Raw genomic sequence first — 72,089 nt, forward strand, 5'->3', positions numbered from 1 at the left:
TCGTTCAGAAACATAATAAAATAGGCGCTTTGGAGGTTGGCCTGGCTTTTGATGGAACCAATAGAAATAAGTTGTTCCATCACTATGTAGGAGGCTCTCACTAGACGAGCAGGAGATGGAGGTTGGCTTTCCCTTGACGATGGACAGGGAGAGTGGACTTTGGGTCAGCACAATGTCACTGCTGGATCCTGGAAAATTGATTTTTAAAAGTGTCAGATTTCATTCAAACATCAGGTTAATTTTATTGATTCCATTCTATAACGTATTTTTGGTAAAATATTGTTTTCTGAGAAAGTAATTACTTGAATGATTTATACTCCTACACCAGAAGGATGTCAGCACAGTGAAGAGACCTTTGGGATGGGGAAACAGGCCTCTACACCTTCCCTGGGCCATCCCCACTTTCCTGATGTTTCTCTCTCACACAGGCTGACACACAGACAGAACACACAAGGAGACCAGTGGGTCCAACAAACCCCCCTCCTGAATCCATTCTTTCTCTATCCCTGCTCCCCTTACCTGGGATGCAGAACATCAGCAGACCCAGAAACTGAGCAGGGAACCTCATTTTGAGAGTTGATCTGAGAAGTCCTAATAGCTGACAGCCAGAGGAGCTGACTCTTATGTGAGACTTTCCAATACAGACCCTCCCCCGGGACATTATGCAAATACACAGGTGGGTGCATTGGTGTGAAAAGACCTCAAGGAAGGAGTCACTTCTCTTGAACAAAGTGACACATGTGTCTTCTAGTCTATGAAAAATAGTGGAAACATTCACTTAGCATGGACGTTAGTGGTTAAGATGGAACACTTCTCAGTCTAACTGTGAGTGACACAGATGTGTGTCAATGTTTCTTTTGTTCTGTTTTATGGTTTGTGTGCTTGTTTGGGACCACACCCAGCAGTGCTCAGGGGTTACTCCTGGCTCTTCACTCAGGAACTACTCCTAGCAGTACTTTCGGGACCATATGGGATGCTGCATGCAAGGCAATCACCTTACACACTGCACTATCACACTGGCCCCCTCACTGTGTCTCTCACAATTAGTATATTTCTGATTTATCAGGTGCTCTAGCCATGAAAATATGTGGCTAGGTCAACCTCAGGCAAACAATTGACAGAAAAATCTGTGTTCCATATCTCCCAGTTGAGAATTTCCTGATTCTGATGTACAGCGTCTCAACTTCTTTTTTTTTTTGCTTTTTTCTTTTTTTTGGACACCTGGAGATACTCAGGGCTGACTCCTGCCTCTGCTCACAGGAATCTTTCCTGGTGGTGCTTGGAAGACCATATGGGATGCCAGGACTTGAATCCAGGTTGGCTATGTGCAAGGCAAATGTCCTACACACTGTGATATGGCTCCAGCCCCAAGTCTTAACATTTAGAATGGACATGGGAGAGTTCAATTTCTCTGTTTCTGCTGTAATCAGGAAAATAGTTTCACATTGTTATAGTCAAGAATTTGGAATTGAGAGCCGGAGCGATAGCACAGCGGGTAGGGTGTTCACCTTGCATGTGGCTGACCTGGGTTCGATCCCCGGCATCCCATATGGTCCCCCAAGCACCGCCAGGAGTAATTCCTGAGTGCAAAGCCAGGAGTAACCCCTGAGCATCGCTGGGTGTGACCCAAAAAGCAAAAAAAAAAAAAAAAAAGAATTTGGAATTGCCTTTCCCTGGGGCCTAATGAATTGACTTTATAGTGAAACATATGTTCAAGGAGTTTGACACAGAAAAAAAATCCACTTTTTCTGAGGTTGCATTTATACCCACATACAGCATCCCAAAGTGTCAATTAAGATCATACAAGTTGAAATATATTGTACTATATTTAAGAAAGAGGAGGATTATACATGCATCAATAAGGCTTAAACAGTTACAGGCATATATCACACTGGACCTCTCTGGAGGTCAGTGCAGGGGTTGCTTTTAGCCATAGCAGACCCTGGGTCATGACTCCCAGAATCTGTTAGGGATTCAACCCAGAGTCTCTTAGGGGGTTCCATAAGCAGCACAGATTACTGAACTTAATATTTTAGGGTCTAAATCTTACAGACTTTCGACCCTTCCTTCGTTCCACAGTGTGTGGATGATGTTTTCATTAACTATATAAGATGGCAGCAGATTCTAACAAATATTGTCCCAACAAGTGACTCTCCTATTTTGTTAGGAAACCCCCAAATTTCATTTCTGTCTCCTTGGCTTGTGCCTCTGCTTAGGCTTATTTGCCTGTGGGGCTGGTCTGGGGAGGGGCCCTGCTAGGCTGCCTGGTTCCCTGCAGTCCTGCAGCCCTGACTGTGATTCCCTACCCCCAAGTAGTGAAGAAAATCCAAAAAATATACCCCAGCTGTGTGTCTTGGGCTTGTGCCTTTGGTTTGACCCTGTGGAAGGAAGGACTCTGTGTCTGGAAGTTGTTTTTGTTTTTGGTTTGTGGGTTTAAGGGGTTGCACCGAGGACATCAAATGACTTATTTTTTCCTCTCTTTTCCTTCATTCCTTCACTTCCCTTTGCTTCCCTTTTTTCCCCTTCTGTTCCTTTCCCTTTGCCTCCTTTCCCTTCCCTTCCCTTCTTTTCCCTTTCCTTTTCCTTCCCTTCCCTTTTCTTTTCCTACCCTTCTCTTCCCTTTCTTTCCCCTCATTTCCGCTCCACTCTCCTTTCATTCTCTTCCTTCCCATCCTCTCATCTCCACTTCCTCTTTCCTTCCTTCCTTCCTTCCTCCCTTCCTTCCTTCCTTCCTTCCTTCCTTCCTTCCTTCCTTCCTTCCTTCCTTCCTTCCTTCCTTCCTTCCTTCCTTCCTCTCTCTCTCTTTCTTTCTTTCTTTCTTCCTTCCTTCCTTCCTTCCTTCCTTCCTTCCTTCCTTCCTTCCTTCCTTCCTTCCTTCCTCTCTCTCTCTCTTTCTTTCTCTCTTTCTTTCTTTCTTTCTTTCTTTCTTTCTTTCTTTCTTTCTTTCTTTCTTTCTTTCTTTCTTTCTTTCTTTCTTTCTTTCTTTCTTTCTTTCTTTCTTTCTTTCTTCCTTCCTTCCTTCCTTCCTTCCTTCCTTCCTTCTTTCTTTCTTTCTTTCTTTCTTTCTTTCTTTCTTTCTTTCTTTCTTTCTTTCTTTCTTTCTTTCTTTCTTTCTTTCTTTCTTTCCTTCTTTCTTTCTTTCTTTTTCTTTTTGGTCCAAACCCCACATTCTCCTGACTCTGTGCTCAGTGATTAATCCTTACAGGCCAGGATACTGTTGAACCCAGCCACATGCAAGACACCTGCCTACCCTCTGTATATCTTTCCAAACTGCAAATTCCTAAGTATTATAAAGAACTTTACTTTGTACATAAATAGATGCTAATATTAATCCTTGTTTGAAATTTCCCAGGAGACCTTTTTCCTTAACATATTACCCTAACTGATATAAGAAGCCAGTTCCTCATCTTTAATAAACTCTATTTTTTATTGAGGATTACATCAGCAGAATGAACATGGCTGTGTTCCTGGAATGAGGATGGGGGAAAGAATTGGGGTGTCAGAGTATGCCCACTCTAACCACTTCTCTTCAATAGAGTACTGGAAGTACTAGCAAAAGCCATCAGGCAAGAAAAAGATATTTAGGGCATTCAGATAGGAAAGGAAGAAATCAAATTCTCACTATTCACAGACGATATGATATTATATCTAGAGATGCCTAAAATCTCTACTAAGAAACTCTTAGAAACAATTGATTTGTACAGTAAAGTCGCAGGCTATAAAATCAGCACCCAAACATCCATGGCCTTTCTATATGCAAACAATTAGAAAGAGGAAAGGGACAGGAAAAAAGCAATCCCATTCACAATTGTGCCCCAGAAAATCAAGTACCTCGGAATCAACTTGTCTAAAGAAGTAAAGGACCTCTACAAAGAAAACTATAAAACGCTACTCCATGAAATAAAAGAGGACATGAGGAAATGGAAACATATCCCCTGCTCATGGATAGGGAGAATGAACATTGTCAAAATGGCAATACTCCCCAAAGCATTATACAGATTCAACGCGATCCCTATAAGAATACCCATGAAATTCTTCAAAAAAATGAATCAAGCAATCCTGAAATTCATATGGAACAATAAAAACCCACGTATAGCTAAAACAATTCTTGGGAAAAAAGATGATGTGAGGCATCACCCTCCCCAACCTTAAACTTTACTACAAAGTGATAACAATTAAAACAGCATGGTACTGGAACAAAGGCAGAGCTGCAGACCAATGGAACAGAATGGAATATACCTAAACACAACCCCAAATGTATGATCATCTAATCTTTGATAAAGGGGGAAGAAATGTGAAGTGGAGCAAGGAAAGCCTCTTCAACAAATGGTGCTGGCATAACTGGACAACCACATACAGAAGAATGGGCTTAGACCTCGACCTGACACCAAGCACAAAACTCCAATCAAAATGGATTAAAGACCTCGACATCAGACCACAATCCATAAGGTACATCGAAGACAAGATCAGCAATACCCTCCACGATATTGAAGATAAAGGTATCTTCAAAGATGACACGGAACTAAACAATCAAGTAGAAACAGAAATAAACAAATGGGACTATATTAAACTAAGAAGCTTCTGCACTGCAAAAGACACAGTGACCTGAATACAAAGGCAATCTACAGAATACAAAAGGATATTCACCCAATACCCACCTGATAAAGGGTTGATATCAAGGGTATCAACCACTGGTTGAACTCTACAAGAAGAAAACATCCAACCCCATCAGAAAATGGGCCGAAGAAATGAACAGAAAATTTCCAAGGAAGAGATACGAATGGCCAAAAGGCACATGAAAAAAATGCTCTGCATCACTAATCATCAGGGAGATGCAGATCAAAACAACCATGAGATACCACCTCATACCACAGAGAATGGCACACATCCAAAAGAATAAAAGCAACCGCTCTTGGAGAGGATGTGGGGAGAAAGGGACCCTCCTACACTGCTGGCGGGAATGCTGACTGGTTCAGCCCCTTTAGAAAACAATATGGACACTTATCAAAAAATTAGAAATTGAGCTTCCATTTGATTCAGCAATACCACTTCTGGGAATATATCCCAGAGAAACAAAAAAGTATAGTCGAAATGACATCTGCACTTATATGTTCATCGCAACACTGTTTACAATAGCCAGAATCTGGAAAAAACCCGAGTGCCCGAGAACAGATGACTGGTTAAAGAAACTTTCGTACATCTATACAATGGAATACTATGCAGCTGTTAGAAAACATGAAGTCATGAACTTTGCATATAAGTGGATAAACATGGAAAGTATCATGCTAAGTGAAATGAGCCATAAAGCGAAGGACAGACATAGAAAGATTGCACTTGTTTGTGAAATATAAAATAACAGAGTAGGAAATTAACATCCAAGAATAGTAGTATATAATACCAAGAGGTTGACTCCACAGCTTGGAAGCTGTCCTCACATTCTGTGGGAAAGGCAACCCAGATAGAGAAGGGAACACCAAATAAAATGTGATTGGAGATCCCACTCGGGAAGGGAGATGCATGCTGAAAGTAGACTAGAGACTGAACATGATGGCCACTCAATACCCTTATTGCAAACCACAACATCCAAAAGGAGAGAGAGAATAAATTGGAATCCCTGCCACAGAGGTGGGGTGGGTTGCGGGGTATGTGATTGGGGGGTGGGAGTTATACAGGGTTCATTGGTGGTGGAGAATAGACACTGGTGGAGGAATGGGCTCTCGAACATTGTATGAGGGAAACACAAGCACGAAAATGGGTAAATCTGTAACTGTACCCTCTTGGTGACTCACTAATTAAAAAATTAATTAATTAAATTATTTTAAAAAAGAATTGGGGTGTCAGGAGACTCTTTGTGACATCTCTCACAACCTTCCCGTGGAATCACCACGTGCCTTCATCTGATACTCTCAGCAATGGAGGCATCAGGAGGAGCAGCTGGGCCAGCCTGGCCTCACACAACTGATCTCTGGGGTTCATGTTCTGGCCATTATCACTGTGGGAGGATTATCCCAATATTGTAGACAGTAATAAGTGGCAGCGTCTTCAGGCTTCAGGCTGCTGATAGTGAGAGTGAAATCTGTCCCAGATTGACTGCCATTGAACCGGGGACGGACATCTTGTCCTAATTGTATTGCCTGGTAGATGAAGAGTCTGGGAGCTTTCCCTAGTTTCTGCTGATACCAGACTAACCGATTGCTAACGTTCTGAGTGGCCTTGCAGGTGATGGTGACTTTGTCTTCAGAGATGCAGACACAGATGGAGAGTGGCTCATTGGGATATCACACCTGGCACCTTAAGTTGAAAATATAAACAAACATTGTTGCCATTCATCTTACTTTAAATCATTCTCCCTGATGCCCAGGTAGCACTAGATCCAGTAAACCCGCATTTCCCTCCTTACTGGGGAGCGAGAGCAGCAGGAGGCTGAGGAGCTGCACAGGGGCCCTCATGTCCACTCTGGGTGTGACAGACACTGACCCTGCAGGGAGACACAGACTATTATTGAGTGTCCAGGCATGAGCTCTGAGGACTTGCAAATGAGAGGGGGCTGGGCAGGCTGGGCAGGCAGAGGGGGGAGGGTGTGTGTGGGGACCAGCCCAGCTGCAGGGAAGTCAGGGGTGTGGGTCCCTGTGGAGAAGCAGAATTTTGCCCACAAGAACATGCTCCTCTTCCCGGGCCCCAGGAGGGCCCCAGTGTGAGCACAGAAGGGTGGGTACCTGGTCTCCTGAGAGTCAGAAAACAGCTTCTTGCTCTCTCTGCCCCAGACAGGCTTTGTCAGAACACACCGCTGTCCTGAATTCCTCAGGAATTGTACAAATTTTTTAAATTTCTAATCTGTGGATATAACTGAGGCAAGGGAAGTTGTCTCTTAGCTTAAGAATCGCATTATATTTTACAAAACTTTGTAAAGAATCAAAATTATATGTTTTTCTATTTGATGGGGGAGGGGATTGTCAGTCAGTGCTCAGAGAACCTGACAATCATTGAACATCACGTAGCCATTGGGATGAACATTTCAATTCCTGGGGCCAAGGATGCTAGGCTATTGTGTTTCTGTAGTGTTGGAACTGCCAGGCCTTTATCTGCAGGTGCTCTGGGTCAAGTGGGTCCTGTGCTCACATGTGGACCCCAGCTCATGTGTCCTGATGGGTCAGTCTCCCTCACCAATGACTGTACTATTTTGTGTGAGAAATTGTTATTATTAGTAGACAGGAATTCAATGAGTGAAAAGGACAATGTGTGCAGAAAGGGGTGGCTGAGAGAGCTCAACTTGACTGACTGCTCATTGAATATCCTTTGTCTCATCACAGGTGAGTTTCTTGCTTATAAAGCTCGTGTTGCTCCGAAGACATAGCAGCTCTCAGACACCAGATGAAAGACTTAGTGTCTTGAGAAGACTGAGGTGATAACACTACCGAACAGTCAATGACAGCCCCCTCACAGCACCTGGGGTTCACAGACACTAAACAAACACCTCTATGGGATGCAGGGTGACACCTGGGGGAGTCAGTCAGTGTGGGGTTAAGATAGAACACAAACACGAAGAACTTTTTCTCTGGCTGGGGCAGAGATCCATGATGAGGGAGTCAGTATCCGGCTTCCTCAGGGTGCCATCCCACCACCCCTTTAGCATCACTGTTCTTTCATTCTGGAAACTGTCCCTGGAACTACAAACCATGCTCTCCTGCAGTGTCCTATGGCCCCCATCACTGAATTCAGCACCCGACAGACCAAACCAGACCCCCATGAACCACATGCCGAAGTACTGAGTGTCCTGGGGAGGGTCTGGATTGTTTCCCAGGAAGCAGCAGTTCCCAGGGGAGCCCTGCAGTGACCATGGAGTCTAGAGGACACGGTTTCCTCTCCAGTGATCAGCCTGTGACTGGGCCTTCCTGAGTTCTTCTGTCAGACAGGAGCAGCTCCCGGGGCTCCCCTTCTGCAGGGCCCAGGACAGGACCCTCCAGGACAATTTGTTGCCACACACCTGACTGTGCAGAAGAGATCTCCACTTTCTGCCGCCATTGATCTTCATACAGCAGGATCCTGCTCCCTAACAGCCTCTTCTGCCATCCTGAGGGAGCATCCAACCAATACCTACTTACTGCTCCCTCACCACATTTATTGAAAACTAGGGTCAGTAACAGACTGGATGTAAGAGATACTTGAGCCCCACTCTGCAGGCAGCACAGCAAACTGGATGAACTGATTTCCAGGTATAAATGTAGGGGTTGTCCTGTCTGCATGTACACCAAGATGTCAGTGAGGACGCTGTGTGGCCTTTGTAGCCTTCCAGACTGTTTCCCATCTCACCACAGTGTGACGCAAAAGTTCACACACACTCCAGGCTCCAAAAGGGAGGGAGAGCAATGCAGCGAGGCTGTGTGTTGAGGAGAGGGGAAGGGAATGGCAGAAGACAGAGGGATATTTCAGAGCTGTTCCCCTGTCATGTTGCTCTCAGAGACCCCTAGACCACAGAAGCCCCAGAATAGGAGCAGCTGGGGGAGGAATATTGCTCCAAGTGGGATATCTGTCACCAGGAGCACTATCCTGGTGAAGGTGAGAGTCTTTTGTCTGCACTCACTGTCCCATTCCTGGCAGAGCACCAGGTCAGGCTGTATGGAAACTATAGCCTGGGAGAAAATTATGAGTTTTCTCTGATTATTTGATTTGCGTGTGTGGGTGTGGTGCAGTAGCTGCTCACCAATGCTACGAGTGTGTTTGTCCCTCTAGGCAATTCTTGGCCAACTGCGCTAACCACTTCAGTTGTTGTCTGAAGAGTTGATGATTTGCAGCTTTTTGTGGCTTGTGGTGCTGAAGACCACCAGGGCACACCCCATGCCTGTGCCTACCATGGTCAGCAGGTGGTACTCAGAGATTTCCAAGAATGCCCCATAGATACTCGAATAACTGTGCTGCCATGAACCACCTGCATGGATTGAGTCATAAACTGCAAGTACTGTCTCTCCTCACTGGCTTTGGCTGATCTCAGGATGAGATGTTCATCACAGCCCGTGTGGCGCTGAAGGTGCCAGGGTCACCCTCCTAGAAAGAGTCAGGGAGGTTGGAAGGGGATCACACAGTTTCCCCACCAACTTTTTATTGGACAAACAAACAGAATAATCCCTACATTATTACTTAGAAATTAGTTCATTCAATCTGATGTGTTCCCCTTTTACTTTATATAAAAACTCTGGTGTGCAAAAGTTGTTTATGAGGATTTCTTAGAGATATTCTGTATTCCAACACCATTCCCACCCCAATTGCACCATCCCACCTCCATTATTTTCAATTTTCCTAAAGCACCCCTTCAGCCCCATAGAATTCCCTCACTAATTAATTTTATGTAGCTTGTCTTAAAACAATTTCCTGAAAGAATGATAAAAAAAGATTTTTAGATGAAAGTTAGTGAAGATTTTTGTATCTCCCCAGGCAGCCATTAAGACCTTGTATAAGAGATCACTATGAATTGTGACAGATTAGAATTCTGTGTTTACATTTTGTTAATTGAGATTGGATGTCTTCTATATTACACCACACCCAATCTGGTGTGTGACTCCTGGTTTATCAGTGCGGTGGAGTTGAGCTGTTGCTCCAGGAATCAAAACTTTGTAATGGGAAGATACAGTTGCAGTTAAATTTTAACTGGGTGGCAGATTGGGTCAAGTGTGTGACTTCCAGGGCCTCCAGAAGTACAGGGTGGTGAAGGGAGGTAGCCCCCGTCAACTCTTTGCAAGCTAGAGTTCAGTCTCAAAAACTGCAAATCTAAGATTTTCAACAGATTAAATTTTTGACTGAGGCTCGTCTTGAGCAGTGCCTCCTGCAAAGAGCATGAGAATCATTGTGGAATGTGAAGTTTTTCGGCTGCTGAGGTTCACCCATTCTCCTCTAGCCTGCCCCTTATGACTCAACCTCACGTTAGGTCTAGAAGAATCTCTGCAACTTGTTGATCTCTTTCAAGATTTATTCATTTGCTCTGAATCACAGCCGGTGAACCCTATGCACTTTCTGATCAGCAAACCAAACATTAAACAGTTTTATCTCCAAGGCCATGTTGGTCTTTTAGTCAACAAGTCAAGGATGAATACTATGGCTCTTTTTCTCAGCAAACAGAGAAGCAAGTGGTGAAAATGAAGAAAATAGCAAAGCCCCTTTCCCTACTCTCCCCTTCTTTCCCCACTAATATGATGTGTCCCGCTCAGAGGGTGCCAGGTTTGAAGCATCAGCTCAGGTCCCTCACAGAAGCAAACAAGCTGGGGGTTCACACCACACACTCAGGACGTTCTCACTCTGGGAGTCAGGAGAGGGAAGGTAAAGGTCCTACAGAATCACTTTCGGTGAGACCCTCCTGTCAGCAGGAGCCCTGCTCTCCTCTCATCCAACAGGTCATTCCTGACAGAGGGAGCTGTGTGGACAGAGGGAGTTCCCTGGAGTCTCTATACTTTCACCTAATCCCCCTATGTGACTACATATTACTTAAGTGACTCTTAAGATATATCTCCAATAATGAGCAAATAAATATGGGATCAGAAGAGTCCATAGAAGACAGGCAGAACAGAATTTCTGTGACTTTGTTTTTTGCTTTTTGGGTCACACATGGCGATGCACAGGGGTTACTCCTGGCTTTGCACTCAGGAATTACTCCTGGCAGTGCTCAGTGGACCACATGGGATGCTGGGAATCAAACCGGGTCTACCGCATACAGGGCAAACACCCTATTCGCTGTGCTATCTCTCCAGCCCCATGTGACTTTTATTTATTTATTTATTTATTTATTTATTTATTTATTTATTTATTTATTTATTGAATCACCATGACATACACAAATACAAAATTGTTCCTTCATGATCAGGTTTCAATCACAGAATGGTTCAACAGCCAACCCTTCACTAGTGTACATTTTCCACAACAATGACAAAATCAATTCTATCCCAATGTCAGAGAAGGTGAAAATGTTGCTGTCACTCAGACTCTAGCAGATTTCATACTTTCCCACCACACCCATAGAACCCCCTGCCCCTCCTGACAAGTTATCCTCTCAGTTTTTCTAAGATAATGTGTCCTTCTTTTGTCACTTATGGGGTCTGTCTGCATCTGCTGGTCAGCTGTCATACAGCGATTTAATAGGTTCCAGGTGCTGGTACTAGTGGTCCCTCTGACCCTGGGGCATCCAGAGACTTTTCCCAGGTGTTTGGAAAAATGACAAACAGGTAACCAGGAATTCAAAAGGACTCTGAGCCACACATAGGTACATACCCGGTGCTATAAACCCAGGGAGATGTCATGGGATTGGTTTTGGAAAAAGCAGAAGGGTCCAAGAGAGGAGTAGGAGATGTAAGAATAAAAGAACACATGGTGTGGGGTGTCAGGAAGCAGAGGGTTCCTCACTCCTCTATAGAGTGGCTGATGCAGCCTCATTCCTCCTTCAGGATAACCCAGACCTGCTCTGAGAACCACAGTGGATGCACCACTGAGAAGCCCTCCTGACCTTGAGCTCTAGACCAAGAATGATGAAGTTTATTCCTACAACTCAATGAGAAAGCCAGGGTATAATTCAACAGTTTTTGACCCAAAATGTGCTCTTGGTGTGTTATAATTCAAACCCAGAGCTTCAGACATGGGAAACATGTATTTCATATCCGAGTTACATGCCTGGTCTTAGAGTGATTTTTGCCTTGTGCTTTTCCAATGTGTGACTCTATCTACAAATTATCTGTAGGAGAGACTTGTAATGCAACTAGCACAACTTGGTAGTAGCTTTACTTCTGAGGTCATTATTGTATTAAACTATGCAGTTGTGTCTTAAATGCAACCATGCCTCATATCATACACTATACAACTCTGTTGTGAATATTTACCAGTAACAAAGTGTATGTAGAAAGTAATGAATAACATCAGGATTATCAGGCTGCCAATTGTTAATCACAGAGTAGGTCCCCTTCTCATGTCACCAAACTGGAGTGTCAATGACAAACATGGATAAATCATTTGATGGGTAGTTGTAACCTACCCTCATATGTGCTGCTTCCCTGGGGGAACAGAGACCCTCTCCACTGGTGTATTGGAAAAAGAAGCTGCATGCTTTTTTGGAGTGTCGGTAATGTTGTAAATCATTAAAGAGATAGAGAAAAAGTACAGGGAAACAATTGTAAAGTTTGTCCACCCTCTAATATTTGCATTGAGTTGTGCTGCCTGTTTTGAGATTGCTGAGAGAGCTTCCTTTGCTTGTGGATCATTGACTTTGTTCCAACATGATTACTGAACATTTACTGGATGTTTCTCTCAGACTAAGAATGTGTTTAGGCTGTTAATTTATACCTGATTACATAGGAAACTGATAGTTACTCTAATGTCTGATTTTATCTGTAATGATCAATGTGCCAAGGACCCTGGTACACCTACCACCCTGCCCAGGATCATGAAGGGCGTGTCTGCAGTACAGCAGGGGCTCTCACGGTCCAGAGCCCACAGCTGCAGTCACCTCCCCTGAGACCCCCAATGCCTTCCTCTCACTTAGACTCTGAAACTCATTGCTGTTGTCGGCTCACAAGAAAAAAGCAAGTGTGGGCATCTGGCCCAGGCCATGCGGGGAAGTTGTTTTAGGGCTCTATCACTGTAGATATAAGCTTCAAAAACTGCATGCAGTGGTAAACTCCAATGTCCTCAGGCAGACGACTTATACTGGACTCTGCCCCCACTGAAAAGAACCTTATCATCTGTGTAAAATCAGCCTCTGAGAGCTATTTTCACACACTTGCCCTCACACACACGGGACCCGCTGCTCCTATTGACCATTGGACACTAACTCAGTTATTGTCCCAGCACTTCTAAGATCCAGGCTCCCTGCCTTGTCAGTTCTGGTTCTGTTTCCATCTAGTGGCTGTTTTCTGATACAGCAGCTGAAATGATTTCAGAAGCATGTACCAGTGATTCTGTTAGAGACTTTTATAAGTGTTCGAAATAGATATTACAAAACATATCATCAGTTCAGTTAGTAAGAACTAAAATGACTCCTCTTCAAATAAACTGATTGACTATCTAGGAAGCAACAACTAATAGGGAAAAGGAATTCAGGCGGGATGTGTGTCACCAGGAGTTAAGCACTAGTTTCTTTCATCCTCACATGACATGGATGTAATTTCAGGCAGATTTTCCGGAAGGAGGAGGAATAAAAAGTGAGCATAGGCAAAATGTCAGGGAGCAAAGGGCTCCTGGCTCCTGATGTAGACTTCTCAACCCAGCTTCATGCCTCTTCTGAGAACCATCCAGTCCAGATCAGAGACCCATAGATTCTATACCAGTGAGGAGGCCTTTGGGCCACCAGCCTATGGACACACTGGATGTGTGTCCATAGGCTGATGTCTATCCATAGCTGCTTTAGAAACCAAATGTAAGAAACCAAACCAAGCATTAGTGCCCAAAAGCAATATTTTAATTTTTAGATGTCCTAATGACCTGGGGCCTCAGACACGTGAAACATGGTCCATATCATATGCATTCCTGGGATTAGATTATATTTAGCATAATAAAAATGTGCTCTGTGAATAGGTGTGCCCACATATGGACATTGGATACCTGAAATATATCCTGTGAAAATAGCTGCTTTTTAAATGTAATTAAAAATATTAATTTAGTCCAATTTAATTCTTTTCACTCAGTTTGGCCACATTAATAGTGAGGTTTTATGCAGTAAAATCCAGCCACATCTCAGGGAAAGGGCAAAATAGTTACTCCTGTTCCCTGCAGCCAAGTGTGTGTGATACAGTGTGGATGCTATATGTGGCAGATCTCTGGAAACTTCCCTGGTTTCTGCTGCTGCTGGACACATATGAAGACTATGTTGAGCCCTGAGGGAAGCTGGATATTGGGCCCACAGGCTGCACCAGAACCCAGACACAGAGACTGAGCTCCAGGGTGTCCCTGTGTTGATTGTGTTCCCAAGGACTTGCTGGTGCCATTGATGTGCTAGAGCAGGCAGGGCTGTGACACTGCACGGGCTGAGCCAAGGTCTCATCTCAGTGCCTGGGTCACAGGCACCTGCCCCTGAGCCCCCACATTCCCGTTCTCAGCTGGAGCCAGAGCCCAGGGCCTGGGGGACTCAGAGCCCGTGTTCAGGGAACAGCAACTCCATGGCCCAGGGGCTTCCTGCCCACAGGCGGGACCAGTTTGGTAAAGGCTCTGAGTGGCTGGTCTGTGCTGAGGGAAAGTGGAAGACTGTAAAAAATATAAACGCACGTGCAGAAGGGTGATGTGATGATGTGTGTTCGTGTGCTCTCGTGGCAGCACTCTCTCTCTCTCTCTCTCTCTCTCTCTCTCTCTCTCTCTCTCTGCTCACATTCGGTGATCTCAAGCCACTGTGTATGGACCAAATAGGGATGTCTCCTCCTTTGTGCTCTACTTCTGTGTGTACCACTGTGCTCTTTTCTGTCTCTCTGTCTCTGACTCTGTCTCTGTCGTCTCTCCTCTGGTCTCTTTCAATCTCCCTCTCCAGAGCCCTTCTGCTTCTCTGTCTCCAGAGCCCTTCTGCTTCTCTCTCTCTCTGGAGCCCTTCTGTTTCTCTCTATGGAGTCCTTCTTACTCTCACTTCTGACTCTGACCCACATTTCTGACTCTGAACCCCTTCGTTCTTACAGTCTTAGCTTCTATAGCAATCACATACATGGTGACACAAAGGTGGGTTGAACATTAACAAATCAACAAAGAGGGTAAGACCATTCCTCCAGTAGATTAACTCGAGGACAAAGTCTCATCTAACGAGATTTCTCCAGGTTACTAGGAGATCCACTTAAGGGCGGGATCCCATCCAGGGTATGTTGCTTTCTTCGTCCCTCAGCTAGTAATCCACCTAATTAGTTGTAGTAAATCTACTTGTAGTTTTTCTAGCAATGTCAATCTGTATGAGCACCATAAGAGATATATCAAACTTAAAGTTTTGATCTTCCTGAGGATATCTCACTATATATTCTAGACAACAGTCTTCAGGTCAGGTTAGTCTTCGTAACCCCAGCAGGGTCATAGTCTCGTCGTTATTTTTGGATCATGACAGCATTTGCCTATGACCATAGTCTCAACTTATAGCTGAGTATTGTGGCGTTTTGACCTGGCCCATTTTGATGCCAGAGTAGCTCAGAGATTGCCCTGGGTCCATTCAGTCCCTCTTCGGGACCCTACATTTGGGGTGCTAGGAACTAAGGGAAACTGAGTCAAGAAAGCAGATGCCCAGGAGTAAACATTATTGGAGTCAATCAACTCCCAAGTTACAAAGCATAATATTAACTGTCTTCCTGTGTCCATACAGAAAGGACATTGCTCTCAAGAAAACTAAGTTCCCTGTGGCAAGGCTGAAAGGACAAAACCAATGTTATCCTACAGAAAACAAAAGATGGAATGCAAATCTTGAAGCCTGTCTTTTGAAAAGAGGTCAACATTTTTTCCAACTAACATCACCCCATTTTAGGGATTCAAATCCAAGGAAAATCAATATTGGTAGATAAATGGTGGACATTTGGCCAACAAGACTGGGAAAATATTATCAGTAATGTGGAGTTTCCTAAGTTAGCAATGATTTCTGTAGATTTATATTCCCTCTGAGAGTGTCAAGTCCTAGCCGTGCAGGGTAGCTCAGGAGCTGTGATCCAGGGTATTTCTCACGAGACCTCGGTAATAAGACTTTGGAATAAGTGCAGGATGTGGGCATTTTCCTTTTCTATATTTCCTCTTATGTGCCTCAATTCCTCTTTGCTCTTACCTTGAAATGAAGGTTATACCCCTTTACACATTCAAAGGGATCCAGGATAGTATATACCACAGTTCATGTCATTGAAACTGTTTTATTTCCCATTAAGATTTCAGGATCAAATTTTCTCAGTCAAGGGAATAGATCTCAGTCCCAGCTGCTATCTCCCAAACGCACACTCCACAGTGTTGTCAGGGTTTGTCCCCTGGTAAGACACAGTCTCTCCCTCTGTCCCATATCAGACAGGGCATCATGGCAGGGGAAGATGCTCTCTGTCAGATGCCCTCAGTGTGAGGCTATGACACTGCTCATGTGTCCTCACAACTCGGATGGCAATATGTGTGATTATTAAAAATAACTTTTAAAACATATTTCTAGGACTTCTACAGTAAGCACACAGATACATATAAACTCTAAATGACACTGTCACCTACTTACTTCAGGAAATTTATCTCTATACAATCAATAAACAGATCTTTTGTCATGTTGTGTTTCTGGGATGAGAGGGAGAATAATGGAGCCTAAAAATGTTTCTTCAGCAAGTGCCAGAACTGTCCACCATGCACAGTCTGGCTGCATCTGACACACCCTCAGTGGGGTAGGCACTAGGAGGAGCAGCTGGGGCAGCCCAGCCTCACACAGCTGATCTCCAGAGGTTTATGTACTGGCCTGTATCACTGTGGGAGGGTAACTACTACCCTGTTGACAATAATAAGTGGCAGCATCTTCAGCCTTGAAGCTGCTGATGGTGAGAGTGAAATCTGTCCCATATCCACTGCCACTGAACCGGGGAGGGACGCCTGATTCTAAATTGGTTGCACCATAGATCAGGAGCCTGGGAGCTTTCCCTGGTTTCTGCTGATACCAGTGTAAATAATTGCTAACGCTCTGACTGGCCTTGCAGGTGATGGTGACTTTCTCTCCCAGAGATGCAGACACGGATGGAGACTGGGTCATCTGGATATCACACCGGATACCTGGGGTTGAAATTATAAACACACATTATCATCATCATTAATTGTACTTTAATATATTTTGCCTGAAGCATAGGTAGCACTAAACCCAGTAAACCCTCATTTCCCTCCTTACCCGGGAGCCAGAGCAGCAGGAAGCTGAGGAGCTGCACAGGGGCCCTCATGTCCACTCGGGTGTGACAGAGACTGACCCTGCAGGGGGACACAGACTATTATTGAGTGTCCAGGCATGAGCTCTGAGGACTTGCAAATGAGAGGGGGCTGGGCAGGCTGGGCAGGCAGAGGGGGGAGGGTGTGTGTGGGTACCAGCCCAGCTGCAGGGAAGTCAGGGGTGCGGGTCCTTGTGGAGAAGCAGAACTTTGCCCACAGAGAACATGCTCCTCCCCAGGCCCCAGGAGGAACCCAGTGTGAACACAGAGGGGCAGGTCCCTGGTCCCCTGTGTTAAGACACATCTTCTTACTATCTCTTATCCAGAGAGAGGCTTGGTCCGAACACACTGTCATAGACCTCCTCAGGAATTGTACAAATCCTTTTGATTTCTCATCTGTGTATATAATTGAGTCAAGGGGAGTTTTCTCTTTGCTTTGGAATTGCATTATGTTTTACTGCATTTTGTAAAGGATTAAAATTTTATGTTTTTTATTTGATGTAGGGGTAGGGGGGGTCTTTATGTCAGTGCTCAGTGAGCCTGATGGTCACTCTGAACTTCACGTAGCCATTGGGATGAGCAGTTCCATGCCAGGGACAGGATGCAAAGCCATTGTGATGCTACAGTGCTGGAGCTGTCAGTTCTTTATCAGCAGGTGCTCTGGGCCATGTGCTCACATGTGAACCCCGGCTCATGCCTCCTGATGGCTCAGACTCCCTCACCAGTTGCTGTACTATTTTTTGTGTGAGAAATTGTTATTATTTGAAGACAATAATGCAATGAGTGAAAAGGACAATATGTTCAGAAGGGGATGGCTGAGAGAGTATAACATGTCCGACTCCTCAAAGAATATCCCCTGTCTCATCATCACTGCATCCCTTGATAGCAAACCTCGTTTTGCTCTAAAGACACAACCACTCTCAAATACCAGATTCTGAAAGACTTAGCGTCATGAGAAGATTGAAGTGATAATACTACAGAACAGCCTATGACAGCCACCTTACAAGACATGGATTCACAGACACTAAACAAACACCTCTATGGGATGCACGGTGCCACCTGGGTTGAGGCGGTCAATGTGGGGTTAAGATAGAACACACATACAGGACAACTGTCACTCTGGCTGGGGCAGAAATCAGTGCTGCATGAGTCAGCATCCAGGTTCCTAAAGGTGCCATCCCACCATCCCATCAACATCACTGTTCTTTTATTCTACAGGCTGTCCCTGGAACTGCAAACCATGTTCTCCTGCAGTGTGCTATGGTCCTCCAACACTGAGTTCAGCACCCAACAGACCAAACCAGACCCCCGTGAGCCCCTAGCCCAGCAGGACATACACATGATGAAGTACTGAGTGTCCTGGGGAGGGTCTGGAATGTTTCCCAGGAGCTGCAGGTCCCAGGGGAGCCCTTCAGTGACCATGGAGTCTAGAGGAGACGGTTTCCTCTCCAGTGATCAGCCTGTGACTGGGGTCTCCCCGAGTTCTTCTGTCAGACAGGAGCAGCTCCTGGGGCTCCCCTTCTGTAGGGCCCAGGACAGGAGCCTCCAGGGCCATTTGCTGCCTCACACCTGACTGAGCAGGAGAGATCTCCCCTCCCTGCCGCCATTGTTCTTCATGTAGCAGGATCCTGCTCCCAATGGGCCTCATCTGCCCTCCTGAGGGAGCTTTGAACCAATTCCTACTTACTGCTCCCTGAACCACCTTTACCAAAAACTGGGGTCAGTAAAAGACTGTATGTAAGAGAAACCTGGGCTCCAACTCTGCAGGCATCACAGCAGGCTGAATGAACTGCCTTCCAGGTATTAATGTAAGTGTTGTCCTGTTTGTACACTAAGATGCCAGTGAGGATGCTCTGTGACCCTTTGCAGCGTCCCTGACTGTTCCCCATTTCACCATAGTGTGACACAGGATAAAATGAGGTTTTAGTTCAAAACAAATTCAAAGAATAAACACACATTTCAGGCTCCCTCAGGGAGTCAGAGAAGCGAAGCGGGGATGTGGGGAAGAGGAGACAGTAAGATTTCAGAGCTGTTCCCCTGTCATATTGTTATCAGGGACTCTAAGACCGCAGAGGCCCCAGAATAGGAGCAGCTGGGGGGACGGGTATTGCTCCAAGTGGTGTATTTGTCACCAGAAGCAATGTCCTGGTGAAGGTGAGAGAGTCTTGTGTGTGCACTGACTGTCCCATCCCTGGAAGTGCACCAGGACAGGCTATAAGTAAACTATAGCCAGGATAAAACTACAATTTTTTCTGATCATTTGATTTCGGTGTCTGTGTGTGGTGCAGTAGCTGCTCACCAATGCTATGAGTGCATTTTGTTCCTGTGGACAATTTGGCCAGCTAAGCCAGTTCAGTGTAGGAGTTGATGATTTGCAGCTTTTGGGTGGTTATTGTGCTGGGGACCACCATGGCACACCCCCATGTCTGTGCCTACCAAGGTCAGCCAGGTGGTACTCAGAGATTTCTGGGAATGACACATAGGTACTCGGAGAAACTGTGGTGCCATGAATCAACTGGGTGGACTGAGACATAAACAGCAAGCCCTGTACTTTCTCTCCTCACTGGGCTGATCTCAGGGTGAGATGCTTCTCACACTTTGTGTGGCGCTGAAGGTGACAAGGATCCCCTCCTAGAAAGAGTCAGGGAGGCTGGAAGGAGTTCACACAGTGTCCCCACTGGCATCTTATTGGACAAACAAACAGAATCATCCCTACATTAATACTTAGAAATTAGTTCATTCAGTCTGATGTGTTCCCCTTATACTTTCCATAAAAACTGTGGTTTGCAAAGTTGTTTATGATGACTTCTTAGAGATATTCTGTATTCCAACACCATTACCACTCCAATTGCACCATCCCTCCACCATTATTTTCAATTTTCCTAAAGCAGCCCTTCAGTCCCATAGAATTCCCTCAGTAATTTATTTTATATAGCTTGTTTATAAATAATTTGCTTAAAAAAGAATGATCAAAAAAGTTTTCTTAGATGAAAGTTAGTGACTATTATTGTATCTCTCCATGCAGCCATTAAGCCCTTGTATGAGATCACTATGAATTGTGAAAGGTTAGCCTTCTGTGTTTACATTTTGTTAATTTAGGTTGGTTGTCTTCTATATTACATCACACCCAATCTGGTGTGTGATCTTGGTTTATCAGTGTTGTGGAATTGAAATGTCGCTCCAGGAAGTCAAAACTTTGTAATGGGATGATACAGTTGCAGATAAATATTTAGCTGGATGGCAGATTTGGGTCATGTGTGCAACTGCCAGGACCTCTAGAAGAATAGGGAGGTGGAGGGAGGTAGCCCTCCCCAACTCTGTGAAAGCCTAGAGTTCGGTCTCAAAACCCACATATCTGAGTTTTTCAAGAGATTAAGTTTTTGAATGAGGCTTGTCTTGAGCATTGGGCTCCCGAAAGGAGCATGAGAGCCATTGTAGAATGTGGAGCTTTTTGGCTGCTGGGGTTCACCCATTCTCCTCTGGCCGGCCCCTTATGACTCAGACTCACGTTGGGTCCAGAAGAATCTCTGCAACTTGTTGCTCTCTTTCAAGATTTGTTCATTTGTCTCTGGATCATGGCTGGTGAATCCTGATACACTTTCTGATCAGCAAACAGAATATTCAACAGTTTTCTCTCAAAGGCCATGTTGGTCTTTTAGCCAATAAGCCAAGGATGAATACTAAGGCTCTTTTTCTCAGCAAGCAGAAAAGCAAGTGTTGAAGATGAAGAAAATAGTGAAGCGCCTTTCCCCACTCTCCCGTCCCCCCCCCACGACACTATCATGATGTGACCCTGCTCAGAGGGTGCCAGGTATGAAGCACCAGCTCAGGCTCCCTCACAGGAACACATAGGCTGGGGGCTTACACCCCACATGGGATTCTCTCACTCTGGAAGTCGGGAGAGTGGAGGTCAGGGTCCCTCAGGGTCAGTTTTGGTGAGACTCTTCTCCTGTCAGCGGGAGCCTCTCTCTTCGCTCATCCAACAGGTCATTCCTGAGTGTGTGCCGTGGGGACAAAAAGGGTTCCCTGGAGTCTCTATACTTTCACCTAATCCCCCTATGTGAGCTTATTTTACTTTAAGTGACTCTTAAGATACATCTCCAATCACTATTACTATTACTATCACCCTGTTATTCATCAATTGCTCGAACAGGCACCAGTAATGTCTTCATTCATCCCTGTTACATTTTAGTGTAGTCAATGGTGTCTGCTCATCTGGGACATATAGAGCACTTTATTGTTACTATTACAGTTTTTGGCATATCAAATACATCACAGGTAGCTTGCCAGGCTCTGCCATGGGGGTGGAATATCCATAGATTGCCAGGCTCTCTGAGAGTGACGGTGGCTTTTGGATGGCCTCATCATCTTTATGGGTGTTCCCAGTCTACCGAAAGCAAGTCAGCTTGCATGTTGTAATGATCCACACACTGACAAACATGAACTGCCTGCATCTCTGGACAGCACCTGGGACATCTGCAGCCTCAGGTTGATCTCCCTGAGATTGAAGGAATGTCCTGAGGTGAAAACAAGCAAGTATGTTAAAACCAAACACATGTGTGCTGATTTAGGTACAACAGTGGGCTAGAGTATAAGCAGTCATGTGGCTGTGAATGCAGCCACGCACTCCAGGAGATTCTGCATTGCCCTCTTCTGGTAGCTTTGTTTTATAGTCTCTGAATATTGGTCGTTGATGTGATTACATGGTGCTGGGGGCAATTTTGGGGTGTGACTGCCAAGCTACTGGAAAAACTTGGGATCCGGGTGGAAGAGGCCCAGTCCTAATATGAGCAGGCTTGAGATCTCAGCCATGGGTCCCGCATACCTGGGCTCCTCTGTCACTTCCTTCATGAGTGAGGCTCGTCTGAGTGTGGGGAGTGGCCTTGAGCATGGTGTGGTTGGGTTCAGGAGGTTTTCGGCTGCTGGGGTTCTGGTTAGGGCGGGAAGAGGACTTAACCTACCCCCCTACAAGGGGACCCAGTGAAGACAGCCTGGAGTGAGATCAGGAGATTTTGAGTCACTCTCTTCTGGGAGCTTTGTCTTATAGTCATATATCCAATATTGAGCAATAAATACGGGATCAGAACAGTCCATAGAAGACAGGCAGGACAGAACTTCTGTGACTTTTATATATTTATTTATTGAATCACCGTGACATACACAATTACAAAAATCGTTCGTTCATGATCAGATTTCAATCATAGAATGGTTCAATAATCAACCCTTCACTAGTGTACATTTCCCACAAACAATGACAAAATCAATTCTATCCCAATGTCAGAGACAGGTGAAAATGTCGCTGCAACTCAGACCATAACAACTTTCATACTTTCCCACCACACCCATAGAACCCCCATTCCTCCTGACAAGTCTCGCTCTCCATTTTTCTAATATACAGCATAGTTCTTTTGTCACCTATGGAGTCTGTCTGCCATCTACTGGTCAACTGTCATGCAGCAACTTAATAGATTTCAGGTGCTGGTGCTGGTGGTCCCTCTGACCCTGAGGCATCCAGAGACTTTTCCCAGGTGTTTGGAAAAATGACGAACAGGTAACCAGGAATTCACAAGGACTCTGAGACACACATAGGTACATCCCAGGTGCTATAAACCCAGGAGATGTCATGGATGTTGTTTGGAAAAAGCAGAAAGGTTCCAGAGATGAGGAGGAGCCTGTTAAGTATAAAGGAACACATAGGGGTGGGATGGTAGAAAGCAGAGGGCTCCTGGCTCCTCTCTAGAGTGGCTTATGCAGCCTCATTCCTCCTCCAGGATAACCCAGACCTGTTTCGAGAGCCACAGTGGATGCACCACTGAGGAGCTCTCCTGACCTGAGCTCTAGACCAACACTGATGAAGTTTATTCCTACAACTCAATGAGAAAGCCAGGGTATAATTCAATAATGTTTGACCCAAAATGCCCTCTCGGTGCGTGATAATTGAAACCCAGAGCTCCATACGTGGGAAACACATATTTCATATCCATGTTGCATGCCTGGTCTTAGAGTGATCTTTGCCTTGTGCTTTTCCAATGTGTGACTCTCTCTACAAATTATTCTGTAGGAGAGACTTGAAATGCAACTAGCACAAATAGGTAGTCACTTTGCTTCTGAGGTCATTATAATATTAAATAATGCAGTTGTGTCTTAAATGCAACCATGCCTCATATCATACACTATATGACTATGTTGTGACTATTTACCAGCAAACAAAGTGTTTGTTGAAAGTAATAAATAACACCAGGACTACCAGGCTGCCCGTTGTTAATCACAGAGTAGGTCCTCTGCTCATGTCACTAATCTGGGGTGTCAGTGACAAACATGGATAAATCATGTGGTGGGTAATTGCAAACTGCCCTCATATGTTCTGCTTCCTTTAGGGAACAGAGACCTTCTCCCTGGTACTGGAAAAAGAAGCTGCATGATTTATTGGGGGGGGGGGTGTCTGTAATGTCGCCAAACATTTAAGAGTTGGAGAAAAATCACACGGAAACAATTGTAGAGTTTGTCCACCATCTAGTCTTTGCAGTGAGTATGCTGCCTGTTTTGAGATTGCTGAGAGAGCTGCCTTTGCTTGAGGATCAATGATTTTGTTCCAAACATGATTATTGAACATTTACTGGATGTTTCTCTCAGACTAAGAATGTGTTTAGGCCGTTAATTTATACCTGATTACATAGGAAACTGATAGTTACTCTAATGTCTGATTTTATCTGTAATCAGCAATGTGCCAAGGCCTCTGGTACACCTACCACCCTGCCCAGGATCATGAAGGGCGTGTCTGCAGTATAGCAGGGGCTCTCATGGTCCAGAGCCCACAGCTGCAGCCTCCTCCCCTGAGACCCCCAATACCTTCCTCTCACTTAAACTCTGAAACTCATTGCTGTTGTTGGCCCACCAGCAAAGAATACAGTGTGGGCATCTGGCCCAGGCCACGTGGGGAGGTTTGTTTGGACCGTATCACTGTAGATGTAAGCTTCATAAACTGCATGCAGTAGTAAACTCCAATGTCCTCAGGCAGACAACTTATACTGAACTCATGCCCCCACTGAAGAGAGCCTGATTATCTGCGTAAACAACTTTCACACATTTACCCTCACACCCACGGGACCCATTGCTTCTATTGACCTCAGGACACTGACTCAATTATTTTTTTTAATTGTTTTATTGAGTCACCATGTGGAAAGTTTCCAAGTTTTCAGGTTTAAGTCTCAGTTATACAATGCTCGAAAACCCATCCCTTCACCAGTACACATATTCCACCACCAAGAATCACTGTATAGCTCCACCCCACCCCCCACCCCCCTAGCCCCCCCCGCCTCTGTAACTGATACATTTCACTTTACTTTCACTTTAATTACATTCAACATTTCAACAAAACTCACTATTATTGTTTGGAGTTTCTCTCCCCTAAAGACGGACCTGCTGAAAAGGAAGCATTTGATAATTTGTTTTTCATTGCTGAGAATGAAGAGATATGAGGTCGAGTGACCGCACTAGCAGCCTCACGGTATTGGGTTTCTGTATTTCAGTATTTTAGTAACTAAGTCCAGAGAAATATCTGCCAGAAATTGCATCACTGCAAACTTGTACTTCTCAGTTATATTATATTCCACATATGCAGTTCTAAGGTCCAGGCTCTGCCTTGTCAGTTCTGGGTTCTGTCTCCATCTAGTGGTTGTTTTCAGATACAGCAGCTGAAATGATTAGAGAAGCATGTGCCAGTGATTCTGTTAGAGACCTTTTATAAGTGTTTGAAATAGATATTACAATACATATTATCCATCCAGTCAGTAAGAACAAAAATGACTCCCTTCGAAATAGACTGCTCGAGCACCATCCCATCTGCCCCTGTGCCACACTCCAGCATCTCTACTGGTTTTCTCCCTTTCCCAGGTCAGTAATTGAACCCAGGATGCCAATTCCCCTGTGCCTGCACCCTAGGCGTCTCCTCGAACCCTGAGTCATCCACCTCGCCAGCACCATCCCATCCACCTCTGTGCCACCCTCCAGCTCCACTCCTGATTTTCTCCCTTTCCCAGGTTTCTGCCCCCCACCTGGCACCCCACCCACATTGCGGTAATGGGCATAGCACCTGTAGAAGTGGGCGTAGCCTCTTTTAGGGCTGGTGGACTCACTTACTTTCCCCTTTCCTGGCACTCCGAAATCACATCTTCATTTCCGTCACCTAATTCTGTGAAGATTATCCTGGCCATCTCAAATACATTAGGACAATAGTCCAGAAGCGTATTCCAATTGCACCATAATACTGGCGTCACAAGAAGCTCTACAAGTCCAATATAAAAGAACACATCCTCAGACTCTTCACTAGGACCGCACCTGAAGAGCACCTGAGAGGAAGAGGGCAATACTGATAGTGAACTGGAAGGTCCCACTACCACACTACTACAAAAACATGAAGAAACAATCAAAAACCCCAGCACAAGGAGAGGATGATGAAAAGAGTCCAGGCGTCTCAACAAGTGTTACCCACAAATATGATCTTTCCTATAAAGAATTCAGACATGAATTACTGAAGATGTTCAATGAACTCAAAGTAATACCTCAGCAGACATCCAGGAAATTAGAGGACATGAAAGAAAAAATGGAACGGACAGCTGAGAAAATACAGGAAGGAATGAGAGCAAAATAAAAATACTACAAAATGAAATGTCATGAATTAAGGATTCTGTAGATGAAATTAAAAACTCTGGGGGTGCCCTCAATAGTAGAATGGTCATAGCTGAAGACAAAATCAATGAGCCTGAAAGATGAGCTACAGGAAGCTTACAGGCAACAAGCAATGGGAAAAGACCTCCAAATTGCTCTAAGCAAATCAGAGACCTAGGGCATAATTTCAAGAGGAACAACATTAGAATCATCAGAGTACCAGAAGAACAGGGAGAAAATCCCAATGAAAAAGCCACAGTTAAGAATATCACTGCTGAAAAGTTCCCAGAGCTGGAGAATGCAGGCATCCAGATCCAAGGAGCATGAAGAGTTCCAGATAAAAGAGATCCTAGGAAAAAGACTCCAAGACATTTCATAGTCAGAATAATAGATGCCATGCACAGAGACACAATACTGTAAGCAGCAAGGTCAAAGAAGGAGAGCACATACAAAGGAGCACCCTTAGATTTACAGCAGAACTATGAGAGGAAACCCTCTAAGCCTGTAGACTGGTGGGATATTGTGAAAAAAACTCAATGAAATGAACACCTCACCATGAATACTTTGGCTAAACTCTCACTCAAACTTGAAGGAACGATACACTATTTCAAGGATAAACAACAGCTCAGGAACTTCATAGACTCAAAGCCAGTTTAAAAGAAGGACTAAAGGGGCTACTTGTAAGAGAGGAAAAAAACCTACAAGCACAACAAACCAACACAGAAAGATGGCACAAAACCCATGACAATAATCTCCCTCAATATCAGTGGTCTAAATGCACTAATTAAGAGACACAGGGTGAAAAAAAGGATTTGGAAACAAAAACCAAAATCCTACCGCCTACAAGAAACACATCTGAATAGTCAGAGCAAACAGACTCAAAGTCAAAGATGGAAAACAATTCTACAAGCAAACAACTCCCTTAAAATAGCTTGGGTGGCCATACTAGTATCCAACAACATGGATTTCAGGTTGAAAAAGATTAGAAGAGACAGCGAAGGCCAATTTGTACCAGTCAAGAGATATGTAAAGCATGGCGGCGCGGCTCAGGCGTTGGAGCGGGCGGCCGCAGGCGCCGCCTCCTCCTCCTCCTCCATGGCTGTTTACCCGGCTGCATTGTGGGAGTTTGACCTCCGCCGCCTCCAACTGTCGCCTCAGCTTGCGCTGCCGCCGCCGCCGTGCACGCCATGGGAGCCGTGACTGACGACGAAGTCATACAAAAGCGTCTCCTGATTGATGGAGATTGTGCTGGAGATGATCGGAGAATTAATCTGCTTGTGAAAAGTTTCATTAAATGGTGCAATTCTGGATCCCAGGAAGAAGGATATAGCCAATATCAACGTATGCTAAGTACATTGTCCCAATGTGAATTTTCAATGGGTAAAACACTGCTGGTATATGATATGAATCTCAGAGAAATGGAAAATTATGAAAAAATTTACAAGGAAATAGAATGTAGCATTGCTGGAGCACATGAAAAAATTGCTGAGCAGATTCTTCAAGCAAAACGAATACGAAAAGATCGCCAAGAATATGATGCTTTGGCGAAAGTGATCCAACATCACCCAGACAGACATGAAACATTGAAGGAACTTGAAGTTCTGGGAAAAGAATTAGAGCATCTTTCACACATTAAAGAAAGTGTTGAAGATAAGCTGGAATTGAGACGGAAACAATTTCATGTTCTTCTTAGTACCATCCATGAACTGCAGCAAACACTAGAAAATGATAAAAAGCTCTCAGAGGTCGAAGAAGCTCAAGGAACAAGCATGGAAACAGATCCTAAACCATGATCATTCACCATTCCCACAAATATTGAAGTAGTAATATCTTAGTGTGTTAGAATTTGTTGTGCTCTCTTGAGATAGTGTTGGTGGTAAGCTACTTCACTTTTTAATTATTAATGCACAGGTCACATTCCTTTACATGAAGAAAAATTAGTATAGACATGTTGTTAAGGAACTGCCTTTTTTATTAAATATGAAGGTTAGAACAGTATTCAAATATAATAAAATACTATCAAACAAAAAAAAAGAGATATGTAAAGCATGAAGAAATCACACTCTTAAAAGTGTACACACCTAATGAGGGACCAGATAAATACTTTAAACAACTGCTAACAGATTTTAACAAGGATATTGCTAACAACACAATAGTAGTTGGAGATTTCAACACAGCCCTATCACCTCTAGATAAATCAACAAGATTAAAACTCAGCAAGGAAACTCTGGCTTTGAAGGAAGAGACAGAAGAGACAGGGTTAATAATCTGTACAGGGCTTTGCATCCCAAAAACAAAGAGTAAACATTTATTTTCCAGTGCACATGGAATATTTTCCAAAATAGACCATGTGCTTGGTCACAAAACATACCTCAATAGAATCAGCAAGACAGAAATTGTATCAACTACCTTTTCAGACAATGATGCACTGATGATAGAAGTCAATCATGCACAGACTGCTGGTGGGAATGCCGAATGGTTCAGCCCTTTGGGAAAATAGTATGGATGCTTCTCAAAAAATTAGAAATCGAGGTCCCATTTGACCCAGCAATACCACTTCTGGGAATATATCTCAGTGATGCAAAAAAAGTATATTAGAAATGACATCTGCACTTACATGTTCATTGCAGCACTGTTTACAATAGACAGTATCTGGAAAAAAACAAAGTACCTGAGAACAGGGGACTGGTTTAAGAAACTTTGGTACATCTACACAATATAATACTATGTATGCAGCTGTTAGAAAAGATGAAGTCATGAAAGTTGCATATAGTGGAGCAACATTGACAGTATCATGTTAAGTGAAATGAGTCAGAAAGAGAGGGACAGACATTGAAAGATTACACTATCTGTGGAATGTAAAGTAACAGAATGGGTGACTAACACCCAAGAACAGCAGAGATAAGTACCAGGAGGATTACTCCGAAGCTTAGAAACCAGACTCCTATGCTGGGGGAAAATGCAGCTCAGATAGAGAAGGGACCACCAAGTAAAGAGTGCTAGGAGGGCCTGCTCGAGATGGGAGAGGTAGGCTGAAAGTAGATTATAGACTGAACAAGATGACCACTTAATAGCTCTACTGCAAACCACAACACCCCAAAAGAGAGAAAGAGAGAGAGAGAGCAAAAGGGAATGCCCTGCCACAGAGGTGGGGCAGGGTGGAAGTGGGGAATGGACAGGGGTGGTGGGAGGGATGCAAGGGACCATTGGTGGTAGGAAATGGGCACTGGTGGAGGGATGGGTACATGGTCATTTTATGACTGAAACACAAGCATGAAAGTTTGTAAGTCTGTAACTTACAAACATGATTTACTAATAAATAAATATAAGCAGAACCCCACCAAAAATAATAATAAAATAAATAAATAGACTTCTGGAGTAGTTTGGAAGTAACGATGAACAGGGAACCAGGAATTCAGGAGGGATATGTGTCACCAGGAGTTATGCACGACTTTCTTTCATCCTCACATGATGTGGATGTAATTTCAGAAAGGAAGTAGGAAGAAATGACAGGTAAGCATGGCAAAATGTCAGGGAGCAGAAGGCTACTGACACCTCATGTCTATGTCTCAACAACTTCATGCCTCCTCTGAAATTATCTGGACCAGATTAGAACCCATAGATGCTACAAAAGCGAGGAGCCTCTGGCCATCAGCCTCTGTCCATATCAGACCAGACATCATAGCGGGTGAGGATGCATCCTGTGAGACACCCTCACTGTGAAGTTTGCAGCTGCTCACGTGTCCTCAAAACTAGGGTAGCAGTATTTGTGATTATTAAAAATATCTAGTAAAACATGATTTCTAGGCCTTCTAGAGTGACCAGGCCAGCACATATGAACTCTAAATGACACTGTCACCTGTTACTTCAGGAAAATTATCTCTATTAATTCAATGAGCAGATCTGTTGTCATGTCAGTGCTGCTGGGATGAGAAGGAAATAATGGAACCTAAAACTGTTCCTTTGACATGGACCAGAACTGTCCATCATTGCACAGCCTGGCTGCATCTGACACACCTCAGCTGGGGAGGCTCTGGGAGGAGCAGCTGGGGCAGCCCAGACTCACACAGCTGATCTCTGGGGTTTTATGTCCTGGCATGTATCACTGTGGGAGGGAGCTTATTATACTGTTGACAGTAATAAGTGGCAGCATCTTCAGGCTTGAAGCTGCTGATGGTGAGAGTGTAATCTGTCCCAGATCCACTGCCACTGAACCTGGAAGGGACGTCTGTTTCTAAATTGGTTGCATCGTAGATCAGGAGCCTGGGAGCTTTCCCTGGTTTCTGCTGAAACCAGCTTAACCAATTGCTAACGCTCTGACTGGCCTTGCAGGTGATGGTGACTTTGTCTCCAAGAGAAGCAGACATGGATGGAGTCTGGGTCATCTGGACATCACACCGGGAGCCTGGGGTTAAAAATAGAAACACACAGAAAAAAGAAAAGCAAAAAAAAAATAGAAACACACATCATTACCAGCATTCATTGTACTTTAAAGTTATCCTCATTAAACCTCCAGTAAACCCTAATTTTCCTCCTACCAGGGAGCCAGAGCAGCAGGAAGCTGAGGAGCTGCACAGGGGCCCTCATGTCCACTCTGGGTGTGACAGACACTGACCCTGCAGGGGGACACAGACTATTATTGAGTGTCCAGGCATGAGCTCTGAGGACTTGCAAATGAGAGGGGGCTGGGCAGGCTGGGCAGGCAGAGGGGGGAGGGTGTGTGTGGGGACCAGCCCAGCTGCAAGGAAGTCAGGGGTGTGGGTCCCTGTGGAGAAGCAGAACTTTGCCCACAGAGAACATGCTCCTCCCTAGCCGGGCCCCAGGAGGGCTCCAGGGTAAGCACTGAAGGGTGGGTCCCTGGTCTTCTGCGAGTCAGTATATGGCTTCTGCTCTCTTTGCCCAGGGACAGTTTCTGTCAGATCACAGCCACACAAGACCCTTTAGGAGTTGTAGACTCCTTCAATTTTACATCTCTGGATCAAATGGAGGGCATGCAGTCTTCCATTTATCATTAATATCCTTGTATTTTTGGGTTTAGAGATGTCATCACTACCAACTGGAAATGAACGGTAACAGAAGAAAACCTCTGGGGCCATGGTTAAGCTGTGTCCAAATTTATACCTGAGAGACAGTCTCACTGCTTCCACCTAAGTCTGAGGTTGTGACGTTTGTTCTCCACGTTTAGGAAAGCTCTCTGCCTACCTAGAACCAATGACATGCATTCTTTTTTCTTTGGAAAGTTTTTCATGTGTTTCAGTCCCTTTCCCTGAAAGATTCCCTTCTGAGCTGACCCAATGGAAATGAGTCCAGAAAGGATAGATGAGATGAGTCGCCTCCACAGAATTCCCCTTGAATTCACTATGCTCTTTCAGCTCACATCTTTATCATACATCTCTTATTTTAGTTTTTGATTGTTTTGCACCACACCTAGCAGTTTTCTAGGCTTACTCCTGGCCCTATACCCCTGGAATCACTCGTGACAAGGCTCGGTGATGGGGGTGTAGGATCTCTATGTAATGTCAAGGACTGATTCTTGGTTTGCCACATGCAAGGCAAACACCCTACAGACTGTATGATCTTTCCACACATCTCTTCTAATTTTGGCGGCTCTCTGCAAGCCCAGGTGCAGTGCATTGAGAATCAAGTAAAGTTAGGGTTTAATCCCACAGAGAAATGACTCTCAGGTCTTCAGATGGGAATAAGAGTGGGCATCAGGGTGTGTCCAACCTGGGATCTAGGCTCTAACAGGGGCTTACGAGCTAGTGAGGGTAGAGTTCTGGGTGAGATGAGTCAGTATAGTCTCTAGGGATGACTTCCCCAACACCACCACCCCACCTCCATTTATCCACTGTTTCTTCTTTCAGGAGAATGCCCTGGGAGTGAAAACCAGCAAAATATTGAAAGGCCCATGGACGATCCACATCATCTAATTTAAGCTTCCTGATATCCGAGGACTCTCCTCCATGAACTGCTGACCCAGCTGGTAGTTTAGTTTGCTATTTCTGAGAATTCCAGAGTACTGGGTAGGGTTGGAGATCCATGGAAGGTAGCACAGAAGCTCCCAGGGGAGCCCTGGAGTGATCATGGATTCTAGTGGAGACGGGTTTGCTCCCAGTGACAGTCTGTGACTGGGGCCTCCCCCGGTGCTTCTGTAGGACAGGGGCAGCACAGGGAACCTCACTTCTGCAGGGCCCCTGACAGGACTCTCCAGAGACATTTGAGGTCTCATACCTGACTCAGGCAGGAGAGATCTTTCCCCATGCCAAAGCACACACAACCCAATCCACCACTGATTTTTTTTATTGAATCTCCGTGAGATAGTTACAAGCTTTCATCCTTGGGTTACAGTCACACAATGATCAAATATCCATCCCTCCACCAGTGCACATTCCCCACCACCAATATCCCAGGTACGCCCCCCTTTCCCACCCTCCCCCTGCCTCCATTGGCTTTTAAGGTGCCAGGGTTCTGCTCTCACTGGACCATTAGTGGCTACATGAACAAACTTCTAACCAATTCCTACTCTATAATTCCCATCAATTCACTTACAATGGACAATCCTGCACAGGGACTCACTGAGACAGGGCAGAATAAGGGTTGCTAGTGGCAGGAAGGGAGAGGAAGAGCCTCAGTTACAAAGGACACCAGAGGAAAGTGAAGCGTGGTCAACTGAACTGAATGTGTGTACTCAGAAGAACAGCTCAGATCAGACACACACTTTTGCCTGCATGTCTGCTCCAGAGGAGCTGCCCTGAGGTGGTTCTGATGGCCAGGGGAAGGGTTGGGGAGAAGGAGGATGAGACTCCAGGGTGTTCATGCAATTCTGTTGTCACAGAAGACATAAGACTTCACATTCCACCACAGGAGCAGGAGATGGGGGATTAGCACACAGAGGTTGTCTGAGCTCCTGTGGCAGCTTCCTCTGATGGTGAGCAGGGGACAGGGCAGCTGTCACCATCCTGCAGAACCTCGGGGGCTGAGCAGAAGCTTCAGAGCTAGATTCAGTCTCTGATGCTCTGAACTCTCATATTCACCCTGCAGAGACACTGACCTTCTGGAACAGTCAGGGGAACTGGAAGTCGGTCGCATTGTGTTCCCCGTGGCCTCTGAGTGGAGCAGCACAAGGACACCCAAAGCATAACTGTCAAATCTGAGTTCATTTAGTTTGATGGATTTTTGGTTGAAATTGAACAACCAGCAGTATCATCAACAAGGTGCTGCCTGACAAAGTGAAATTGATTTCTGAGTTCTCAGCAGTCAGAAGAGAAGAAAAAGGAGATAATTTGCTTCAGTACAATGTTCTCCAGATGTCCCTGAGCAGACTTGTGAAGCTTCAGCTCAGGCTCCCTCACAGGAACACACAGGCTGGGGCTCACACCACACACACAGGATTCTCTCTAGGAGTCGGAGAGGGAAGGTTCAGGTCCCCCAGAGTCACTTCCTATGACACCCTCCTTCTATCAGTAGGAGCCCCTCTCTCCTCTTGTGCTCACAAAACTCTCTTGGAATTTGCCCCTGTGGAAACTGGGAGGGGAGTGGGGGCACTGTTCCCTGGTGTCCCTAAACTCCCATATAATCCCTCGCGTGTGAGCTCAGTTTAACTTGACTGACTCTACCTGCTCATCTCTGAAACATCAGAGAGGAACTTAAGTCAAATTATGAGCATTGGATGGGGGATAAAAAGTCCATCTCAGAGAGGCAGGAGGGGACTTATATCCTCAAGAAAGAAAGGGTGAAAATCAGCTACAACTCAGACTGTAAGAGCTTTCATACTTTCCCACCACAGCCATGTCCCTGCTGACAATGGACCTGTTACTGTCTCAGGGTTTCTAAGATTCAGGGTCTCTCTTGTCACATATGGGGTTTGTCTGGCCTCTCGTGGCCATTGTGTGATACAGCAACTTAATAGGTTTCAGCTCATGATTTCTCTGCTGCTTCAATTTAGAGAGACTTTCCCAAAGTCTTTGGAAAAGATTCTGTAATGTCTGTCAGTAAGCCGGAGTACACAAAAAATGTACCTCTCTAAAGTCAATCAGATTGTCACCGTAAACCTCAGCTGGTCGGTGTCATTTGCTGAGAGTGAAACAAACAGACACACAAGAGATAAACAATCACAGATACAAGGACTGTGTGAGATTTAGTGTGGCCTGGGCACTCCCAGGGCACTCACAGGAAGCCACGTATTCAATGCAATGTCATTACAACCTGGGTGCCAACGTGTGAGCCATTGTTTGGCAGAGACATTAAGGACAGTGAGTGAGCACCTCCACATTCAATGAAGACAGAGGCTGGACTGTCTCAGAGCCAATCAGCAGGAACCTTCAAGGGTATAGTCTGGACAATCTCTCTCTCTCTCTCTCTCTCTCTCTCTCTCTCTCTCTCTCTCTCTCTCTCTCTCCTTTGCCTTTGGTGCCCTCTACAACTCAACGTCACAAAACAATTTACTCTATCATTTTCAGGTACACTTTTGATGTTTGGGTATATTTTTTGTGTGCCTGGTTACATACTCTCAGATCTAAACTGTTTTACCCAGGGGACTATGGAGACCTTGGGCTTTTTCCTAAAGGGAACGTCTCACACAACAATGTGAAAAAAAACTGTTCATATTCCTAATAGAATGGTCAGCTAGTTGAGGAGAAATGACTAACATGAATCAGAGTTGTTTTCCCTCTTTCTGAAACTAGTGGGTGGGAAGTGGTAGAATAAAACGTCAGCCCCTAGGTGGAACAGTAGCTCTCATCTGATCTGACATCCTCATTATACATATTAAGAAATTTAGCAACGGGGGCTGGAGATGTCACACTGTGGTGGAGATAAAATTATGTGTGTGCATTATTTATCTGAGAGTCTTTTGTTCCCACACCTGGCTGTTTTCACCCGGCCCCAATGGGTTGAGTTTCCCTCCCCGCCCCGAGCAGTGCCCCCATGACCAACAACCTCCAGAACCCAGTCACAGCCATGCTCAAGGTCCCTCTCCACATGTTCGGACGAACCTCACACATGAAGGAACCAGCAGAGGAACCCAGGAATGTGGGACACAGGGCCAAGATATCCAAGCCTGCTCAGGTAAGGACTGGGCCTCTTCCACACATATCCCCCATTTTCCAGTAGCTAGGCAGTCACACCCAGAAACTGCCCCTGGCGTCCACCAACGGCCAACATCCAGAGACTATAAGACCAAACTCCCAGAAGTGACCTCTTATAGCTTAATTCTTCCTCTCAGAGAACCTGGCAAGTTACCAAGAGTTTCCTTCCCGCATGGGAGAGCCAGGCAAACCCCCCATCACGTACTCATATGCCAAAACCAGTAACGATGGGTCTCATTCCCTTGACCCTGAAAGAGCCTCCAATATGGCACCATTGGGAAGGATGAGTAAAGAGAGGCTTCTAAAATGTCAGAGCTAGGAAAAATGGAGACCTTACTGAGATCTCTCAAGAAAATCAACGATCAATGGGATGATGATGATGATGATGATGATGATGATGATGATGATGATGATATCCCTTTACCTGCTTTTAATACTGAGTTCTTTCCCTGAGTGAACATTTCCAATTCTTACTTTCATATTGGAGGTGACCAGAGTTGAGAGGAAAAGTGAGGCACATATACGCATGTACTAGGGACTGGGATGCCAGGATATGTCACCAATGTTATTTTTGAGAAGGCAGGAGGGTCCCAGAGATGAGAAGAGGACTGTAAGGATAATGGAACATGCAGGGTTGTATGGCAGAAAGAAGAGGACTCCCAGTTCCTATCTAGGGTGGCTAATCCAGCCTCATTCTCCCTTGCAGGATACCCAGACCAGTTCTGAGAACCACAGTGGATGCAACATTTAGGAGCCCTCAGTACATTAGCTCTAGACCAAGACTCCTAAGGATTGTTTCTATGACTACATGAGAGACCAAAAGTAACAATTCAACCATTGCTATTCTAAAATGCTTTCATGGTGTGTTAGGATTCAAACCCAGGACCTCAAACGTGAGAAACATGTTTTCTCTGTCAGTGATATGCCTGGTCCTACAGTGATTCTGGTCTGAGTGTATTTCCCAATGTCTGACTGTCTCTAAAACTGACAGTAGTGGAGAGATTAGAAACGCAAATAATGCAATTCAGTAGCTATTTTACATTTGAGTTTAGTATGATTTAAAACTATGCAGCCCTGTCTTTAATGCAACCGTGTCCTGTTCTTTACACTATTCAGCACCATAATAGACATTTCCCAGCTAACAATGTGTTTTGAGGAAAGAATAAGCTACAGCAGGAAGAACAGTCTGCCAATCATTAATCACACTTTGCGCATGTTCATGTCATTGATCTGGGTGTCAGGGACAATGTGGATAAATCACATGGTGGGTCATTGTAAGCTGCCCTGATATGAGGTGCTTCCAGTTCTGAGATGGATAGCCTCTCTCTTGGGGACAGGGAGAAAGATGCTGTAGGCTTCCTTGGGGTCTGCATGTTGCACTCCATTACAGAGATGGAGAAGAAACACAATGAAGCAAATGTAAACTTTGCCTCACCATGTAATATTGGCGATAAATTATGCTCTCTGTTCCTACAGGGCTTTGCAGTTGATGAGGAATGAAGCTTTTGCTTGACAATTACTGAAAATTCATTGGAAGTTTCTATGGGAATAACACAGAGGCTGGTGTTAGTTTATTTCTATTTGACTATGTGAAATTGATAGTTGTTGTGATGTACAGTTTTGTCTTTTGTGCAAATTTCACAACACCGTAAACCTAACAATGTGCCCATCCCACTGCCCACCTGCCACCCAGTCAAGCATGAAGGGCAGGACCCCACATAGGGGCCCCTGTGAGTCAGTGGAAGCTGGACACAGCTGTGGACTCACGGTTTTATGGGGGTTCTGGAACCCTGGGATTCAGCAGGAATTGGGCAGTATCTGGAGGACAGAAAACTCTCTGGACTGAGCTTGGGGACAGTGTCAACCAGGTGACTTTTCTGTCAGGAGCAGTATTGAGGCTCAGGGTCAGCCTGGCCCCAGGGCAAAACCACCCTCAGTTCATTGCCAGCTTCCCAAGGGACCCCAGTGAGGAAGGTTCTCTGCCTGCCCCATTGTCCCTCCTGCTACAAGGGTTCGGCTCCCAGAGGACTGTGTCTGTCCCCGTGAGCGAGTGACAGAGAAACTCCTACACTACATTCTGCTTCCCAGGACCCCACTACCAAGAGGGTCCTGCACAGGAATCCACAGCAAAGAGGCAGAACTAAGCGTGACTGTGGCAGGAATGAGGAGAACAGGGCCCCAGCTCTGAAGGCACCAGGACCCCTGTGTGAGCAGGATGAACTGGGGTCTATGAGGTCAGGACAGGGAGTCAGAGCTGAGACACTGGAGTCTCCATCCGGCATGCAGAAAAAAAGCCCTGGAGGTGCAGGTGGAGGAGGTGACAGGGTCTGGGAAGGGCGGCCTGGATGTGGGAGATATGAGCCTGGTGCCAGGGCCATGAGAGGGTCCCAGAGACCACAGCAGCCCAGGCAGGAACAGCAGGACAGGGATGTGTGTGTCCCCCGGCTCACAGGAGGTGACTGTCCTCTGTCATCCTGTGACTACAGGTGTTGAGATGTCTTCAGCCAGTCCCACCAACCGACTCTGGATGATAGAGCTGTAAAGCACTTTTACTTTGTTGGTTTCTGTGTTTGTTTCTTTGGGCTTCACACAGCAGTGCTCAGGGCTTATTTATTCCTGGCTTAGGGAGAGTCCCCTGAGGAATAATATGGGTCCTGTGGACCCAACTGGAGTGTTACCCACTGTAATATCTCTTCCTCGTTATATGATGCATTTTTCAATAAAAGTGTATGTGCATCAAAAACAAATTCCATTATGCTTTAAGAGCTGCTTGAAAAGATTTGTGTCAATCATCTGGTACTTAGAGAGTAACATTTCACATACAAACGTGGGCAAGACAGGGAGGTTGTGTTTAGCTTCCCATAAGATGTCAGTTCACTAAAATTGTTCATTCACAGCAGACCCCCTTTATATCTTGTTATGACATGGCTGGCCAGTCCTGTGTCTCTGACCAGGCCCTAATGTGGGGTGTCTGCAGTACAGCAGGGGCTCTCCTGGGCCAGACCCACAGCTGCAGCCTCCTCCCCTGAGACCCCAATGCCTTCCCCTCACTGACTCAGAGACTCTGCTGTCTGCTCACCAGCAAAGAACACGTGTGGCCATCTGGGGCAGGCCAGGCAGGGAGGTTTATGTTCAGGGCTGTATCACTGTGAGAGGATACCATGTAGCCTGATTGCAGTAGTAAACGCCAATATCCTCAGGCTCCACCCTGCTAATCTGAAGAGTGAATTTTGTTCCTGACCCACTGGCACTGAACCTGTCTGGGACCCCAGGCAGTCGGTTAGAAACTTTATAGAACAGGAGCCTTGGGGGTTGGCCTGGCTTCTGATGGAACCAGTTCAGATAGGTGTTTCCTTCATGTACGATACTCTCACTAGATGTGCAGGAGATGGAGGTTGGCTCTCCCTTGACGATGGACAGAGAGAGTGGACTCTGGGTCATCACAGTGATACTTCTGGATGCTGGAAAATTGATTTTTAAAAGGATCAGTTTACATCCAAACATAGGCTTAATTTTGTTACTTCCATTCTGTAATTTATTTTTGGAAAATATTGTTTTCTGAGAAAGTCATCACTTGAATGATTTATATTCCTACACCAGTACAATGTCACCATAGTGAAGAGACCTTAGGGATGATGAAACAGGCCTCTACACCTTCCCTGGGCCATCCCCACTTTCCTGATGTTTCTCTCTCACACAGGCTGACACACATATAGAACACACAAGGAGACCAGTGGGCCCCCCAAACCTTCCTCCTGAGCCCATTCTTTCTGTTCTCCCTGCTCCCCTTACCTGGGATGCAGAACATCAGCAGACCCAGAAACTGAGCAGGGAACCTCATTTTGAGAGTTGATCTGAGAAGACCTGATAGCTGAAAGCCAGATAGAGCTGACTCTTATGTGAGACTGTCCAGTACAGACCCTCCCCGGGGACAGCATGCAAATACACAGGTGGGTGCACTGCTGTGAAAAGATCTCCAGGAAGGAGTCACTTCTCTTGAGTAAAGTGACATATGTGTCTTCAAGTCTATGAAAAATAGTGGAAACATTGACTTAGCCTGGATGGAAGTGGTTAAGATGGAACATTTCTCAGTCTAACTGTGTTTCTTTAGTTCTGGTCTATGGTTTGTTTGCTTGCTTGGAGAACACACCCAGCGGTGTTCAGGGTTTACTCTGGCTCTTCACTCAGAATTAATCCTAGCAGTACTTGGGGGGATCATAGGGATGGATGCTGCATGCAAGGCAATCACCTTAAACATTGCACTATCACTCCAGCTCCCTCACTGTATCTTGCACAATTAGTATATTTCTGATTTATCAGGTGCTCTAGTCATGTAAATATATGTCTAGTCAACCTCAGGCAAGCAATTGACAGAAAAATCTGTGTCCTTTATAACTTCTTTTTCTATGTTTGCTATTTTTGGGTGATACCCAGCGAAGCTCAGGGTTGACTCCTGGTTCTGCACTCAGGAATCACTTCTCGTGGTGCTCAGGAGACCAGATGGGATGCCAGAAGTTGAACCCAGGTCAGCTACATACAAGGCAAATGTCATATCGTCTGTAATATGGCTCCGGCCCAAAGTCTCAACATTTAGAATAGACATGGGAGAGTCAAATTTCTCTGTCTTCTGTTGTAATCAGGTTAATAGTTTCACATTGTTATAATCAAGAATTTGGAATTGCATTTCCCTGGGGCCTAATGAATTGAATTCAATGATACATATGTTCAAGTAGTTTGACACAGAACAATAAAAAAATCCACTTTTTCTGAAGTTGCATTTATACTCTCTTAACTGCACCCCAAAGTGTCAATCAATTCATGCAAATTGAATTACATTTTACTATATTTTTAAAAAGAGGAGGATTATACATGCATCAATAAGGCTTAAATTCAGATGCAGCCATATATCACACTGGAGAAAATTGTCTCTCTAGAGGTCAGTGCAGGGGGTGCTTTTTGTCATAGCAAACCCAGGGTCGTGACTCCCAGGGTCTGTTAGGGATTCACCCCAGAGTCTCTCAGGGGTTTCCACAACTAGTGCAGATTATTGAACTTAAAATTTTAGTGTCTACATCTTACAAACTTTCAACCCTTCCTTGGTTTCACAGTGTGTGGATGATATTTTCTTTATATAAGACGATAGCTGACTATAACAAATAGCTTAATCAGGACATGAGCACTATTGTCCCAACAGGTGACTCCACTATCTTGTTAGGAAAATCCCCAAATTTCATTTTTGTCTCTTTGGCTTGTGCCTCTGCTTAGGCTAGTTTGCCTGTGGGGCTGGTTTGGGGAGGGGCCCTGCTAAGCTGCCTGGTGCCCTGAAGTCCTGCAGCCCTGACTGTCATTCCCCACCCCCAAATAGTGAAGACAATCCCCAAAATCCCATACCCCAACCAAGTGTGTGACCGGAGCCTTGTACCTTTGGTTTGGACCCAGGACTCTGTGTCTGGAAGTTTTATTTTTGGTTTGCAGGATGCAGGGGTGGCACCCAAGGGCATACTCTGACTTATTTTTTTCTCTCTTTTTCCCTTCCCTTCCCTTCCCTTCCCTTCCCTTCTTTTTCTTTCCCTTCCCTTTCTCTCCCTTCCTTTACCCTTCCCTTCCCTCCCATCCCCTCATTCCACTTCCTCTTTATTTCCTTCCTTCCTTCCTTCCTTCCTTCCTTCCTTCCTTCCTTCCTTCCTTCCTTCCTTCCTTCCTTCCTTCCTTCCTTCCTTCCTTCCTTCCTTCCTTCCTTCCTTCCTCTTTCTTTCTTTCTTCCTTCCTTCCTTCCTTCCTTCCTTTCTTTCTTTCTTTCTTTCTTTCTTTCTTTCTTTCTTTCTTTCTTTCTTTCTTTCTTTCTTTCTTTCTTTCTTTCTTTCTCTCTCTCTCTCTTTCTTGATCCAAACCCACATTCTCCTGACTCTCTGCTCATTGATTACTCCTGACAGGCCAGGGTACTATAGAGCAAGCCACATGCAAGACACCTGCCTTAGCCTCTGTAGGATCTCTCTGAATCATGCACTGCTAAATTTTGTAGAGATCATAATTTTGTACATTAATAAATGTTAATCCACCATTCTCTGTGCACTAACATACGTCTCAGAGACCTGGGCTTTACAAAGACAGGATGAGAGCACTATTTGGGTCTCCCAAAGAGAAATCGAAAGAGCTATGCTAGGAGAATCACGTTTCACTCAAGGGAGAGAAGGAATCCAGAGTTCTGACCTCTGTTGATGATCAAGAATCAGAGACGCTGTCTTGTTTGCCAAGGCTTCAAAAATCAGATGGGCCGGACAGGAAATGCGATTCAAAAACAACCACTGGACTAGAGCTGTTACCGGCTGGATTCCACGGGACATCAAAAAACCGCGTGGCCGACCACCAATGAGATGGTTAGAGTTCTTTGGAGTGATAGCATAGCGGGTAGGGCATTTGCCTTGCACGCGGCCGACCCGGGTTCAAATTCCAGCATCCCATATGGTCCCCTGAGCACCGCAAGGAGTAATTCCTGAGTGCAGAGCCAGGAGTAACCCTGTGCATCACCACGTGTGAACCAAAAACCAAAAAAAAAAAAAAAAAGAAACCCTGAATGAACGGTTTGAGGATCTTATTGTTCCTGAAGCGAGCAGACGCCACTGGATTACACTAGCATGCGACAGGGACAAATGGAGACGTTACTGGCACCTGCTCCAGCAAATCAAAGATCAACAGGATGACAAGTGATACAAGTGAATAAATGCTAATATTAATTTTTGTTTGAAATTTCTCTGGACACCTTTTTTCCTTTGCATAAACCCTAACTGACATTAGAACCCAGGTTCCTCATCTTTAATAAACTCGACTGTTATATTAAGGATCACATCAGCAGAATGAACATGTCTATGTTCCTGGAATGAGGATGAGGGAAGAGAATTGGGGTGTTAGGAACCTCCTTGTGACATCTCTGACAACCTTCCTGTGGAATCTCCATGTGGCTGCATCTGACACTCTCAACAGTGGAGGCACCAGGAGGAGCAGGAGTGCCAACCCAGCCTCACACAGCTGATCTTTGGTTGTTTATGTCTGGCGAGTATCAGTGTGAGAGGATAACCACTATGCTTTTGACAGAAAGTGTCAGAATCCTCAGTCTTCAGCCTGCTGATGGTGAGAGTAAAATCTGTCTCAGATCCACTGCCACTCAACCGGGGAGGGACACCAGGTCCTAAATTGGTTGCCCAATGGACCAGGAGCCTTTCCCTGATTTCTGCTGATACCAGGCTAACCCATTGCTAACGCTCTGACTGGCCTTGCAGGTGATGGTGACTTTCTCTCCCAGAGATGCAGACACAGATGGAGTCTGGGTCATCTGGATATCACACCGGGAACCTGGGATTGAAAATAGAAATACACATTGTTGCCATTCATCTTACTTTAAAATTCAGCCACATCACAAGGACAACAGGTGACATAGATACTCCTGTTCCCTTCAGCCAACTGTGTGTGATACACATGTCAGTGTGGATACTACACATGCAGATCTCTGGAAACTTCCCGGGTATCTGATGCAATTGGACACATACGGAGACTCTGTTGAGCCCCTGAGGGAAGCTGGATATTGGGCCCACAGGCTGCACTAGAACCCAGACACAGAGACTGAGCTCTAGGGTGTCTCTGTGTTGATTGTGTCCCCAAGGTCTTGCTGGTGCCATTGATGTGCTAGAGCAGGCAGGGCTGTGACACTGCACGGGCTGAGCCAAGGTCTCATCTCAGTGCCTGGGTCACAGGCACCTGCCCCTGAGCCCCCACATTCCCGTTCTCAGCTGGAGCCAGAGCCCAGGGTCTGGAGGACTCAGAGCCCGTGTTCAGGGAACAGCAACTCCATGGCCCAGGGGCTTCCTGCCCTCAGGCGGGACCAGTTTGGCAAAGGCTCTGAGTGGTGGGTCTGAGCTGAGGGAAAGTAAAAACAAAATGTGGAATGCGGATCTGGGCATCTGTCTTTTGAAAAAAGGTCAAAATATTTCCACCATGTTGCCCCATATTTTATGTTCCCATTCTTGGGATTCAGATGCAAGGAAAATCAATATTGTAGATAAATGGTGGGCTTTTGGCCAACAAGACTGGACAAATATCATCAATAATATGGAGTTTCCAAAGATAATAATTATTTCCATAGATTTCCATTCCCTCTGAAAATGTCAAGGCCTGGCTGTTCAGGGAAGCTCAGGAACTGTGATCCAGGGTATTTCCCACAAGGCCTCAGTATAAGACTTTGGGCTAAATACAGGGTGTTGACATTTTCCTTTTCTTTATGATCCCTGACATGCCTGAATTTCCTCCCCCCTCCCACACACACCTCTAAATGCTGTTTACAGCACTTTACAACTTCAAGGGTATCCATGATAGTATACCACAGTTCCTGTCCCTAAAATTATTTCATTTCCCATTAAAATTTCAGTATCCCTCATTGAAGGGACTGGATTTCATACCCCCTCCTACTCCCCCACCGCAAAATTGTGAGAGTTTGTCCCCTGGTGAGACGCAGTCTCTCCCTCTGGCCCACATCAGCCAGGACATCATGGCAGGGGAGGATGCACCCTGGGAGACGCCCTCAGTGTGAGACTATGAAGCTGCTCACCTGTCCTCACAACTGGGGTGGCAATATGTGTGATTATTAAAAGCTATCTTATAAAACATGGTCTGTAGGACTTCTAGAGTGAGCAGGTCAGTACATATAAACTCTGAATGACACTGTCACCTACTTACTTCAAGAAAATAATCTCTACAAATTCAATCAGCAGATCTGTTGTTATGTCTGTGCTTCTGAGAGGAGAGGGAGAATAATGGAGCCTAAAAAGTTTCTTCAACATGTGCCAGAATTGTCCATCACAAACAGGCTAGCTGCACTGACACACCGTCAGCTGGGAAGGAAATTGGAGGAGCAGCTGGGGCAGCCCAGCCTCACACAGCTGATCCTGGGGGCTTATGTTCTGACCTGTATCACTGTGGAAGCATAAGAATTACTCTTTTGACAGTAATAAGTTGCAGCATCCTCAGGCTTAAGGCTGCTGGTGGTGAGAGTGAAATCTGTCCCAGATCAACTACCACTGAACCAGGGAGGGACGTCTGGTTTCAAATTGGTTGCATCATAGATCAGGAGCCTGGGAGCCTTCCCTGGTTTCTGCTGATACCAGGCTAAATAACTGCTCACTCTCTGACTGGCCTTGCAGGTGATGGTGACTTTCTCTCCCAGAGATGCAGACATGGATGGAGTCTGGGTCATCTGGATATCACACTTGGGACCTGGGTTGAAAATAGAAACACACATCATCACCACCATTCATTTTACTTTAAATTATCTTCCCTGAAGCATTGGTAGCTCTAGGTCCAGTAAAGCCTCATGTCCCTCCTTACCCAGGATCCAGAGCAGCAGGAAGCTGAGGAGCTGCACAGGGGCCCTCATGTCCACTCTGGGTGTGACAGAGACTGACCCTGCAATGGGATACAGACTATTATTGAGTGTCCAGGCATGAGCTCTGAGCACTTGCAAATGAGAGGGGGCTGGGCAGGCTGGGCAGGCAGAGGGGGGACGGTGTGTGTGGGGACCAGCCCAGCTGCAGGGAAGTTAGGGGTGTGGGTCCCTGTGGGGAAGCAGAACTTTGCCTAAAGAGAACATGCTCCTCCCTGGGCCCCAGAATGGCCCCAGTGTGAGCACAGGATGGTGGGTCCTCTGGTCTCCTGAGAGTTAGAACATGGCTTCTTGTTCTCTTTTTCCAGGGACAGACTCTGTCAGACCACAGCCAAATATACATTCTCAGAGATTGTAGACTCCTTTACTTTCACATCTTTGGATCAAATTGAGGGCATAGGATCTTTTATTTAGCTTTGATATCATGGTATTATTGGTTTTAGATATGTCACCAGGACCAACCAGAAACATTGTATATTAACAGGAGAAAACATGTGGGGCTGTTTTTAACAAGCCTGTGTCCAAATACTTTCCTGAGAGACAGTCTCCCCACTTCCAACTCAGACTCAGATTATGACGTTTGTTCTTCATGTTTAGAGAGGCTCTCTGCCTTCCCAAAACCAACTACATGCACTCCTTTCTCTTTGGACAGTCTTCCATGTTTTGAGTCCCTCTTTCCCTGAAAGATTCCCTTCTGAGCTGCCAAGATGGAAATTAGTCCAGAAGGGATAAATGAGAGGAGCTGCCTCCACCAAATTCCCCTTGAATGCACTGTGCTCCTTCAGCTCACATCCTATATCACACATCTCTATTATTTATTTATTTATTTATTTATTTATTTATTTATCTTGGTTTTTGACCACACCTAGCAGTTTCCAGTGCTTATTACTGGCACTATACTTTGGAATCACTCCTGGCAGGGCTCGGTGGTGGAGGTGTGGGGTACATTATGGGATACCAAAGATTGAAAGAGGAATGGCCACATGAAAGGCAAACATCTTACACAATGTACTATCTTTCCACAATGTCTTCTAATTTGGGGCAGTTCTCAGCAAGCCCAGGTGTAAGGCATTGGGACTCAAGTAATTTTAGGATACAATCCCACACAGAAATGACATGCAGGTTTTAGAGGTCAGCATCAAAGTGGGCATGAGGGAGTGCCCAACCTGGGTTCCAGGCTCTGACAGGGGCTAATACCCAATGAGCTGGTGAGCGTAGAGTGCTGGGTGAAATGAGTCAGTAAAGTCTCTAGTGCTGATTTCCCCAACCCACCACCAAACCCTGATTCAATTACAGTTTCTTCTTTAAGTAGAATGCTTCTAGGAGTACACACCAGCAAAATATTGAAAAGCTCACATGATCCACATCATTGAATTTAAGCTTCTTGATATCTGAGGACTCTCCTCCATGAACTGCTGGCCCAGCTAGTGGTTTTCTGTTTTTGAGGAATCCAGGGTCCTTGGCAGGGTCAGAGATCCATGGAAGATAGCACAGAACATCCCAGGGGAGCCCTAGAGTGATCATGGATTCTAGTGGGGACGGGTTTCCTTCCAGTGATCAGCCTGTGACTGGGGCCTTCCCCTGTGCCTCTGTCAGACAGAGGCAGCACAGAGAGCCTCACGTTCTGCAGGGCCTCTGACAGGACCCTCCAGAGACATTTGAGTCCTCACACCTGATTAAGGCAGGAGAGATCTCCCCCTGCACCATGACACACACCCCCCCCAATCCATCATTGATTTTTAAGGCTGCTAGGGTTCTGCTCTCACTGGACCACAGGTGACCATATGAACAAACTTCTACCCAATTCCTACTTTATGATTTCCAGCAGCTCACTACCAGAGGACAATCTTACAAAGGGATTCACTGAGACAGGGCAGAATAAGGGTTGCTAGTAGCAGAATGGGATAGAATAAGACCTCAGTTACAAAGGACACCAGAGGAGAGTGAAGCCTGGTAAACATGGTGTCTGTACTAGAAGAGCAGCTCAGATAAGATACACACTTTTGCCTGCACTATTTGCTCCAGAGGAGCTTCCCCGAGGTGGTTCTGATGGCCAGGGGAAGGGTTGGGGGAGAAGGAGGATGAGACTCCAGGGAGTTCACACAATCATGTTGTCACAGAATCCTAAGACTGCGCATTCCACCACAATAGAAGGAGATGGGGGATTAGCACACAGAGGTTGTTTGAGGTCCTGTGGCAGCTTCCTCTGATGGTGAGGAGGGGACAGAGCAGCTGTCACCATCCTGAAGAGCCTGGGGGTGGGGGATGGGCTGGGCAGAAGCTTCAGAGCTAGATTCAATCCTGATGTTCTGCAGGGACACTGACCTTCTCTGGGAACAGCCATGGCTGCTGGAGGTGGGTCGCACTGTGTTCCTCATGGCTTCTGAGTGGAACAGCATAAGGACACCCAAAACATATCTATCAAGGTGATAGTTCATTCAGTTTGATGGATTTCTGGTCGAAATTAAACAACCAGCAGTTTCAACAACAAGTTGTTGTCTGACAAAGTAAGGATGATTTCTAAGTTCTCCTCAGCAGTCAGAATAGAAGAAGAAAAAGGGGGAAAGTTGCCTCAGGACTAAATTCTCCAGACGCAGCTGAGGCCAACCCTGCTCAGAGCGTGCCAGTTGTGAAGCCTCAGCTCAGGCTCCCTCACAGGAACACACAGGCTGGGGGCTCACACCACATGCTTGGGATTCTCAGACTCTGGGAGGCTGGAGAGTGAAGGTCAAGGTCCCTCAGGGTCACTTCCTGTGAGACCCTCCTTCTGTCAGCAGGAGCCCCTCACTCCCCTTGTCCTCAGAAGCTCTTGGAAATTGTGACTGTGGGGACTGCCAGCGGGGTGGGGACGCTAAACTTCCATCTAATCTCCATCCTGTGAGCTCATTTTACCTTAATTGACTCTACTGCTCTATCTCTGATACATCACAGAGGAACTTAAGTCTAATTATGAGCACTGGAAGGGGTATAAAAAGTCCATATCAGAGCGGCAGGACAGGACTTCTACCCTCACACCAAGAAAGGGTAAAAATCTGCTACAACTCATTCTCTAACAACTTTCATACTTTCCCACCACAGCCATGTCCCTGCTGACAATGGACCTGTTACTGTCTCAGGGTTTCTAGGATTCAGGGTCTCTCTTGTCACGTGTGGGGTTTGTCTGCCATCTCGTGGCCCTTGTTTGATACAGCAACTTAATAGGTTTCAGTTCATCTTTGTGCTGCTACACTTTAAAGAGACTTTCCCCAAGCCTTTGGAACAGATACTGTAAAGTCTGTCAGTAACCCAGAGCATACAAAAATGTACCTCTCTAAAGCCAATCAGATGGTCACCTTCAACCTCAGTTCATCAGTGTCAGTTGCTGAGAATGAAAGAAACAGACAAACAAGCGGTAAACAATCACACATACAAGGACTGTGCAAGATTTAATGTGACCTGAGCACTCCCAGGGAGTTCAGAGGAAACCACGTATTCAATGAAAAGTCATTGCATCCTGGGTCCCAACATGTGAACCATTGATCGGCAGAGACATTAAGGACAGTGAGTGAGCACCACCACCTTCAATGAAGAAGCTGGACTGTCTCAGAGCCAATCAGCAGGAACCTTCAAGCGTAAAGTCTGGACAAACACACACACTCTCTGTTTGGTGCCCTTACAACTCAAAGACACTAAACTGTTCACTCTAACATTTTCAGGTGCACTTACACTGTTTGAGTACATTTTTGTGTGCTCGGTTATATACTCTCAGATCTAAACTGTTTTACCCAGGGATTTTATCTACACCTTGGGCTTTTTCCTAAAGGGAAGTTACACACAACAAAGTGAGAAAACAAAGTGTTCATATTCCTAATAAATTGGTCAGATAGTGGTTTTTCTCCTCTCTTTATTTTTCCCTCCTGATTCCCACTCCCACCCTGTTTCTGTGACAGGCACTTTTATTTCTCTCTCTCTCTCTTTCTCTCTCTCTCTCTCTCTCTCCCCTCTCTCTCTTCCTCCTTTTGCGCATTATGATTTGTAACACAGATACTGAGGAGTTATCATGCATATCCGCAACTGCTTTTGACACTCAGTCCTTATCCTGTGGGAACATTTCCAATTTCTATTGTCATGTTCGAGGTGACCGGAGTTTAGAGGAGAAGTCAGGCACAAATAGGCAAGATCCTGGGGCTGAGATGCCAGGATATGTTCAGATGTTATTTGTGAAAGGCAGGAGAGTCCCAGAAATAAGGAGGAGCCTATAATGAGAATGGAACACATGGGGGTGGGATGGCAGAAAGCAGAGGGCTCCTGGCTCCTCTCTAGAGCGGCTAATCCAGCTTCATTCCTCCTCCAGGATAACCCAGACCAGCTCTGAGAAACACAGTGGATGCACCACTGAGGAGGCTACAGAGCCATGAGCTCGAGACCAAGCCCTGTGAGGATTGTCCCTATGAATCCATGAGACACCTAGGGGGACAAATCAACCAAGAATGACCCATAATGCATTCTTAGTGTTTTTGGATTAAACCCCAGGGACTCATAAATGGTCCTCTACATCACTGGTCCTGAGTGATTTTGATCATGAGATTGTGATCATGCTTTTCCAGTGTGTGACTGACTCTACAGACGATTACATTGGAGAGACTTGAAATGCAACTCAGTAATTTAACATTTGAATTTAGTGTAATTTAAGACTAGGAAGCCATGACTTAACTGCATCAATTTCTTGTGCTATGCACTATACAACTCTGTTGTAGATATTTCCAAGATAACCATGTGATTTTAGGAAGCAATAAGCAACACGAGGACAAGCAGTCTGCCAACCGTTAATCAGAGGAACTTCCCGTGCTCATTCCACCCACCTGGGCCATGGAGGCATCCTCTCTCAGCTTTTATTTAACCACTGTCTTTCCTAATAAATTTCTTCATATGACTAAGAGTCTATTGCCCATGTGGGCAGCTCTGTCTTTGCCATGTTGCATATGTGAGTATTTGAGCACCCACTGCCCTAGGCCATGATCATCACCTCATTTATGAGGTCCCTATAGTTACAAGAGACCAAATGAAACAATCACAAGGTGGGAGTTGTAAACTGCCCTGATAAATGTTTCTTCCAGTACATGAACAAAGTGCCTCTATCTGAAGGGCATGAAAAGAATCCTTATGCTTTCTTGGGATCTGCAATGTTTTCACTGCATCAGAGAAATGAAGGACAAACACCATGAAGCAAATGGAAACATTGTCCCATGCTATATTCTTTGCAGTAAGATTGCTGCCTGTGCCAACAGGGCCAGGAGTGTTTCCTTTGCTGTTGGGGATGAATGACTTTGTTCCTGGACAGTTACTGAACATTATCAGATGTTTCTCTGGAAGTAAGAAGGGGGTTAGGCTGTTGATTTCTATATAACTAGATATGAAAATAATAGTTCTTATAATGGGTGGGTTTATATTTTACACCTTTGTCTGAATGTGATAAACCAGAGTGTTCCCATGCCTCTGGCCCGTTCAACACCCAGACCAGCATCATGAAGGGCAGGTCCCCACACAGGGGTCTCTGTAAGCCAGCGGGGAGCTGAACCACTCCAGGCTCAGAGTGACCTGGGGATTCTGTAATCCTGGGACTCAGCAGGTATTGGGCAGGAATTAGAGGACATGGGTCTATCCAGACCTGAGCTTAGGGACAGTGTCCACCAGGTGAATTTTCAGGAGCAGCACAGGGGACTCAGGATCAGCCTGGGGACAAAACCCCCCTCAGTCCATTGCCAGCTTCCCATGGGATACCAGTGAGGAAGGTTCCCTGCCTGCCCCATTGTTCCTCTTGCTACAAGCATCAACTTTGGAGGACTGTGTCTGCCCCAGTGAGCAAGTGTCAGAGAAACTCCTACTCTCCATTCTGCTTCCCAGGAGCCCACTCACCAAGAGGGTCTTGCACAGGAATCCAAGGAAATGAGTGAGAACTAGGGGTGACCTTGGGCAGGAATGAGATAAACAGGCGCCCAACTCTAAAGGTACAAGGACCCCTGTGTGAGCAGGATGAACTGGGGCCTGTCAGTTCAGGACAGGGAGTCAGAGCTGACACACTGGAGTCTCCATCAGGGACACAGAGGAGAAGCCCTGGAGGTGCAGGTGGAGGAAGTTAGAGGGATTGGGAAGGGCAGCCTGTGATGGGGGAGAAGTGAAGCTACTTTTTTTTGTTTGTATATTTGTTTCTTAGTTTTTTCATTTGTTACTTTGAGGCCATACAGAGCAGTGCTCAGGACTTATTCCAGGCTTAGAGATCACTCCAGAAGAAAAATTATGGGGTTCCAGTAATGTAAAATATGTTGACCACATACAAGGCAGGCACTTCACCTGTTGTAATTTCTTTGACTCATATGATGCACTTTATTACAAAAATGTACATTTCATAGTAAATTACATTATGCCTTAAAGTCTTGAAAATGTTGTGTTAATAATCTGATACTTTGATAGTAATATATCACTTGCAATGTGGGCAAAACTGGGAGGGTGAAGTGGGGTTGCCCATCAACTGTTGGTTCACTACAACTGGTCATTTACAGCACAGCCCCCTGCATACCAGCTCTGCCAGGCCAGGCCTATGCCTCTGACCAGGCCCTAATGGGGGGTGTCTGCAGTACAGCAGGGGCTCTCCTGGGCCAGACCCACAGCTGCAGCCTCCTCCCCTGAGACTCCCAATGCCTTCCCCTCACTAACTGAGAGACTCTGCTGTCTGCTCCCCAGCAAAGAACTCGTGTGGCCATCTGGGGCAGGCCAGGCAGGGAGGTTTATGTTCGGGGCTGTATCACTGTGTGAGGAATCCATGTACCCTGATTGCAGTAGTAAACGCCAACATCCTCAGGCTCCACCCTGCTAATCTGAAGAGTGAATGTTGTTCCTGACCCACTGGCACTGAACCTGTCTGGGACCCCAGTCCATCGGTTAGAAACTTTATAGAACAGGAGCCTTGGGGGTTGGCCTGGTTTCTGATGGAACCAGTTCAGAAAGGTGTTTCCTGCATTGTTTGTGATGCTCTCACTAGATGTGCAGGAGATGGAGGTTGGTTGTCCCTTGACAATGGACAGGGAGAGTGGACTTTGTGTCATCATGACATCACTTCTGGATCCTGGAAAATTGATTGTTAAAAGTGTAAGATTATATACAACCATCAGGTCAATTATATTGCTTCCATTCGAAATTTATTTTAGATAAAATATTGTATTCTAAGAATGTCATTACTTGAAAGATTTATACTCCTACACCAGAAGGATGTCACCATAGTGAAGAGACCTTAGGGATGATGAAACAGGCCTCTACACCTTCCCTGGGCCATCTCCACTTTCCTGATGTTTCTCTCTCACACAGTCAGACGCACATATAGAACACACAGAGACCAGTGGGCATCCCCAACCCCCGTCCTGAACCCATTCTTTCTCTTGTCCCTGCTCCCCTTACCTGGGATGCAGAACATCAGCAGACCCAGAAACTGAGCAGGGAACCTCATTTTGAGAGTTGATCTGAGAAGACCTGATAGCTGAAAGCCAGATAGAGCTGACTCTTAGGTGAGACTGTCCAATACAGACCCTCCCCCAAGGACAGCATGCAAATACACCGGTGGGTGCATCAGTGTGAAAAGACCTCAAGGAAGGAGTCGCTTCTCTTGAGCAAAGTGGTGAATGTGTCTTCTAGTCTATGAAAAATAGTGGAAACATTCACTTAGCCTGGACGGTAGTGGTTAAGATGAAACACTTCACAGTCTAACTGTGGGTGACACAGGCGTATGTCAATGTTAATTTTTTTCTCTTTTATGGTTTGTTTGCTTGCTTGGGGACCACACTCAGCAGTGCTCAGGGGTTACTCTTGGCTCTTCACACAGGAACTACTACTAGCAGTACTTGGGGGATCATAGGGATGCTGCAAGCAAGGCAATCACCTCACACACTGCACTGTCACTCCGGCCCCCACACTGTGTCTCTCACAATTAGTATAAATTCCTGATTTATCAGGTACTCTTGCCATGTAAATATGTGTCTAAACCTCAGGCAAGCAATTGACAGAAAATTCTGTGTCCTGTTTCTCCCATATGGGAAAATCCTGATTCTGATGTAAAGAGTCTAAACTTTGTCTCTCTCTCTTTTTTATTTTTTTGCTTTTTCTTTGAGTCACACTGGGCAATTTTCAGGGTTGACTCCTAGCTCTGCACTCAGGAATCACTCCTGGTGGTTCTCAGGGGACCATATTCTAGGACTTATTCTAGGATTCTAGGACTTGAACCCAGGTCAGCTATGTGTAAGGCAAAAGTCCTACCCGATGTGATATGGCTCCGGCCCTAAGTTTCAACATTTAGAATTGACATGGGAGATTCCAATTTTTCTGTTTTCTGTTGTAATCAGGTTAAAAGTTTCATATTGTTATAATCAAGAATTTGGAATTGCCTTTCCCTGGAGCCTAGAGAACTGAATTGATGTTGACAGATATGTTCAAGGAGTTTGACACAGACAAAAAAGATCCTCTTTTTACTAAGGTTGCATTTATACTCTCAAACTATATCCCAAAATATCAATTAAGATCATGCAGTTGAACTACATTTTACTATATTTATAGAAGAGAAGGATTACACATGTATTAATAAGGCTAAAATTCCATGGACTGTGTCCACCAGGTGAATTTCAGGAACACACAGGGGGCTCAACCTGGGGACAAAACCCCCTTCAGACCATTGCCAGGTTCCCATGGGTGGGGCTAGAGCTATAGTACAGCAGGTAGGCTATTTGCCTTGCACACTGCTGACCAGGGTTTGATTCCCAGCATCGAATATGGTCCCCTGAGCACCACCAGGAGTAATTCCTGAGTGAAAAGCCAGGAGTAACCTCTGTGCATTGCTAGGTGTAACACCGCCCCCCCCCCGCTCCAAAAAATGCCACAAAAAGTGCCATGGGATCCCAGTGAGGAAGGTTCCCTGCCTGCCCCATTGTCTATCCTGCTTCAAGCATTTGACTTTGGAGGACTGTGTCTGCCCCAGTGAGCAAGTATCAGAGAAACTCCTACTCTCCATTCTGCTTCCCAGGAGCCCACTCACCAAGAGAGTCTTGCACAGGAATCCAAGGAAATGAGTGAGAACTAGGGGTGATCGTGGGCAGGAATGAGAAAAACTGGCACCCAACTCTGAAGGCACCAGGACCTCTTGTGAGCAGGATGAACTGGGGCTGTGAGTTCAGGACAAGGTGTCAGAGCTGACACACTGGAGTCTCCATCAGGGATGCAGAGGGGAAGCCCTCAAGGTGCAGGTAGAGGAGGTGAGAGGGACTGGGAACGGCGACCTGGGATGGGGGAGAAGTGAAGCTACTTTTTTTGGTTTGTTAGTATTTTTGTTAGTTTTTTCATTTGTTACTTTGAGGCCACACTTGGCAGTGAGCTGGACTTATTCCAGGTTTAAGCCCAGGAAAAACATGGGCTTCCAGGGATTTAAAATGTGTTGACCACATAAAAGGCAAGCATCTCACCTGTAGTATTCTCTTTGACCTATATGAAGCACTTTCCTATAGAATGTATATTGCACAGTAAATTTTATTATTCATTAAAATTTTGAAAATGATGTGTCAATAATCTGATACTTAGGTAGTAATACATCCCTTACAAATGTGGGCAAAACTGGGAGTGTGAAGTGGGGTTGCCCATCAACTGTTGGTTCACTACAACTGGTCATTTACAGCACAGCCCCCTGCATATCTGCTGCTCTGCCAGGCCAGGCCTGTGCCTCTGACCAGGCCCTAATGTGGGGTCTCTGCAGTACAGCAGGGGCTCTCCTGGGCCAGACCCACAGCTGCAGCCTCCTCCCCTGAGACTCCCAATGCCTTCCTCTCACTGACTCAGAGACTCTGCTGTCTGCTCACCAGCAAAGAACAAGTGTGGCTATTGGGGCATGCCAGGCAGGGAGGTTTATGTTCGGGGCTGTATCACTGTGTTAGGTAACCTTGAAACTTGCATGCAGTAGTAAACGCCAACATCCTCAAGCTCCACTCTGCTAATGTGAAGAGTGAATTTTGTCTCTGACCAACTGCTACTGAACCTGTATAGAACCCCAGGCTGTCTGTTAGAAACTTTATAGATCAGGAGCTTTGGAGGTTTGCCTGGTTTCTGATGGAACCAGCTCAGAAAAGTTTTTCCATCACTATAGGAGGTTCCTGCTAGACCTGCAGGAGATGGAGGTTGGCTCTTTCTTGATGATGGACAGGGAGAGTGGAGTCTGGGTCATCACAATGTCACTCCTGGATCCTAGAAAATTGATTTTTTAAAAATGTCAGGTTACATACCAACATCAGGTCAATTTTATTGCTTCCATTCTGTAATTTATTTTTGGTAAAATATTGTCTTCTGAGAAAGTCATTACTTGAATGATTTATAGTCCTACACCAGAAGGATGTCACCACAGTGAAGAGTCCTTAGGGATGGGGAAACAGGCCTCTACACCTTCCCTGGGCCATCCCCACTTTCCTGACGTTTCTCTCTCACACAGTCTGACACACAGACAGAACATACAAGGAGACCAGTGGGCCCCCCCAAACCTTCCTCCTGAGCCCATTCTTTCTCTTCTCCCTGCTCCCCTTACCTGGGATGCAGAACATCAGCAGACCCAGAAACTGAGCAGGGAACCTCATTTTGAGAGTTGATCTGAGAAGACCTGATAGCTGAAAGTCAGATAGAGCTGGCTCTTATGGGAGACTGTCCAATATAGACCCTCCCTGGGGACAGCATGCAAATACACGGGTGGGTGCACTGGTGTGAAAAGACCTTAAGGAAGGAGTCACTTTTCTTGAACAAAGTGATGAATGTGTCTTCTAGTCTATGAAAAATAGTGGAAACATTGACTTAGCCTGGATGGTAGTGGTTAAGATGTAACACTTCTCAGTCTAACTGTGGGTGACACAGATGTGTGTCAATGTTTTTTTTGTTCTGGTTTATGGTTTTGTTTGCTTGCTTGGGGACCACACTCAGCAGTGCTCAGGGATTACTCTTGGCTCTTCACTCAGGAACTACTCCTAGAAGTACTTGGGGGACCATTGAGATGCTGCATGCAAGGCAATCACCTTAAACACTGCACTATCACTCTGGCCCCCTCACTGTTCTCTCACAATTAGTATATTTCTGATTTATCAGGTGCCCTAGCCATGTAAATATATGTGTAGGTCAACTTCATCCAAGCAATTGTCAGAAAAATCTGTGTCTCATATATTCCATGTGAGAATCTCCTGATTCTGATGTGCTTAGTCTCAACTTCCTTGTTTTGGGGGAGGGGGTTCACTCCTGAAGATGCTCCGGGCTGACTCCTGGCTATGCACACTAGAATCCCTCATGGTGGTGCTCGGGGGACTATATAGGATGCCAGAACTCGAATCCAAGTCAACTATGTGCAAGGAAAATGTCTTACCTTCTGTGATATGGCTCTGGCCCCAAGCCTCAACATTTAGAATGGACATGTCACTGTCACTGTCACTATCATTCTGCTGCTCATCTATTTCCTTGAGTGGCACCAGTAACGTGTCCATTGTGAGACTTGTTGTTACTGTTTTTTCTATATTTAATACACCTCGGGTAACTTGCAAGGCTCTTCGTGAGGGTGAGATACCTTGGCAGCTTGCCGGGCTCTCCAAGAGGGGTGGAAGAATCAAACCCGAGTTGGCCTTCTGCACAGTGAACACCCTACCTGCTGCGCTATTGCTCCAGCCCAGAATGGACATGACAGAGTCAAATTTCTCTGTTTCTGTTGTAATCTGGTTAATAGTTTTACATTGTTATAATCAAGAATTTGGAATTGCCTTTCCTGGAGCCTAATTAATTGAATCCATGATGACATATGTTAAAGGAGTTTGACACAGAACAACAACAACAAAAATTCGCTTTTTACTGATGTTGCATTTGTACTCCCAAACTACATCCCAAAGTGTTAATTAAGATCATGCAAGTTGAACTACATTTGACTATATTTAAAGAAACAGGAGGATTATACATGCATCGAAAATGCTTGAAGTCAGTTACAGCCATATATCACACTGGAGCAAATTGTCACTCTGGAGGTCAGTGCAGGGGGTGCTTTTTGTCATAGCAAACCCAGGGTCATTAATCCCAGTGTATGTTAGGGATTCACCCCAGAGTCTCTCAGGGGGCTCCATAACCAGTGCAGATTATTGAACTTAAAATTTTAGGGTCTAAATCTTACAAACTTTCAACCCTTCCTTGGTTCCACAGTGTGTGGATGATACTTTCTTTAACTATACAAGAAGGCAGCAGACTCTAACAAATAGCTTAATCAGTACATGAACACTATTGTTCCAACAGGTGACCCCATGTTTTGTTAGGAAAATCCCCAAATTTCATTTCTGTCTCCTTGGCTTCTGCCTCTGCTTAGGCCTGTTTGCCTGTGGGGCTGGTTTGGGGAGGGGCCCTGTTAGGCTTCCTGGTGCCCTGCAGTCCTGCAGCCCTGACTGTCATTCCCCACCCAAATAGTGAAGAAAATCCAAAAAATGCCCTGCAGCTGTGTGACTGAAGCCTGTGCCTTTGGTTTGGACCCTGGGGAAGGAATGACTCTGTGCCTGAAGCTCTTATTCAGTGTGCAGGACTCAGTGGTGGCACTCGGGGGCTTCCTATGACTTTTTTTTTCTCTATTTTTCTTCTTCCCTTCCCTCTTCTTCCTGTCCTTTCCCCTTCCCTTCCCTCCTATCCCCTCATCTCCACTTCCACTTTATTTCCTTCCTTCCTCCCTCCCTTCCTTCCTTCCTTCCTTCCTTCCTTCCTTCCTTCCTTCCTTCCTTCCTTCCTTCCTCCCTCTCTCCCTTCCTCCCCCTTTTTCTCTTTCTTTTCTTCTTTCTTTCTTTCTTTCTTTTTCTCTTTCTTTTCTTCTTTCTTTCTTTCTTTCTTTCTTTCTTTCTTTCTTTCTTTCTTTCTTTCTTTCTTTCTTTCTTTCTTTCTTTCTTTCTTTCTTTCTTTCCTTCTTTCCTTGTAGTTTTCTTCCAAACCCCTCATTTTCCTGGCTCTGTGTTCAGTGGTTACTCATGACAGGCCAGGGTACTATAGAACCCAGCCACATGCAAGACACCTGCCTTACCCTCTGTAGGATATCTCCGACCTGTGCATTGCTAAATATCATAGAGAACATAATTTTGTACATAGATAAATGCTAATATTAAGCCTTGTTTGAATTTATCTGGAGTCCTTTTTTCCTTTGCATCAACCCTAACTGATATTAGAACCAGGTTTCTCATCTTTAATAAACTCTATTGCTTATTAAGGATTACATCTGCAGAATGAACATGTCTGTCTTCCTGGAATGAAGATAGGGGAAGAGAATTGGGGTGTCAGGAACCTCCTTGTGACATCCCTCACAACCTTTCTGTGAAATCTCCATGTGGCTGTATCTAACACTCTCAGCAGGGAAGGCACCAGGAGGAGCAGCTGGGCCAGCCCAGCCTCACACAGCTGCTCTCTGGGGGTTTATGTTCTGGCCTGTATCAGTGTGAGAGGGTAACTCTCATGCTGTTGACAGTAATAAGTGGCAGCATCCTCAGGCTTCAGGTTGCTGATGGTGAGAGTGTAATCTGTCCCAGTTTCAATGCCACTGAACCGAGGAGGAATGCCTTGTCCTGAATTGGTTGCCAAATAGATCAGGAGCCTGGGAGCTTTCCCTGGTTTCTTCTAATACCAGGCCAACCAATTGCTAATGCTCTGAGTAGCCTTGCAAGTGATGGTGACTTTCTCTCCCAGACATGCAGACATGGATGGAGAATGGGTCACCTGAATAGCACACCTGGCACCTGGGATTGAAAATAGAAACACACATTGTTGCCATTCATCTTAGTTTAAATCATTCTCCCTGATGCCCAGGTAGTATTAGGTCCAGTAAACCCTCATTTCCCTTCTTACCCGGGAGCCAGAGCAGCAGGAAGCTGAGGAGCTGCACAGGGGCCCTCATGTCCACTCTGGGTGTGGCAGAGACTGACTCTGCAGGGGGACACAGACTATTATTGAGTGTCCAGGCATGAGCTCTGAGCACTTGCAAATGAGAGGGGGCTGGGCAGGCTGGGCAGGCAGAGTGGGGAGGGTGTGTGTGTGGACCAGCCCAGCTGCAGGGAAGTCAGGGGTGTGGGTCCCTGTGGGGAAGCAGAACTTTGCCCACAGAGAACATGCTCTTCCCTGGGCCCCAGGAGGGCCCCAGTGTGAGCACAGAAGGGCGTATCCTCTGGGACTGAGAGTCAGGACACAGCTTCTTGCTCTCTCTGCCTCCCAGATCACAGTGTCACAGTGTCACATCACAGTGTCACAGTCATGCTAAGAAACTCTGCAGAGATCTTTGACTTGACACCTGTGGCTATAATTGAGGCCATGGGTTCTCTTCCTGGCTCTGACATCCTGTCGTTCTCATTATGAGAAACTGTCATTACTCCCAGGAGGAGATGCACTGAGAAAAGAGTCGTAAATGCATGGATGTCATCATTGGTGACTAAATGACTAGATAGTTTCTGCCTTGCCAGCAGCTGATCCAGCACTATCCCTCAGTGTGCATGATTGTAGCAACACTTCCATCTTGCCCAGATGTCAGGATTTTCCTTCACACTCAGAAAGGCTTAATACAGGGGCTGGAGCGTTAGTATAGCGGGTAGGGCATTTGCCTTGCACACAGCCAACCTGGGTTCTACTCCCAGCATCCCATATGATCCCCTGAGCACCGCCAGAAGTAATTCCTGAGTGCAAAGCCAGGAGAAACCCCTGTGCATCGCCGGGTATGACGCAAAAAAAGCAAAAAAAAAAAAAAAAGAAAGGCTTAATACAGACTCATTTTCATGCACCAAGACCTCGTTAGACTGCAGTTTATGTCTTTCCCCCTGGTACCTGTGGTATTTACTCTCTTATGAGATGATCAGATGTATATGGATGGGATACAACACAGTCTAACTAGAGCAAATGCTCACATAACCTTGTGTATTTCTCCACCAATTAATTCTTCATCACAAACATCATCCAGTTTCTAAAAAACAGCGTCTCTGAGCACCCAGAGTTGGGACCTGTGACTCATTCAGGATGATAGAAGACAAGCCTTTGTAATGGCATGGGGGAGGGAATCTAGGGACATTGGTGCTGGGAAATTACACTGGTGGAGGGAACATTGTATGACTGGAACCCAATCATAAACAGTTTTGTAACATTCTATCTCACAGTGATTTAATTTTTCAAAAGCAGGAAGGTCATTGTATCATCTGCACAGTCATTGCATGACAAAACAGATCAAGTCATTAGAGAGCTCACGGCATAGAGGGACACCACTGGGGCTTGAGGCGGAGACCACCATGGGGTGTTAGAGCTGGAGAGGGGTGAAGCGTTGTCCTCCAGCAGAGACTCCCCCTCTGACTGGTTCTGGGGCAGTACTGGGTGAGGGTAGGAGACATTCCCGGTGTCTAGTGATGAGTGCCATGTCTGCACCTGCACTGCTGCTTGTTCATTCGAGGGCAAGACCCTGCATCTGGAACCCCAGAAACGTGTTCACAGCTCTGTCACCCCTCCCCACCACAGCACGTGGCATAGGGATATATGAGTCCCACCCCCATGACCTTCGGCCAAGCAGGAACCTTCCCCTTTCTGAAGAATCAAGTCCCAAGGGGTCATGGGGTTCCTATGTAGCGGCAGGTGACAGAGGAGCCCTGCAGTTGTCATGGACTCTAGAGGGAGACGGTTCCCCTCAGCACAATCTTGTGGGGTGTCTCCCAGTGGTGCTGTCAGTCAGGACGGGCCCCTGACAGGACCCCCCGCACAACGCCATTTCCCACCTCATCCCTGGCTCAGGTGAGGAGAGATCTCCTGCCCTGCTGCCATTGTTCTTTATACAACAAGGATTCTGTTCTCAATGGACCGTGGACAAGCTTTTACTGTTTTTTTTGAGGGGGGGGTTGCTTTAGGTTTTTCGGTCACACATTGCGATGTTCACAGGTTACTCCTGGATCTGTGCTCAGGAATTACTCCTGGCAATTTGGGTGATCTTATGGGATGCCAGGAATCTAACCTTGCTTGGCATCATGCAAGGCAAACTCCCTACCTTGCATGAAGGTGCTACTGCTATAGTCCACAGACAAGCTTTTACTCAATCTCTACTTTTTGCTTCCCCATGGCCACACCTACCTACAGCAACCCTACACAGGGATTCGTGGATCAGAGTTAGAAAGAGGAGTGACAAAGGACAGGAAATGGAGAAATCAGGGGTCAGGCTCTTCATGACCTGCACAATCTGTGCAGTAGGATAAACTGGGGCCTGTGAGGTCAGGACAGGGAGCTGGAGATGATACATTGGAGTGTCCACCAGGGATGCAGAGGAGAAGCCCTGGGGGTGCAGGTGGAGGAGGTGAAAGGGTCTGGGAAGGGTAGTCTGGGATGGGGGAGATGTGAGCCTGGTGTGGGGGCCATGAGAGCATCCCAGATACCACAGCAGCCCCGGCAGGAGCAGCAGGACAGGGAGGCAGGTGTCCCCTGGCTCGGAGAAGGTGTCTTTCCTGGTGGTGAGATGTCATCTCTCAGACTCACTGCCCACCCCTAGATGGGACCATGTCCAGTTGGGACTGTGAAGATGTAGATGCTGGAGTTCAGAAGAATTTCATACTAGGGGGGCCGGAGTGATGGCACAGCAGGTAGGGCATTTGCCTTGCACACGGCCAACCCGGGTTCGATCCCTGGCATCCCATATGGTCCCCCAAGCACTGCCAGGAGTAATTCCTGGGTGCAAAGCCAGGAGTGACCCCTGAGCATCGCTGGGTGTGACCCAAAAAGCAAAAAAAAAAAGAATTTTCATACTAGGATCATATTCAGGCTGACAGTGCTAGAGACTGTGACCTTCTCCTAGGACAGAGCAAGGGGGACTAGAGAGAGGACGCTCTCTAGTAAATACCATGGGCATCAAACGGGACACCCCCCAGCATCAATATCAGGCAGGCTCGACATCCAGTCTGATGATTTCTGATCAGAAATCAAAACAGATCAAGATCTTCATCCTGAAGGGGTTGGAGCAATAGCATAGCTGGTAGGGTATTTGCCTTGCACGTGGCCAACCCGCGTTGGATTCCCATCATCCCATATGGTCTCCTGAGCACCACCAGGAATAATTCCTCAGTGAAAAGCCAGGAGTAACCCCTGTGCATCACCGGGTGTGACCCAAAAAAGGAAAAAAAAAAAAAGATCTTCATCCTGAAGTCGATGTCAGACTTGCAGCCAATAAGTTGAGGATGAATCCTTTCCTCTGCAGTGGGGGCAGCAAAGACCCCCCACCTCCCTGAGGCACCCCTGTGGCTGATCCTGCACAGAGGATCCAGGGGTGTGAAACCTCACCTCAGGCTCCCTCACAGGAACACAGGATGGGGGGCTCACACCTCACATGGGATTCTCACCCTCTGGGAGGCTGGAGAGTGAAAATCAAAGTCCTGCAGGATCACTTACCCACTTCCTGTCAGCAGGAGCCCCTCCCTCCCCTTGTCCTCACAGGCCTCTCTTGGGTGGGTGCCTATGGGGAGAGGAAGGTCCCTGTGTCTCTTTATACTCCCACCTAATGCCCCGTCCTCTGACTTCGCTTTAATTGACTCTATCGATCCTTTCTTCAAAAGACTCTCAGAGCGGTATCTCTCTGCTGTGGGCACGTGCGGGGAGTTGGGGCCGGGCGGGGCGGGGGAGGGGTGGGGGGAGTGGCGCACACCAAGTCACTTCACAGCCGGGACTGGCTTTCTAGTCACAGTGATAAAGGGAGCGAAATTTCCCCCTAAAACTCAAATTATGACAGCCACTCCTAGAATTTTCCTGTCACATGCTCAGAACTCATGGTCCCTCTAGACAATGGGCCACTCTCCGTCGCTGTGCCCATCTCCCTGTGCCAGTCTTCCGAGATCCCGGAGCTCTGGTTTGGTGGCTTCGGATCTGTCTGCCATCTAGTGGTTGTTAAGTGATATAGCAACTTAAAGATTTCAGATGCTGGTCCCAGTCCTTCAAGTAGGTGCTTTTCCATCAATCACTGGGGCAAACATGTAGGAGTACAAAAATGATTCATCTCATTAATAAAATAATCAGCTCATTGGTAATAAAATATTAACAGGTGACATAAAATGTAGAATTAATGTTGGTCATAGAGTTACAAGGGATAGATTCTATAATCTGCAGAAAAAGCAAAGATGTGGTTTTGAGGGGCTGGAGCGATAGCACAGTGGGTAGGGAGTTTTCCTTAAAGGCCATTGACACCTGGTTTGATTCCCAGCATTCCATATGGTACTCCTGAGCACCGCCAGGAGTAATTCCTGAGTGCAGAACCAGTAGTAACCCCTGTGCATGGCCGGGTATGACCCAAAAAGAGAAGAAAAAAAAAAGATGTGGTTTTGAAAAGGTTTTTAAAAGGAGGAGGATGGCTGGAGTGATAGCACAGCAGGTAGAGCATTTGCCTTGTATGTAGCCAACCCGGATTTGATTCCCAGCATCCCATATTGTCCCCTGAGCACCACCAGCAGTAATTCCTGAGTGCAGAGCCAGAAGTAACCCCTGTGCATCGCCAGAAGTGTCCCAAAAAGCAGAAGGAAAGAAAGAAAGAAAGGAAGAAAGAAAGATAGAAAGAAAGAAAGAAAGAAAGAAAGAAAGAAAGAAAGAAAGAAAGAAAGAAAGAAAGAAAAGAAAGAGAGAGAGAAGAAAGAGAGAAAGAAAGAAAGAAAGAAAGAAAGAAAGAAAGAAAGAAAGAAAGAAAGAAAGAAAGAAAGAAAGAAAGAAAAAGAAAAGAGAGAAAGAAAGAGAAAGAAAAGAGAGAGAAAGAACGAGAAAGAAAGAAAGAAAGAAAGAAAGAGGGAAAGAAAGAGAGAAAGAAAGAAAGAAAGAAAAAGAGAAAGAGAGAGAGAAAGAAAGAAAGAAAGAAAGAGAGAAAGATAGAAAGAAAGAGAGAAAGAGAGAAAGAGTGAAACAAAGAAAGAGAGAAAGAAAGAAAGAAAGAAAGAAAGAAAGAAAGAAAGAAAGAAAGAAAGAAAGAAAGAAAGAGAGAAAGAGAGAAAGAAAGAGAAAGAAAGAAAGAAAGAAAGAAAGAAAGAAAGAAAGAAAGAAAGAAAGAAAGAAAGAAAGAAAGAAAGAAAGAAAGAAAGAAAGAAAGAAAGAAAGAAAGAAAGAAAGGAGGAATCTGCAGGTATGATGTCAAGGGTCAAGGTGGGTGAGTGATAGAAAGCTGAGGGTTTTGGGGGGTTTCATTCTCCAATTATCTCTCAGCCAACCCAGCCTCATCCCTCCCTCTGGAATCTTCCAGACCAGCTCGGGAGAACACAGTGGCTAGATCTCTTGGGCCATCAATTCTCTGGCACCATGTGAGACTAAGGGCACTATTTTTTTTTTAATTTTTATTTACTTATTTATTGAATCACCGTGAACTACAGTTATAAAACTTTCATGCTTGAGTTTCAGTCATACAATGATCGAACACTAAGGGTACTATTTCAATGGTCACTGACCAATAGTGTGTTTTTTGTATGGTTGGTGTCAAGGATCAAGCCCAGGACCTCACACGTGAGACCCAAGCGCTCTTACCACTGACCTACATCTCTGCTCCTAGAACTTTCTGTGAGGACAAAACTTCGATTGTGCTGTGTTAAAGCTGATGGTGGGATCAGTGCTAATCACTATACGCAAACTCAACTATGAGCAACTTTGTAAATCACGGTGCTCTAATAAAATTTAAATGAGCAGGTGAAATTGATCTTAATATTATAATTTTATTTGATATGCCCTACATATCTTAGCACAACATAAAATGAACCATTTCCTTTTGGGGGTCTCCCAAGCAGTGCTAGGAGGTGCACTGGCCACTGTATTGCCTCACTAGCCCTTATTTACACGTTTGGTAGGGGTGGCAGTGCCAGTGTTTGAACCCAGGGCCTCACACACACAGGGCGAGTGCTGTGCCACTGAGCTCCATCTCTGGTCTGTGCTTTGGAATGCAGTGGTTGCTTTACCTTGCTTGTTCACCTCATTTGGCTCTGGCTACACTTCAAGTGCTCAATTGCCAACTGTGCTAGTAACTGTTTCACTAATCAGGGCAGGACCCTGTGCTGATATGCCCAGCTAGAAGCAGGGAGGTGGCTCAAAGTGCATACAGGAGCCTGGGCTCAGTCCTCAGCACCACACGGTCTTCCTGAGCACTGGCAGAGTCTCAATGAGCAATGCCAGATGTAGCCCCCAAACCAAAACCAAACCAGAGAGATTTCACAGTGGGCAGGGAGCTTACCTTGCACGCTTCCAACTCAGATCCCTGACATCCCACATGTTCCCCCCAAGCTCTGTGTCCTTCATACCCGAGTTACATGCCTGGTCTTAGAGTGATTAAGGACATTAAGGACAGTGAGTGAGCACCTCCACATTCAATGAAGAGCAGAGGCTGGACTGTCTCAGAGCCAATCAGCAGGAACCTTAAAGCATAAACTCTGAACTCTCTCTCTCTCTCTCTCTCTCTCTCTCTCTCTCTCTCTCTCTCTCTCTTTCTCTCTCTCTCTCTCTCTTTCTCCCCCTCTCTCTGTCCTTTGCCTTTGGTGCCCTCTACAGAAACTCAAAGTCACCAGTTGGTTTACTCTATCATTTTTGGGTACAATTTCAATGTTTGGGTACATTTTTGTGTGCCTAGTTATATACTCTCAGATCTAAACTGTTTTACCAGGGGACTATGCAGACCTTGGGCTTTGTCCTAAAAGGAAAGTTTCACACAACATTGTGAAAAAAAAACCTGCTCATATTCCTAATAGGATGGTCAGCTAGTTGAGGAGAAATGACTAACAGGTGATCAGAGTTGTTTTCCTTCTTTTTATTTTTCCCTCCAGACCCCTCCACCTCACCCTGCTTCTATGACAGGCACTTCTCTCTCTCCCCTCTGACAGTTACCTTTGTAGCATTATGGTTTGCAACACAAATAGTGAAAAGTTATCGTGTATAGGTATCTCTTACTTGAGCATCACTTCCATAGCGGTGAGAGCAGGCCCATTTTTGTCCCCACTGCTATTCCTAAACAAGTGGGTAGGAGGTGGTAGAATAAAATGTCAGCCCTAGGAGGGACAGTAGCTCTCATCTGATCTGACATCCTCATTATACATATTAAGAACCTTAGCGCCTGAAGCTGGAGATAAAATTATGTGTGTGCATAATTTATCTGAGAGTCTCTTGCCCCCGACCTGGCTGTCTTCACCGAGGCCCCTCAGAGAGGTTGGGTTGAGTTTCCCTCCCCGCCCGGAGCAGAGCCCCAATGGCCAAAAATTCCGGAACCCAGCCACAGCCATGCTCAAGGCCCCTCTCCACACATTCAGATGAGCCGTACACATAAGAAACTGGGAGAGGAACCCAGGTGTGTGGAACCAGGGGCCAAGATCTCCAAGCCTGCTTGTATCAGGACTGGGCCTCTTCCACCCATATCCCCCATTTTCCAGTAGCTGGGACTGCCCCTGGCACTGTGTAATCCCACCAATGGCCAACATCCAGAGACTATAAGACCAAGCTCGCAGAAGTGACCTCTTATAGCCTAGTTCTTCCTCTCGAAAAACCTGGCAATTTACAGAGAGTTTCTTGCCTGCATGGGAGAGCCTGGCAAACTCCCCATGGTGCATTCATATGCCCAAACCAGTAACAAAGATGGCTCTCATTCCCCTGACCCTGAAAGAGCCTCCAATACAGCACCATTGGGAAGGACGAGCAAAGAGAGGTTTCTAAAATCTCAGGCCTAGGAAAAATGGAGACCTTACTTAGACTGCTCAAGAAAATCAACAATCAATGGGATAATGATGATGATAATGGTGATGGTATCCCTTCACCTGTTGTTAATACTAAGTTCTTATCCTGAATGAACAGTTCCGATTCTTATTGTTATGTTGGAGGTGACCTGAGTTGAGAAAAGTCAGGCACAAATACGCATGTACTAGGGACCGGGATGCCAGGATATGTCACCAATGTTATTTTTGGAAAGACCCAGAGATGAGGAGAGGCCTGTAAGAATACAGGCACACGCAGGTTGTATGGCAGAAAGCAGAGGGCTCCAAGTTCCTCTCTAGGGTGGCTAATCATGCCTCATTCTCCCTTGCAGGATACCCAGACCAGCTCTGAGAACCACAGTGCATGCAATATTGAGGAGCCCTCAGCACATTAGGTCTAGACCAAGACTCCTAAGGATTGTTTCTATGACTACATGAGAGACCAAAAGTAACATTTCAACCATTTCTGTTCTAAAATGCTTTCATGGTGTGTGAGGATTCAAACCCAGGACCTCAAACATGAGAAACATGTTTTCTCTGTCAGTTACATGCCTGGTCCTAGAGTGATTTTGGTCTGAGATGATGCTGTATTTCCCAATGTCTGAGTGTCTCTAAAAATGACAGTAGTGGAGAGATTAGAAAAGCAAATAGTGCAATTCAGTAGCTATTTTACATTAGAGTTTAGTATGATTTAAGACTATGCAGCCCTGTCTTTAATGCAGCCATATCCTGTCCTATACACTATTCAGCACCATACTAGACATTTCCCAGCTAACAATGTGTTTTGAGGAAAGAATAAGCTTTACCAGGAAAAACAGTCTGCCAATCATTAATCACACTTTGTGCATGCTCATGTCATTGATCTGGGTGTCAGAGACAATGTGGATAAATCACATGGTGGATAACTGTAAGCCGCCCTGATATGAGGAGCTTCCAGTTCTGAGATGGACAGCCTCTCTCTTGGGGACAGGGAGAAAGACACTGTAGGCTTCCTTGGGGTCTGCATGTTGCACTCCATTACAGAGACTGAGAAGAAACACAGTGAAACAAATGTAAACTTTGCCTCATCATTTAATATTGGCAATAAATTAAGCTGCCTGTTCCTACAAGGCTTTGCGGTTGATGAGAAATGAAGTTTTTGCTTGACATTACTGAAAATTCACTGGAAGTTTCTCTGGGAATAACATAGAGGCTGGTGTTAGTTGATTTCTATTTGACTATGTGAAATTGATAGTCGTTTTGATGTATGGTTTTGTCTTTTATACAAATACCACAACACTGTAAAACCAACAATGTGTCCATCCCACTGCCCACCTGCCACCCAGTCCAGCATGAAGGGCAGGTCCCCACATAGGGGCCTCGGTGAGTCAGTGGGAGCTGGACACAGCTCTGGGCTCAGAGTGTTATGGGGGTTCTAGAACCCTGGGATTCAGCAGGAATTGGGCAGGATCTAGAGGACAGGAAACTCTCTGGACTGAGCTTGGGGACAGTGTCCACCAGGTGACTTGTCTGTCAGGAGCAGCACGGAGGCTCAGGGTCAGCCTGCTCCTAGGGCAAAACCACCCTCAGTCCATTGCCAGCTTCCCAAGGGCCCCCAGTGAGGAAGGTCCACTTCCTGCCCCATTGTCCCCTTCTGCTACAAGGTTTTGGCTCCCAGAGGACTGTGTCTGTCCCCGTGAGCAAGTGACAGGGAAACTCCTACTCTACATTCTGCTTCCCAGAACCCCACTCATCAAGAGGGTCCTGCACAGGAATCCACAGCAAAGAGTCAGAACTAAGAGTGACTGTGGCAGGAATGATGAGAACAGAGCCCAGCTCTGAAAGCACCAGGACCCCTGTGTGAGCAAGATGAACTGGGGTCTATGAGGTCAGGACAGGGAGTCGGAGCTGACACATTGGAGTCTCCATCAGACACGCAGAGGAGAAGCCCTGGCGGTGCAGGTGGAGGAGGTGAGAGGGTCTGGGAAGAGCAGCCTGGAATGGGGGAGGTGTGAGCCTGCTGCCCGTGCCATGAGAGGGTCCCAGAGACCACAGCAGCCCAGGCAGGAAGAGCAGGACAGGGACGTGTGTCCACCGACTCACAGGAGGTGACTGTTTTCTGTCATCCTGTGACTACAGGTGTTGAGATGTCCTCGGCCAGTCCCACCATCCGACCCTGGATTATAGAGCTGTAAAGCACTTTTACTTTGTTTATTTCTGTGTTTGTTTCTTTGGGCTTCACACAGCAGTGCTCAGGGCTGATTCCTGGCTTAGAGAGACTCCCCTCGGGAATAATATGGGTCCTGTGGATCCAGCTGAAGTTGGCCACATGCAAGACCAGGGCCTTACCCACTGTACTATCTCTTCTTCATTATAGGATGCATTTTTCTATAAAAGTGTATGTACATCAAAAGCAAATTCTATTATGCTTTAAGAGTTGCTTGAAAAGATTTGTGTCAATCATCTGGTACTCAGGTAGTAACATTTCCCATACAAACATGGGCAAGGCAGGGAGGTTGTGTTTAGCTTCCCATCAGATGTCAGTTCACTAAAATTGTTCATTCACAGCAGACCCTCTTTATATCTTGTTATGACATGGCTGGCCAATCCTGTACTTCTGACCAGGCCCTAATGGGAGGTGTCTGCAGTACAGCAGAGTCTCTCCTGGTCCAGACCCACAGCTGCAGTCAACTCCCCTGAGAACCCCAATGCCTTCTCCTCACTGACTCAGAGACTCTGCTGTCTGCTCACCAGCAAAGAACACGTGTGGCCATCTGGGGCAGGCCAGGCAGGGAGGTTTATGTTCGGGGCTGTATCACTGTGAGAGGATACCATGCACCCTGACTGCAGTAGTAAATGCCAACATCCTCAGGCTCCACCCTGCTAATCTGAAGAGTGAATTTTGTCCCTGAACCACTGCCACTGAACCTGTCTGGGACCCCAGCCTGTGGCTTAGATACTTGATAGAAGAGGAGCCTTGGGGGTTGGCCTGGCTTCTGATGGAACCAGTTCAGATAGGTGATTCCTTTATTGTTTGTGATGCTCTCACTAGACGTGCAGGAGATGGAGGTTGGCTCTCCCTTGATGATGGACAGGGAGAGTGGACTCTGGGTCATCACAGTGATACTTCTGGATGCTGGAAAATTAATTTTTAAAAGTATCAGTTTACATCCAAACATAGGCTTAATTTTATTACTTTCTGTAATTATTTTTGGAAAATATTGTTTTCTGAGAATGTCATTACTTGAAAGATTTATACTCCTACACCAGAAGGATGTCACCACAGTGAAGAGAACTTAGAGGTGGGGAAACAGGCCTCTACCCTTCCCTGGGACATTCCCACTTTCCAGATCTTTCTCTCTCACACAGTCAGACACACAGACAGAACACACAAGGAGAACAGTGGGCCCCCAAACCCCTTCCTGAGCCCATTCTTTCTCCTCTCCCTGCTCCCCTTACCTGGGATGCAGAACATCAGCAGACCCAGAAACTGAGCAGGGAACCTCATTTTGACAGTTGATCTGAGAAGAACTGATAGCTGAAAGCCAGATAGAGCTGACTCTTATGTGAGACTGTCCAATACAGACCCTCCCCCAGGGACAGCATGCAAATACACAGGTGGGTGCATCAGTGTGAAAAGAACTCAAGGAAGGAGTCGCTTCTCTTGAGTAAAGTGGCGAATGTGTCTTCAAGTCTATGAAAAATAGTGGAAACATTGACTTAGCCTGGATGGTAGTGGTTAAGATGAAACACTTCTCAGTCTAACTGTGTTTCTTTTGTTCTGGTTTATGGTTTGTTTGCTTGCTTGGAGACCACACCCAGCAGTGTTCAGGGGTTGCTCTTGACTCTTCACTAAGACCTAATCCTAGCAGTACTTGGGGGACCATATGGGATGCTGCATGTAAGGCAATCGCCTTAAACACTGCACTATCACTCCAGCCCTGTCACTGTATCTCTCACAATTAGTATATTTCTGATTTATCAGGTGCTCTAGCCATGTAAATATGTGTCTAGTCAACCTCAGGCAAGCATTTGACAGAAAAATCTGTATCCCTTATAACTTCTTTTTCTTTTTTTGCTACTCTTTGGGTTATAAGCAGCAATGCTCAGGGCTGACTCCTGGCTTTGCACTCAGAAATCACTCCTCGTGGTGCTCAGGAGACCAGATGGGATGCCAGAACTTGAACCCAGGTCAGCTACATGCAAGGCAAATGTCCTCTCGTCTGTAATATGGCTCCAGCCTGACGTTTCAACATTTAGAATAGACATGGGAGAGTCAAATTTCTCTGTCTTCTGTTGTAATCAGGTTAATAGTTTCACATTGTTATAATCAAGAATTTGAATTGCATTTCCCTGGGGCCTAATGAATTGAATTTATAGTGATACATATGTTCAAGTAGTTTGACACAGAACAAAAAAAAAATCCACTTTTTCTGAAGTTGCATTTATACTCTCTTAACTGCATCCCAACGTGTCAATCTAGAACATGCAAGTTGAACTACATTTTACTATATTTTAAAAAAGAGGAGAATTATGAATGCATCAATAAGGCTCAAATTCAGATACAGCCACATATCACACTGGAGAAAATTGTCTCTCTAGAGGTCAGTGCATGGGGTGCTTTTAGCCGTAGCAGACCGTGGGTCCTGAATCCCAGGGTCTGTTAGGGATTCACCCAGAGTCTCTCAGGGGGTTCCATAACCAGCACAGATTATTGAACTTAAAATTTTAGGGTCTAAATCTTACTAACTTTCGACCTTTCCTTGGTCCCACAATATGTGGATGATGTTTCCTTTAACTATATAAGACAGTAGCTGACTATAACAAGTAGCTTAATCAGGACATGAGCATTGTCCCAACAGGTGACTCCCCTATATTGCTAGGAAAATCCCCAAATTTCATTTTTGTCTCTGTGGCTTGTGCCTCTGCTTAGGCTAGTTTGCCTGTGGGGCTGGTTTGGGGAGAGGCCTGCTAGGTTGCCTGGTGCCTGCAGTCCTGCAGCCCTGACTGTCATTTCCCACCATCAAATAGTGAAGAAAATCCCAAAAATCCTCCCCCACCCCAGGTGTGTGACAGGAGCCTTGTACCTTTGGTTTGGACCCTGTACTCTGTGTCTGGAAGTTTTGTTTTTGGTTTGCAGGATGCAGGGATGGCACCCAAGGGCATACTCTGACTTATTTTTTTCTCTCTTTTTCCCTCCCCTCCCCTTCCCTCCCCTCCCCTTCCCTCCCCTCCCCTCCTCTCCCCTCCCCTCCACTCCCCTCCACTCCCCTCCCCTCCCTCCCCTCCCCTCCCTCCCCTTCCCTCCTCTCCCCTCCCCTCCCCTTCCCTCCCCTGCCCTCCCCTCCCATCTCCTCCCTTCCCCTCCCCTTCCCTCCCCTCCCTTTCCCTTCCCTTTCTCTCCCTTTACCCTTCCCTTCCCTCCCATCCCCTTATTCGACTTCCTCTTTCCTTCCTTCCTTCCTTCCTTCCTTCCTTCCTTCCTTCCTTCCTTTCTTTCTTTCTTTCTTTCTTTCTTTCTTTCTTTCTTTCTTTCTTTCTTTCTTTCTTTCTTTCTTTCTTTCTTTCTTTCTTTCTTTCTTTCTTTCTTTCTTTCTTTCTTTCTTCATCCAAACCCACATTCTCCTGGCTCTGTGCTCAGTAATCTCCTGACAGGCCAGGGTACTATAGAGCCAGCCACATGCAAGATACCTTAACCTCTGTAGGATCTCTTTGAATCATTCACTGCTAAATATCATAGATAACATAATTTGTACATTAATAAATGTTAGTCCACCATTCTCTGTGCACTAACATACGTCTCAGAGACCTGGGCTATACAAAGACAGGATGAGAATGCTATTTGGGTCTCCCAAAGAGAAATTGAAAGAGTCATGCAAGAGTATCATGTCTCACTCAAGTGAGAGAAGGAATACAGAGTTCTGACCTCCGTTGATGATCAAGAATCAGAGACGCTGTCTCGTTTGCCAAGGATCAAAAATCAGATGGGCTGGACATGAAATACAATTCAAAAACGACCTCTGGACTACAGCTGTTACCGACTGGATTCCACCAGACGTCAACCTCGTGGCTGCCCACCTATGAGATGGTCAGAGTTCTCCGTCAAAACCCTAAATTAGTGGTTTGAGGCTCTTATTGTTCCTGAAACAAGCAGATGACACTGGACTACACTAGCATGTGACAGAGACAAATGGAGACGTTACTGGTGACTGCTAAAGCAAATCGAAGGTCAATGGGATGACAAGTGATACAAGTGAATAAATGCTAATATTAATTTTTGTTTGAAATTTCTCTGGACACCTTTTTTCCTTTGCATAAACCC

The 72,089-nt window shown here is 45.8% G+C and overlaps 1 protein-coding gene, 1 pseudogene and 2 gene segments (V, D, J or C); 1 reads left to right on the top strand and 3 right to left on the bottom strand.

The window, feature by feature from the left end:
* Positions 1–16,390: 16,390 nt before the first annotated feature.
* LOC101543618 (immunoglobulin kappa variable 1-39-like) lies at positions 16,391–16,877 on the bottom strand. The segment is given in 2 exon segments: positions 16,391–16,710; positions 16,823–16,877. Coding segments are annotated over 2 exon segments (369 nt in total).
* A 9,833-nt stretch (positions 16,878–26,710) lies between these two features.
* Positions 26,711–27,549, top strand: LOC129399990 (THO complex subunit 7 homolog). The gene has a single exon (XM_055122008.1). The coding sequence runs from the start codon at positions 26,711–26,713 to the stop codon at positions 27,314–27,316; it is 606 nt and encodes a 201-aa protein (XP_054977983.1). The 3' UTR covers positions 27,317–27,549.
* A 2,059-nt stretch (positions 27,550–29,608) lies between these two features.
* On the bottom strand, positions 29,609–30,110 carry LOC129399991 (immunoglobulin kappa variable 1D-33-like). The segment is given in 2 exon segments: positions 29,609–29,928; positions 30,062–30,110. Coding segments are annotated over 2 exon segments (369 nt in total).
* A 13,443-nt stretch (positions 30,111–43,553) lies between these two features.
* Positions 43,554–46,417, bottom strand: LOC129399907 (immunoglobulin kappa variable 1-5-like; annotated as a pseudogene).
* Positions 46,418–72,089: the final 25,672 nt, after the last annotated feature.

This window comes from Sorex araneus, chromosome X, assembly GCF_027595985.1.
Source record: "Sorex araneus isolate mSorAra2 chromosome X, mSorAra2.pri, whole genome shotgun sequence".
In the NCBI taxonomy this organism is placed as follows: domain Eukaryota; kingdom Metazoa; phylum Chordata; class Mammalia; order Eulipotyphla; family Soricidae; genus Sorex; species Sorex araneus.

Excerpts from the sequence above, each read along its gene's own strand:
- LOC129399990 (XM_055122008.1), top strand. The coding sequence starts at position 26,711 with ATGGGAGCCGTGACTGACGACGAAGTCATACAAAAGCGTCTCCTGATT.